General features: G+C 40.7%; 2 protein-coding genes and 4 non-coding genes across 8 annotated transcripts; 1 reads left to right on the top strand and 5 right to left on the bottom strand.

The window, feature by feature from the left end:
- Nucleotides 1-9,958: 9,958 nt before the first annotated feature.
- On the bottom strand, nt 9,959-32,678 carry NOP58 (NOP58 ribonucleoprotein). The gene is made up of 16 exons (XM_054380847.1): nt 32,634-32,678; nt 29,113-29,189; nt 27,316-27,368; nt 25,226-25,350; nt 24,097-24,233; nt 22,941-23,005; nt 21,558-21,692; nt 20,424-20,569; nt 19,355-19,481; nt 18,532-18,695; nt 17,700-17,834; nt 17,134-17,195; nt 14,666-14,799; nt 12,932-12,940; nt 10,838-10,959; nt 9,959-10,177 (listed from the first exon to the last, which is right to left on the bottom strand). Exons 1-16 carry the CDS (start codon nt 32,676-32,678, stop codon nt 10,127-10,129), a joined length of 1,587 nt encoding a protein of 528 aa, XP_054236822.1. The 3' UTR covers nt 9,959-10,126.
- On the bottom strand, nt 19,101-19,186 carry LOC128967387 (small nucleolar RNA SNORD11). The gene has a single exon (XR_008489115.1). It is a non-coding gene; the product is annotated as a small nucleolar RNA SNORD11 (small nucleolar RNA).
- Nucleotides 20,237-20,322, bottom strand: LOC128967388 (small nucleolar RNA SNORD11B). Its single transcript, XR_008489116.1, has one exon. It is a non-coding gene; the product is annotated as a small nucleolar RNA SNORD11B (small nucleolar RNA).
- LOC128967385 (small nucleolar RNA SNORD70) lies at nt 22,289-22,377 on the bottom strand. The gene has a single exon (XR_008489113.1). It is a non-coding gene; the product is annotated as a small nucleolar RNA SNORD70 (small nucleolar RNA).
- On the bottom strand, nt 26,962-27,050 carry LOC128967384 (small nucleolar RNA SNORD70). Its single transcript, XR_008489112.1, has one exon. It is a non-coding gene; the product is annotated as a small nucleolar RNA SNORD70 (small nucleolar RNA).
- Nucleotides 32,679-37,328: 4,650 nt separating the features above from the next.
- SUMO1 (small ubiquitin like modifier 1) lies at nt 37,329-47,685 on the top strand. Of its 3 annotated transcripts, XM_054381032.1 has the most exons (5): nt 37,329-37,418; nt 42,565-42,639; nt 43,863-43,940; nt 45,796-45,867; nt 46,783-47,685. In XM_054381032.1, exons 1-5 carry the CDS (start codon nt 37,407-37,409, stop codon nt 46,849-46,851), a joined length of 306 nt encoding a protein of 101 aa, XP_054237007.1. In that variant the 5' UTR covers nt 37,329-37,406; the 3' UTR covers nt 46,852-47,685. The 3 variants fall into 3 exon arrangements, with proteins under 3 accessions (XP_054237007.1, XP_054237008.1, XP_054237009.1); XM_054381033.1 differs by lacking the exon at nt 45,796-45,867; XM_054381034.1 differs by lacking the exon at nt 42,565-42,639 and having other exon boundaries at nt 37,407-37,418.
- The last annotated feature ends 21,285 nt before the right edge of the window (nt 47,686-68,970 follow it).

Here is a 68,970-nt window from a genome sequence, read left to right as displayed (position 1 = left end):
AAAAACATGTATGAAGTTGGCCCAAACACTTCCACAGCACAGAGCACAGGTGGCTAATGCAGGTTCCCATGGGACTGAGTATGGGTCCCTGCCTGCTCTGCAGAAAGCTCTGGGACCACTGGCGGGTTGCTGAAGAGGGGAAAGGACATATGCAGGTCCATGCTTGCTCCTTCTTTTCCCCCCCTTCTCATAAGACACCCTTTCAGCATGCCAAAACCTCAGCCTTAAATGCCTTTCACAGTGGGAAAACCACAATGGTTTTGGTGGCTCATTTGGTGGCATTTAAAAGCAGACTTACAGGATCTGATCCACTCCCTGCAAAGAATCAGAGGCACCACTCTTCATCCAGCTTCATTCAATTCTGTTCTGAGGGACCCTGTGAGTAGGCAAAAGAGCTTGTAGCAGCAATTTCTAAAGGTCAGGGTTTCATGAGGTGTCAGCAGCTGACAGCCAAAGGAAACCCAGATGTTTGAGTTGCATATTGGACAAAGTTGATTGAGAAATCCGACAAACAGAGCAAGCACAGATTCTGTTGTTCTACATTCAGATTTCTTTAAAGTTAAAAATGCATTGAGTGCTGTTGTTTTGTAATTTTGACCTCAGCAAATAGTAGTTGTTCAACTGGCAGTATCAGAATTGCAAGCTCCAATAATCTATTGCAAACTTCATGCTAGGTAGTTATCTCCAACAGCCTGTAGATTAATTTGATTAAATCAGTGTTTCAGCTTTTATCAGCAGAAATTTCTAAGCTTTACGCTAAAATAAAGGAATAATTAACCCTAAAAACAGGTATGCCAGAAGCCAACCAAATCCCCAGTAGCCACTACCTGTAGTTGATCGTACAGTGTGGGACATAACGCTCATTTTTTCTTCCTTAACACCTTGAGTTACTTTCGGATTGCACTGGACTGTGCTGTTACATTGTTACAGGTTTTGGTGCTGTGGTGCCTGCACATGGGACTCACTGCAATACCACCAGGTGTTGGAGGATCCACTGCTACCAGAATCTACTGAAGCCATGTGGAAACCTCTTGCCAGGAAAAGCTGCACAGCTCCCTCACTGCCGGTGTTGGACACTGGATGGAGACTCCAGGAAATGCAAGTTAGAAAGGACTGGAGATAGCAACAAAGCAAAATAAATCCAAACCTAGCACATGAGAAGATATTTATTATAAAGGAGTATTTATGGTCCTGCTCTGTAATTCAGGCACAGTGTTTGACAGAACTGGTCTCCCTAGCCCCTTTCACTGGTAAAACAATATGCATCAGTTGGACTTCAGAAACAAAAGGTAAATGACCTGATAAAACAGATGACCAATTACTGAAAAAGGCTCTAACTCTCACTAAAGAGCAGGTCATCTTAAGCATTTGCTTATCAACAGTCATGGTCAGGCCATATATGAATGCCTTTAAAAGCACAAAAGTCACCAGTGATTATAATGAGAGTTGGATCCATTTGAAATGCTGCACCCAGTAACTCAGCTTCCTATAGACTTTTCAAGAACCACGATGCTTCTAAAAACTTTTGGAGATCTAAGACTTTCACTTGCAGCTCCACCAAATTCACTATCTTGCTCCAGCAACACAAACAAAGCAAACATGATGAGACTTCCTGACTGCCTTGGTCAGGACAGTTACATTCACCTGCCTTCCCTGCTAGGACATTGCTTTGCCCATGCCCCTGCCAGAGGGCAAACCCACTGGCGCTGGCAGGCAAGGGTGCCTGTGGAGCGGCTGCACTGCCCAACAGGAGCCTTGCTCCAGCCAAGTGTTTGAGCGGACGAGATACTGTAGTGAAAGGAACAGGACTGGTTGTACTGCAAGATAAGATTGTCTGCCAGGGCTTTGTTTGAGGCAGTCTCGCAGATGCAGGAAGGAAAACAAGCTGTAAAGATAGTAAAATGAGAGGGGAAAATAATGCCCCAAGGGAAGCAACACTGGTACAGGAGACCAAGAGCAGTGAAGGGCTGTTCACAAACGTGAACAGCACAAGCCAAACAGCATCACATCCTGCTTTAGGAAGCCTGTTCTTCCCACTCGTTTGCACCATTCTCCAGTGACCCAGCCAGCCAGTGCCAGCATGGGGTGCCAGAGACCTTGGCACAAGGTGGTAGAGCCCACCCATACTCAAGCTGCTCTAGCTCACCTTGTCTGCAGATTGTTCTGAACAAGCAGCTGGGACACTGGCTGTGATGCTGCCTGCACTAGGGACTGCTTTAACTTGTGGTGACCTAGGAAAGATCTTGTTGGGGCTGGTGCTTCCCAGGCAGGTACAAGCTGCTATCCTGGTAGGTATTTCATGGTGGTAGCAGCAGGAAAAGCACCCATTGGCACAGTTTGGAGGAGGGTGATCAAATACTGCTCCTGCAAGAGAACCAGCAGGTGAAGGATGGCATGGCCAGCCTGACAGCCATGTGGGCCCTCTTGCTCACAAACTGAGTGCAGCATGGACATATCTGCACTCACATCCCAGTAGCTTGCTTTGGTTTCTTGGTTGTTTTCCCAAATTTAGCCTCCTATTGCATCTGGTCAGGCCTTGCATTCTATCTCTGCCATTAATGCAGAGAGAGAACAAGGACCTCCACAGAGGGTCCATAGAGGACCACCGCTTCCTTCTTGACTGAGGTTTTGCTGCTGGGACACTTTGCTTCAAACAAGGCAAGAATTCAGGGGGAAACCTGGACTAAGTTTAGCTTAAGCTAGTCCTGCACAGCACAGCATTCTGCACTCCCGTATGCTGAGAGTATTCTATACAGAGTAGTTCCCTGGTTTGCATACCTCCACCTGCTTCTGGTCCTTTCCCTACTGCCCCAAACCACCATGAAGGGTGGATTGAGTTCCCAGTTGGACAGAGAGGACACTGGGAGGTGGAGACCCCAGGAACAGTTGGATTTTCCATGTGGAGGTGGGAAAGAGCAATGCATGAAGAGTCATTCTAGTTCTCTGCAGTCTGGAGGCTAAAACTAGCATCTCCAGCCCCATGGGAGCCCCACTGAAAACACAGGGAGGAGGTCTGGGGCTGGGATTAGCAGAGTCCTGTTTGTATTTGACCAGCTGGTAATAATCTCAAATGAGACAGACAATACCTGAGAGACACTTCCCTGCTGCACACACTTTGCTGGATGCATCTCCCAAGTAAAACCACTGCTTTGTCCTCAGATGGGTAGGCTGTTGTGCCTGGCATACAGACAACCTCGTGAGGGAGCATAGGGTCTCCTCCTGTGCCAGAGCCGTGCACCACTGCACAGCCCCAGAGACACAAGGAAGGCAGGGTACTTACAGAAAAAGCCATGGCTGCTCCTTTGCTCCCTAAAGCTTGAAGTCTTTTTTTTTTTCCAGGACAAGGAAGAGAAACTTGTGCTAAATACCTCCGTTTGTTTAATCCACCATACAGAAACAAAATCCAGAAAGGTTCAAAGCTCCAGTGTTTACTCTATCAGGCTTATTCCTGGGCTTAATAAACCACCAAAATCTAAGCATGCTAGTTGAAGCTGATGAATAGTTAGCATTTGGCAAAGAAAGTATGAATCCATAGTTACTCTAAGATGAGTCATCTGAAGAAATCAGAGCAGCAGCCAACAAAAAACTCCCTCTGAATAACTTGGTGAGAATGAATATACCTTGAAGTGCACATATCAGCAATAAGACAGTATCAGCCCTGGTGAAAGCAGAAAGGGGGCAGGCAGCATTACCTCAGCTCTGCTAAGGATGTCTCAGATCCCTATGGTCACCTCTAAGGACCTTATGCTCATCTCACCAGAAGCCCATCCCTGGATACCAGGGCAGTCCGACATCCTTATTCTCTCCATGACTCATAAGATTGGAACTAGCCAGACTTTTACAGACAACAAAAAAGATAAAAATCATATTGCTTGGGGCAGTGCCAGGCTATTATTTCACCCAATTAGAGTCTTGAGCTGCTGAAAGTTAAAAGGATTTCCTCTGCAAAGAGAACATTCCCCAGCCAGAAAGTCTCCAGAAAGGTACAGGAGCAATAACTCCTGGCTTTGGCATTAGGAAACAAGCGTCTAGACAAAGCCTTTTTTTTTTTTTTTTGGTGTGTTGTTGATGACATTTTTAAAAGATGCTAGAGTACAGACTCTGGACCTTGGTTTTCTATTTGACACTTTTTCTCTGTGTGTTGGATTCACATGTCCAGGACATGTTTGGGATGGTTTATGCATCTTCAGTTATTTTAACTAACACATCCTAAAGCTACTATACCCCCTGGGATTATAATGGATGGATATGTGTATTTGCATGGATATCACTATTTGCATGGACATGCTGACATGCAGCAACAGGAAGAGAACTGGCTGCACCAATCCCCATAGCTGAAACTGCCTCCTGGTCTGGTCTAGGCCTCATGCCATTCCTGCTTCAGAATTCTCAGTTGGATTTCAGGACCATAAGGGGCTCCTCTACAGGGGTTGCACAATAAAATGCAAAGCTTTAAAGCGGCCTCCTGACTCTGGCACAGCTGGGTCCAGGCACAGGAGCCCTGTTGGGTGTTCCTCACCCTGCTTGGCACCTCCTTTTCTATGCCTGCCTGCTGTCAACTGAGCAAATACATGGAGAACAGTCCTAAAGGGCAAGTATGGTTTTTACTTTGCCCTGCTGTTCCCAGGTGGGTGTGGGTGGGCTGGCCGCAGGGAGGAAGTATGCTCCCTTGCCACAGTTCAGCCCATTATTGCTTCAGTGTGTTGCAATCAACTGATTGAGTAATTGACAATTACATTGCATTTACCTTTATGTTCAGTGTTACAGTGCTATGCTTACAACCGTAAGCAACAGCCCCTCTCCCATCCATGGTAGCTTCCATTTTGCATGGCCTTGATGTTCCTACAGGAGAGGACAGCAGTAAAGTGTGAGCTCAGACTTTTGGTGCTGTCCCCAAACTGCTCAGTGCAACGCCAGTTTGAAAAGGATCATTTTAAAATGTGCTTTTACATCACTACAAAAGCAAATTCTTGGCGGGGGGGGGGGGGACACCATGCAAAGGGAAGCATTTTGTGGTTTTGTGCAGCTGGGTTTAATTCCTTCTTTGAGAAGAATTTAGCATGGCTGCCCTGAGACTGGCTGCAGCTTTATCAAGAAAGATTTCATTGTGGACTTAGATAATCACACTTGCAGTCATTGTACTGTCAAACAGAGGAAGGAAACCTTCTTCACAACTCTTCTACATCACATCCTATTTAGAGCTCTTACAGTACTTCATAAATAATGGGATAACGAGAGTCCTCCCTGGGATTTGGGAGGTGTTATCTCCATTTTAAGAGGTGGAATATGAAGATCAGAGATTAAAAGTGTCAAACCCAAGGGGCTGTGATCCAAGTACCAGGAGTTTTTCTATCTTGTTTTTCTTGGATCTGAAGCCCTTCTCGGCTTCCCCACTGTTGGCCCAGCTCCCCCCCTTCTCCATCCCAGTATGTCAGTGCTATGCTGTCCTTTCACTCCAGGGTAGCTTCCAAATTCTGTACCACCACATCACTACTGGTCCTTCATTCTATGTTTCTTCAGGTCTGTAGAGACAGAACTGCTGTTTCCATTAGCCAGTAACTGAATATCTGAAAAATCTTTGTTATACATTAATACTACTGAAAACAGAGTCAGTGAACATAGAGATGCTCACTGCTGTAAGAGGAATAATCTTTTGCTGTAGAGTGCAAAAGATGTGAAAAGCTCACTGCAGAAGCTCCTGGATTTCTAACTTGCCAAGCATAATCAAGAACATTTGGCAGTACTCTTCTAGCCTGAGGAGCGAGCCTCCAGCTCAGGGCATTATCAGCTTCATGGGGGCAAGACTAACTAGTGCCAAGGGCTGCACATCACATCCTTTGGCTAGAGGGGCACACGGTCTGAGCCTGGCAATTAAGAAAGCAAGATTTCTATTCAAAATGTTAAGCTACTCCAAAAGACAACCTGCTGCTGTGTTTCTTGAGGAAATAAGGAAGCTATCACTGAGCTGCCTATCATTTATAAGAATTTTGCTGCAGGGGCACCACAGGCACCAGGATGTGGTACAGACAGCAGGAAGCTGACTAGAAGTATTTTCCATGTGCAGAAACTCAAGAGGAATGGGTGAACTGGAGGCTTTCCCCAAAAAGCAGCAACAGTTCTGTCCCTCCCTAGCAGACAGGCTTTGTAACCCCTAACAGTTACCTCCCATCAGTCAGCAGAGTTCCTTGTCTCTGGAGCAGAAGGGCTAGTGGCCAGAATAGTGGAAGGTGCCTGCCCATCCCATTCCCTATGGTGGGGAAAAACAGGGTCCCCCCACTTGGCTCCTGAAGCCCAACAAGAGCTGCTGCACATAGGCACAGATACAGTCAAGATAAGCACAGGGTGTGTGGCTGAGTGGGAGGAACAATTTGTGGATGGCTGGAGTAAGCAGGATGCCTGTGGGCAGTGAGAGGCACCTGGAAGGAAGCACACAGACATTGCCAGAGGGCACTGGGGTGAAGAACTGCTGTGGGCCAGGGCAGGGCTGTGTCCACCTCCCTGCAATAGTTCCATGCAAACAAATCCTCATGCACAGGGAATCCTACCAAGTAGTAATGAAAAAAGTCCAAACATCTGTTTTTGAGAAGTCTTATCCCAAAGAAAACATTAATTTTCCAGAGAACAGCTTTTACAATGCCAAGTAGCTACTGAAGAGCTAGAAGACATCTCTTGGGTGAGAAGGTGCTCCAGCAGAAGTAGCACTGAGCAGCTCCTGTGCTTGCAGAAGCCCTCCCTAGAGAACAGGGAAGGCAGTATGATGCACGAGAAGCAGGTAGGAGACCCCCAGACCTGGGCCTGGAACCCAGTCAGGCACACACATCACATAACTGGTCCAACCAGAGAGAACACAAAGGGTTGTCAGCCTGGACAGAAGAATCACACCTTGACTAGATGAACATCTGGCAGCTCCCGGAAGGCTGGACTGCTGGTTGTGTCCCCTGCAGCTTGGAGGCTCCATTTAATCCCTTTCCCAGGGGGGATGGCACTCACCTGGTAGAGTCTGTAACTGCAGTCAAGGAAACTGTTGGCTACTGTTTGAGAATTTAACTTGGGCTGTGAAGGAAGACTGCACCTCAACTGCAGCTCTCAACTTGAGACTAGATTTTCAAAAGCAGAGTGAGCACAGCCCACATTGTATCCCAGGAAGGCAGGACCTGGGAACAGGGTCACAAGCACCCAAGGAACCTGTGTGAGATGTTTTCAGACTGTCAGCCACCTCTTTGAAACCCCTTCATGTACTGTGTTCTAGGCTTAGCACTAGTTCATCAGACATTTTTCACTGTTAGCTGTAACAGTATCCCACCGGTAAAATGCTCTAAGGATACTGAAATACTGTAGATTTTCCTGTTGCACAGATCTCAGTTTTGCTTGAACTGCTATGGTCAGCCTGGGTAGCTCTTCTTTCTGCATTCAAGCAAAAGATAGACTTGTTATCTAGCAGTTTGAGCGTTTTGTTTTTTTGCCATCTCTTTATCAGTAGGCAGAAGATTCAGTTTTGGATGGATCAATTCCTTCACAAAGATCAGTGACCTACACTACTCTACGTGAGTATGTTGTTGCACTCATGAATTATTTCTTACAAGAGGCTGTACAAGCCTCAGGATTAAAACTCCTATTTTAAAAAGATCAAAGGCTCAAGGCCTAACTAAAAGTCTGTCCTCGTTCTTGGGTAAAAGCCACCTCTCTGTGCAGAGGTTATAGTATTTCCCAACTATACCTGTAGGCTTTATTACTATTTTAAGGGGCAAAATAGTACACAAATGCTCACACCTTTATGGAAAACCATTTATGAACAAACCAGTCTCTGAGCTGAGAAGCAACTTGAAATGTGGTGACTCTAGCTTACAATGCATCACTCAAGGTGAATGCACTTAGCTGCTTCAGCAGCAGCCCTTTAGGATATGGTACTTACTGTTTTCAAGATGAGGAGTTTAAACAGTTCAAACCAGAACCCAGAGTACTTATGTCCATACCTGCTCAAGAAAGGTGGTGGCAGAGAAGTGCCTGGTATATCCAGGACTGAAAACCTTACAAACTGCTTTTCTCCACCCAATATTTCTGGGTCACACACATTGGGTTCTCAGTGTTTTTTTGTTTGTTGATTCCGCCCCCCCCCCCTCTTCTTCAAAGGGGTTTCATTCAGCAAAAGCAAAAAACCTGCAGCATTTCAGACATGTTGAAAGAGAGTAAGATAGAAGCTCTAGTTACTTTTAATGCTGAAATCAACAGTTCCAGCAAAGACATGCTGCTTCATGACTAAGCTCCAAGAGGCTACTCTGAGATGGAAGACAGCACTGGACATCAGCTTGCACTCATAAACCACCAAAATGTGCTATGCAAGAAGAGATGTGAATCTCATTCCCTTGTTATCAAAGGATCAAGTGCAAGGGAGGAAAAAGTGGCTGAGCAAAAATAACTTCTCTCCATTTTGATCCCATCAATGAGATTAGCTAAGCAACTGCTGTTCAGATAAATTTTCTGATTAGGGTAAATTATATAGGACACTTTTTGAGCAGCACATACATAATTCATCTGATACTTTTGAGGAAGTAACTACATTAATAGTTCAGAAGAAACTGAACTCTCATGCCTGTATTTCTATTTGAAAGTGCACTTACAATAAAAAAAACCTGAAAGCACTTACAGCCAAGTCTTCCACCTCATTATGAATAATTTTTAATACCTTTGCTGTCTGTTCAAATATTTCAGCTTAAATTTATCTTACTTGTCTAGCAAAAAAGTAGATGAACCAGAAAGGTCTCTGTATTCCCAGGCAATCCAGAACACCGCATAGTAAAACATCAGTGACTGCAGAGACAGTGCAAAAGAAGGATCTATACATAACATCTAGGATAAGAGATGCTTCAATACGATAGCAGAGTCCCAGCAGCTGTTTTGGGATACTCTTTGATCAGCCTCTCACTTATAGCAGTTAAACTCATTGCAACATTCCTGTGGGGAGGGGGGGAATCACTTCATGTTCATTATACTGGTAGAAGTGCACTAATACACACATTACAAATGTTTTTAAGCATCCACTTACACTAACAGGAAAGTAAGCCACAGGCAGCTAAACGCCAAGAGCTGGCCAATAAGCTGGCCATGGCCAAGTGGCAGCAACACTGGTTGCAACATTGTCCAGCTAAAGACACTGCTATTTTGTTTATGTAATAGTCTGTCACTACACCTAGGAAAAAATACTTTATCATATTGATTGATGAACTGAGTGATAAACACAGTCAAATAAAAGTTATTTCCTTTTCTACTGTAAAGCTTCAAGGTCTTTAGTGTCTTGATCATATGATGCTACTTCACTGCATCCAGAGAATGGCTGATTTCTAGTACTAATAAAAACCACTTGTCTTTTCAGCTTCATTAATTGAAGAGCTGAAGAAGCAATCTTTCCCTGGGCCTTTTTTTCCTTTTTTTTTTTTTTTATTAAGAACATTGGTACAATGTTCCAGAAGTAATCTGGAAGTCAACTGATATGAGTTTAAAACACGGGTCTGAACCTTCTCAGTCAGTGCAGCAAAACCAAAATGTTTGAAAGATTATTTTAAGAATAAAAATAAGTACCCTTCTCAGGAAAACTACAGTGCAGATTCAATAAGGCACCTCAGATGTTCAATGCACCTTTGGTATTATGCAGAAATGTTCACATCAATTTTATGGAGAACTTAAGAATATTAAGACTTTTGAATTCTTCAGAGAATAAATTGTAACAAAATATTTACACACTAATTAGACATATTTCTTTCTGTTCATTTAAAACAATACATCTTAGAAATAGTCCGGATGATGGCTAAAAAATGAACAAACAAGTTAGAAGGCAGAGGCATACAATCTCCATTAAAGTGTTTTTATTCCTTATCAGTGGAGACTGCATATGAAAAGAGGATCTAATGTGAGCTTTTCAACAAAAGAAACTGAAGATAATCCAGTAACTCTCCTAAGTGGCAGAGACACTGGGTATCCTGTTTCAGAGCAGAAGGTAACTACCAGATCCACCTCATTGTCCTCTTGCAACACAGGAAAATTAGTTTTCAGCAAGAGGCTAGAGAAATTCTGTCCAGAAATGCTACTCTGAAGCAGCTGTCCAAGGGCAAATGTTTTCCCCTGCTATTCATTAGTCTTCATCTTTTATTTTCTTCTTTTTCTTCTTCTTTTTCTCTGTATTCTGCAAACAAACAAATGCTGCTATGAACAAAGCATCATGGAGAAGCAAAGAACACACATAATTAGGCAACAGACCTCACACAGCAGCTGCCATACTCAGCAAAGCACAACCCAGGAGATGTCGCCTTCCTCTACTGCTAAAATGCACTTGATGTTTACAGAAGTTGTGCTGTCTGCCACGCTGCTGGCTGCTCACTACTGTGGCCAAGCTATGTAGCTGCCCAAACAGGCAGAAAATTAAATCCCATGTAAAGAACAGGATTTAAAAGCTAAGCAACTAGTTTGGTTTGGTCCTATCCACTCTACGGTTGCTAGAAGACATCAAATGATGCCAGCAATTCATCAGGTAAAGTCTCTGCTCCCTCCAAGTCCTAAACACTAGACAGATGCCTATGGACTAGCACCAAGGCACACTCTCCCCACCAGAAAAGATGAAGGAAGAGAGAAGACTAATGCTGGGGGTAGGCAGAGGAAAGGAGAAGAAACATTGCTGGTACATGGAGGCATACAATCCTATATTTCCCAGATCTTATTTTCTAATGCAGTGCAGGATATAATAAAATGAAGCTACTAGAGTAGAACTGTCTTTGCATCCCATGAGTAAGAATAATGTGCCCTCCACACACTCCATATTTTGAAGTGCTATGCAATTCTGTCTCACCTCAACTGTAGGGCTGGTGGGAGGTTCCTCACTCAGTACCTCCTCTTCTTCAGCTTGCTTTTCTTTATCCTTTTTCTTCTTCTTCTTCTTGACAGGTTCATCATCTTCTACAGTTGTCTCTTCTGTACCACAGAAGGAAGAAAAATTAAAGGCAAGCTGTCAGCTATTAAGAGTGTAAAAGATAAAAGGAAAAGCCTTCTATGACATGTGAGAGGATGCAATAATAGTACAAATGCAAAACACTGGACAACACACTACCTCTTCTTTACATCTCTCTACAGCTATTTTCCCTATGCTTTGCCCTTATCTGCATGATTACTCCCTGCTATAATCAAAACATACAACTACTCAAGACACAAGTGACAACGCTCAAACAGTGCTGTTCGCATGTCCTGGTACAAGCAGTACTGCTATAGGCTTGGATGTTTTCACTTGTCTTCCAAACTATTTTCCAGTACTCTTTCTGCAAGCAGACTGTTCACAGCATAAGAGCTGTGGAAGGACTTTAAAATCCGCACTATAAATGTGTTCAGCCAGCAACAGCTTAGTCACAACTGATTTCCTCATCTTGGTGTTGGAAATTTGCTAAGAAGCAGACCAGTTTTCTTTACTGTTTAAACTGCCAAACACAAAGATCTCTTCACGCTGAGCTAACGTAAAGCATTTAATGTAAAAGCAGAAACTCTTTCCTGTCCTGGAAGCCAAGAATGGAATTATTTATGTCAGCTGAGAGCAATGTTAGCCCAAGGAAAGACTTACTAATGCTACCTTTTACATTTGTTTTTCAGAACTATTTGTGAACAGCTGGCCTTTCCAATACCACTCATTTTCTAGAATGCATACAACAGGTCTTGGGAAACTCTATGTAAAGAAAAAAGCAGAAATCATTATCAAGCTGACAGCCAGTCTGTTACTGCAGCAGACCAAAGTTTCATTTATTTGCACATCTGATCAGTGCTGGACACCAAGTTTCTCAGTACATAGTACTCATGAGTAAGTTCATAATACAGCAACCACTGTCCTTCAGTAGCTACAAAATCAAGATGCTAAAACCGGTGGTGTTTGTGGTGTGTACAGTTGCTACTCTAGGTGTGATTCAAGAAGTAATTTTCTTACTGTACTCCCCTCAAAAAAATGAATCCGTGTGATTTTGAAGCACACTCACTACTTAGAGAATGAACAAAAAGAAAGCCAACGCAATCACAAAACTCCAAACACACAACCTCCTAACATCTTGACCATACTTTGTCAAGCTTAGCTCCTCAAGGAGGCAGAAGGATTACATGAGTCAAAAACATACTTCACTCTTTGCCTCTAACATAAGCTTCAGACCAAAAAAAAAAAAATTACTTCAGGGTAAAAAAAATTCTAGACATGTCAACAAGAAAATACAGCCAGCTAACACATGCAGTTTTCTGACATTAAAAAATGCCAGAAGCAAACCAGCAAAGGATTCCAGACAAAGGAATTGGTAAATCTAATTGTAAGTGGAAAATAAGCAAATACTACATTAAAGCCATAGAGCTCAGAAGCAGCATACCACAATTTCGCTATGTTCACTCAGCTGCATCGGTAAGCTATTAATTTTCAAGCAAAATTTTAGGTGGTAACCTTGAACAACTCTTGTTATCGTCCTACACGTCATCAAGTCTGACACACAAGGCAGTGAAACATGTCACAATTTACAACCGCAGATGATGCACAGCACGCTCATAGACACTGTCACTTTTCATAGCTAGCAGCAGACACCTTTCCTGAAGATTTCAGTTGCTGCTTTTTAGCAAAGCTCATTACAAGACTTCATGTATTTGTACCTAGGTAGCATGAGGATAAAGACTCCAAGAGAGCTGGTCTTTTACCCTCTAGGTGCAACATTTCTAAGCCACTCAAGCCCGGTGGGGTTTCTTTGTGATACGCAGCAGATGACAAGAAAGCCAACAGCTCTTCCTATCAGGCACTGAGGCACAGAAAGCAGCACTGGAAGAACAGTTTGATTGACAGTTCTGTGCAGTGCTGGAGATATCACCAGCAGTTCCACTCACCCATTTTCCACCACTTTCCACCACTAAGCTTTTATACACGAGACTGACATACCTTCCTCTTCTACATGATGCTCTGCATGTACAGAATCAATGACACTGATTTGTACATGCCTCATCTCCAAACTCCCCACCAGTTCCTATCCAAAGTACCGCCATACCTGCACCCCAAAAAGGCACAGAGAAAACACTAAACAGCTCCATCTTGCAGTAAAATTTACATTTCAGGCTAGCACAAAATTTTGTCCTCATTTACAGCAAATATTAAAGCAACAGTTTGACACCCCTTACTTTCTTCTTGTAACACAAACTGGATTAAAAGTAATCTGGCTAAGGAATTCCTTTTTTCCCCTGGACTGCTTTTTTTGCCATCCTCATTTATCATGCAGCTGCACAAACACCACGAAGAAGTATGGAGCAGAAACTTTTACAATACTAACTCTAGATGTGTAATCTCTGAGCAAGGACAAGCTTAACAGAGCAGTGAACCATTAAATAAAACATCTATGAACAGAAATATGCTCATACTCTTAAGAGATCAGTCTATGAATAGAAATATCCTCATACTCTTAAGAGATCAGGCTGGAGATTAATACAGTTTTCCACCTATGAGATGTCAACAATCTCATTTATAATACAAGAGAGACCTCAGGCAATGATTCTGAGACTACAGTTAGTGAAGTTTGTTCAAAAAGATTATCAAAAGCAGTAGCTGTAAGAACACCCATACTCTCCGAAACCCAAATAGGCAAAGTTCAAGCCTCCAAAGTACTCGTGTGCCCTTGTCTTCGTATGGTTAAGTACAAGAGAACAAGCTGGGGCACAGGGAATTCTCCCTCCAGCATAACTGTGGTTCTCAGCTAAGTTTACATTCCTACAAGTTGCTCCATCCATGAACCAACTAACATCTGTAAAGACCAAACCTCAACATCAGCCAAGCATGAAGGGATTACAGAACCAGCATAACTAAACTCTCATACTCTAGAACACAGAAACACAGTATAGGGCAGAAAAGGAAGCCCTCACCTGCTGGAGTCATGGGTAGTTGACAAAACTTGGAAGTAGCTCACTCCTGTATCTGGCTGAGGGTCTCAGAGGAGTGACTTAAAGTTATCTTCCTTTTCCTTTCTTCCCTCCCCCCTCAAGTTACACACTATGTTCTCCACTATAACAACAAGTATTACACCAGCTATTTTAAAAGTGCTGACTTGCATACTGGAGAGAAGTAGAGAGAGAATGTTTCTCAAAATGAACCATAATATAAAACCAGATTATTTTGAAGTTGCAGCCCAAATTCTCCCTTCACACAGTAATTTAGCAGAGAAGCAAAGAACAACCGTGGTCACAGCTCAATTTTAGCTCTCAAATATTTGTTCATGTATTATGTAAATTCGAGGAGAGTAATTTCACCACATATTCTGACATTCAGTGCTCATATGCAGAAAACATTTTATACAGAAAGCAGTGTTCTTTAAAGACAACTGGGCAACTTCTGGGTTTACACAGAGCTTTTTTCTTCAAAATACTGAGGCCCACTAAATGTGAACCTGCTGAGTAAGAAAATTCTGTAAAAATACAAGTATAATTTTTGTTTTCAAGGTTCATGCATGCTTACAACCAGTATTTCAAGTAAATTGATTGTAGTCTGCTGTCGGTCCATAAAGGATCATTACTTTTTTTTAATTGCACTGTCGTATCCGAGAACAACCAGATATTGCAGCTGGCTGTGCTAAGCATCATTGCACAATGCACACAGCAACATGATAGCAACACAGATGCAACAACTAACCTTTTATTTCTGCTTTGAACTTCTTTGCTTTCACAGCAACTTCTGTGTTTTGTTCATCCACTTCCTGAATTTTGCGTTTCTTTGAAACAGCAGGAAGAGTAGAATCACCAGATGGGTCAAATATTTTTATTTCACTGTAATGAAAAAAAGAGGCAATTTAAGTAACATAAAGAAGAGCTAGCCCCGCAGGTAAGATCCTGCAGTTGAATACAAACTTTCCAACACAACCTCCTGTAAATATCTGCAAATTAATCTTGCTCAGCTAACAGAGCATCTACACATGATAAGGTAATGAGGGTACTGATGGTTCATCAGTAATTATGACTACAGTAGACAGCCCATGAAGTATAACTGTCTTATCTGACAGAAGATAACAGTTAGATAAGAGTTTGGTTCTGGTTTCTATCTGTTCACAGTTCTACAGACTACTTAAATTATCCATCAGATTGGTCTGTGTGCTCTTGAAAGCTTTTCTAGCAGTTGTATCGTCACAAGCACATACTTCCCCATAATTTGGTAATTTCATATAAGCACACTCTAAGGGGGTATACAAGATTAGAAGTAGCTTTTTCTTCTGCTTTTTCTGCACTGCTTATTCGCCTCACAAGGCAGGGTAATGCTATGGCTCTTCTCTGCATCACTTTTATCTTTGTCTTCATGTAATATTCAAATACCTAATCTGCATCTGAAACTGTCTCTTCTCAAATATTTGTATGCTCCTTTGTTCAGTCCCAAACTCCTCTACAGGCTGCAGAGAAACAGACACCCTGAAACCCAGTGCTGTTCAGTTGGACCTTTTCAGACACAACTGAATTATCTAATAGCAATGAAGCAAATTTTTTCTTACCCACTCAGAACAGAATTCCTACTGAAGGAGAATGGAATTTTAAAACAATAACTTTAAACTATTCCACTCTGCTTCACTCTCTAAACAATAGAAATACTCTTCTGGGTATTAATGTTGCACACTGCTTTACAGAAATTGATTATGCAGCCTTTTGTAAACAATGGACTTTGATTCAGTTAAACTCAGAAAAGGGCTCACTGGGTTTCTTGTCACTGTCAAATACTGTCAATACTGCTGCTGATCAGAAATAAATAAATGCGCTAGCAAATAGGTAATGCATTCTCATCTCTTTTCAGTTGAAGCTCATCTCTAAGAACTTGGCAATTAACTTCTGAAACATGCCTTTGATATACCTAATTCACACACGATCCATAGCTTCATACAAGACTAAGATCCTTGCCAATCTCCTTAAAACCCTAGTTTAGCCCTTCAAACCATCTCCATGAAGCAGCAGTGCTGCTGGTTTTGTACTATGAGAACAATTTTACAGGGACTGAGTTGGTTTCCCTCAAACAGACAGAAACTACCATCACTCTCTCCCCAACACCTAGACATGTTTGCAAAGCACGTCTAGCAGTAAAAAACATGTCCTGGCAGGAATTCATGACTCCTCATTTCAAGAGGTCAAAACCCAGCATGTATGTTTTCTCCTCAATACCCTCTTCCCTAAGATACTGCCTCCTTACACACCTTGATACTTCATTTACTGACAGTGTCTTTTCAAATGCTGCCCCAGAAATCACAACCATCACTACACTTGGAAATGCTCAGTATATGAAAATAAAAGTTACAGCTAGGGTTGAGAAAGATATTTGGGGACTGCAGATGGGTGCAACAGTGCTACTTACTCTCACAGAACTAGCAACCAGCCTTGGGTTTCCTAAGCACTTGACCTCTCTACATCAAAGGTTCAGCCAAACAACAGTCAAGCTAAGACAGAAGCCTGCAACTTAATTAAGTTAAAAACCCAGGTGTCACAGCTTAGACTAATAATAACAACCTGCTCAAATCCGTAGATGTTCAGCTGTCCCAGTTGCAATTTACAGTGTGTCACTTTGGGCAGCAAAAACTGCTCTTAACAGTGTGCAAAGTACAGACCCTATCTATCTATTGCTTGAAATGCACATTACTTGATATACATAACACCTAAACAAGGAGATAAAGCTTTGCTCAAAACAAGTGATTTTTTTTTTTTAAGAATAAGATGACTAAGTAGGTCTCTAGGACAACTTCTGTATCAATTTAATTCTAACGCTGATTTTCTCAAATTTATTTTATTCACAATTGCATTAAAAAAAGCTGCTACCTATTAACTCCCCAAAATATTCAACTTCTTGGAATGTTGCTGATAGCATCTAAATATACTTGTTATCTGCTGATGTTGACTATTAGGAAAATCAGGACTGTTTCTCCAGTTCACTGGCTCTACCATAATCATAAAATGTGGGAAAATGGAAATTCTCACTACCAATGGGAATTTTCATCCCTGCTTAAGAGGGATCTGGATCTTCAGATCTTTCTGGATCTGCAATCAATTCAGCTGACAATGAAAAAGCTTCTCAGAAATAAAAACTTGGAGAGTTATTTATACTCAGCCAAGCTGAAAGGAAAAACTACTTACCTCTTGTTCTGATACTTGTCTGTCCTGGCCAAGGCTTTACCAGTGCCACTTATTCTTCGTATCTGTATGAAAAATGTTGAAGTGAAAAAAAAAAAAAAAGGAAAACAGAGAAGGCTCCTTAAGACTAAGTATCACAGCATCACCAGACCTGTATTTGGATTTTGGGGAACCATGGTGGAAAACAGGGGAAGGGGGAGAGAGAGAAACCCCAAATGCATTTTCTTCTGAGGTGAAGCTATGAAGCAACAAGCATATCTTTGCAATTAGTACAGAGAAGTGTAGAATGTAAAGATATGATTTCTTTCATGTTGTTCAGAATCAAGATTTTTCAGTATAATGTAAATGAAGACAGGTATGTAAACAAGAAAAACTGACATACAAACAAAAGGATGGAGCCAGCTTCCAAACCCCAGTGCTCCAGGCAAGGTGGGGAGATACTACATAATAAAAGTGACACTAGATCACACAACTGAGTGAAGGGAAAAGACTCAGAAAGTAGTACATCAGAAATTGTACCATAAAGGGGGAAAAAAAGTCAGCTTTATTCAGCCCTCTGCAAGACTTACCCCTCTCTCTTCCAAAAGCCTCATCCTCGTCTCTACTTTTAGTCTGTTCTCAGCTCCCATTTCAGCACTGGTATCCTCTCCAAGGGCATCATAACGAATAGTTAAGGCAGTCTTAGCTGCTAGCATTCGAGAAATCTGGAAACGTCGGAAAGAATATTAAATGCTAAGACTTAACACAAGGCAATGATTCACTCTGATCTGGATACCACAAATAAAAGAACAAAGTAACCAGCAGTGCTTAGTCCAATACACCATTAGTACATAGTTCTATCAACGCTGAAATACTGTTAAAGTAACAACTTGTTTTCTTGATAGAGGGAAACATTTGAGACAGCAAATTAGTTATACCTATCACACTTTACTCAACCTTCAGATTAGGCTAGAGGTGTAACTTCCAGCTGCATAAGCTTTCTCCAGAATTCAAACCCATTTTCATCTACCTGCATTATAAAAGCCTAAGCTCTTTAAAAGCATGCCACAAAAGTTACTAGCTCCAGCACCAGAGTCCAGTTTCCATGCAAGACGGAAGCCTCTAACAGCTTAGTTTAGGATCACAAAAAGGAAAGTAGTAACATGCACCTCGAGAAAGCCAGCACTGCATCATAACTCAGCAGGAATGCATCTGTTGTTACTCAGACGTGTTGAATGGACAATTCCATTTGTTTTTTCAAACAGGAATCGATGACATCCAAAGATTTGTGGGACAGTGTCAAGTTCCACATAACCATGAAGCAATACAGTAGAGCAGGCCATGGAAAGAGACTCGCTGTGAAGCTCAGACCATCTCATGCTCTGGAAAGAAGCCAAGATAGTAAACAATTCTGCAACTCACCTTTCCTTTGTTTTTGGTATTGGTTTGTCCCACTAGGGAAGCATGATAGATAAGGCCAAATTTAGGTGTGTCCCTTTTAGTCTTCAGTGCTCTGAAGAGTGCCTTTTCAGCACCCAGTATCTGAACTGTTGAAGCTGGATGTTTTGCCAGATTCAAGAGGGAACCTGGAAGGACACAGTAATATTGTCAGAGGAGCAGTCAGAGAAGGAGGCTGGACTCCTACACTATTCTGGAGTAGGAAGCTCAGGACCATCTATTTCTATGAGAGCTGCTTCAGAATCATTTCCTCAAGGACAGGTAAGCTATTTCAGTCTTTCATGCTACAGCTAACCGCCTTGGTTTGATTTTGGCAACATGAAAGGAAGCTGACTGAATAAAACATATTCCACTGGAGTAATGCCTACTCCTGACAAAGTAAGGAACAGCAAGAACATGTCAACACAGAACTGCAGCATAGGTAACTGGAATAAGGCGGCTACCTTGAGCCAGTCAAAACTATAGAAGCCTAATGCCAGTTTGCCAGCATTTCACCTCAGAAGTTACTGCACTATCAGCAGGAGGCTCAGCAAGTGTCTCAGAAGAGGTAGTGACTTAAGTTGCCCTCATATTCCAAAAAGAATTCAGGCCAACTAAGAACTCTCTCATCATAGACTACTACCAAGTCCATGCTGGTATTCTCAGATTCCTCAAGAGCTACCTTCCCCTCCTTTACCATGAGATGTTCGCTAGGCTCTTGCATAGTGCTTTTTAGCTGACCAGCTTCTCAGAGAAAAACTCTGATGAGGCCATCAAAACTTCATTTACACTTGTCAGTGCAACCCACCTGCATGAGCAATAAGCCTAGCTCCAACCAGTTCGCCCACCATGACAGTAAGATTAGGAGCGATGGCCATCATTCTGTTCTTCAGGTAGTCATACAGCTGTGTTCGATACTCAGAGATTTCAATCACCTGGCACAGAGTTTGATTACAGGAATCAGTATTAGCTGACTAACAAATATTAAAAGAATTAAATATATTGAAATTAGCAAGGATCAAGAATTCCAACAAAGGAGACTGAAAAATGCAGACAGTCAAAAGCCAGTGTTCTAGAAAGCTTTATATAAGGCATATGTGCAGAGCAGAGCTCCATTTACCAAGTATATTAGATCTATATTGCTTATTCCCTTATGCAACTCATTTTCTCAGCAAAGGTCCTGATAAAGGAATTGACAGCATGTCAAAGACAGTGAAGCAGAAGAAAAATACTTAGTAAGGACATTTTCTTTAGGACAAAAACCTGGAACATTCAGTTTTCACATAAATCTTTGCCACCATTCTCTTGAAATGGGATAAATGCTCTTTACTTGTTCCACACTAATACACACAATTAGAACACACATTAAAAATCCAACTGGTCTAGACCAAGAACAGAAACTCCTAACCCTGCCACTCCCTGGTAAAGTCACAAAGGGATCTGTCTGGCACCACTAAAGGCAGGAAGTTCATATACAATCCCGATTAAAGCAGGACAGGGCTCCTAATTCTTTTGGGGCTTCAGTGCTTCACTTTTAACCTAGGGTTTATTATCTAGCTTCAACAATGACAGATTAAAAAGAGGCTACACAGTACCATTATCTGAAGGACTCCAGAGCACAATGACGACAAAATTCCCCCCCAAAAGTAAAACTGCAACTTTTGGAAGACTGTGCAGACTTCACAGTCTGAGATGGCTCAGATGAGGTAGTGACTGTGCAACCTTCATGTCTGTACATCAGGAAAGCAACCATTGTCAGAATCATCACTGCCATTACAAGTGTGCTAGCAACAGCCTGGGAAAATTCTTCCTTGGCAGAAGAGGCTCTGAAATGGCTAAAATGGACTTGTCATTGCTATTCATCCCTGTGTACATACCTGATCACAGAGATGAATTATGTTGTTTATATCTTCTTCTGATACTTCTGTCCCCATGGAAATCTCAGCAGCAGCTTTCACATCTGCTTCAATTTCCTCTGGTAGGACGTCAGAAACATCAGAGGAGGCAAAATTGCTTCTGTCTCCTGTGGGGGAGAGATGAAAGCATGTTTGTGCTGGTGGTGAGATGAACTAGTTCAAAAGCACAAAACCAAACAAAAATAAAAAGCCAAAATAAAAAAGTGAGTCAAGTCTGACATTATCCTATTCCAAACTCCCAAACCAATGTAACTAATGTAAATGTAAACTTTACATTTACACTAGAGCACAAAATGGTAGAGTATATGAAATGTGAAACTAGAAAAAAAGCCCTTATTCTGTAACACTGTATAATACTTCACCTTTCCACTAGCTACTTGCCACAAAATTTTCAGTCACAAGATTACAAGGAAGAAATGTAAATGACCCAGAAGTGGTCATTTACTACTAAGCAAATCCATGTAATTCCCTCTATAATTCAGAAAAAATTAAGAAGCTTCTTAAGGACTGCAAATTGCACCACCAACACCCCCCCTTTTATTTTTTTAATAAATAAAATCATAAATATAAAGTACATGCCTAAGAAGTGAGGCAAGTGTCTAAAACATTATAGCAGTCCCTCTTTCTACTCTTACGAAAAAGTGTAGCAGTTGTTGACCCTGAGAACACTAAGCTAACAGGAAGTAATTCTTTTTAAATTACTTTTTGGTAGCTAATTTCCAAAGTAGTTTGCTGACCACCTGTGATCTAAGAAGATATGCTGATGGTTCATGAAGAACTAACCAGTGACACAGTATGAGTTTCCTATAAGCTTTGAAATGGTAAATGCTTATGGCAGAGGGGGCTGGACTAGCTGACCTTTAGAGGTTCCTTCCAACCCAAACCATTCTATGATTCTACAAAATTTCATCAACACACAGACACAAGCATACACTAATTTTCTACTGGCCTTGTTTAAACCACTGCTGAAGGCAGGACCATTTACAGGACTGTAACCAGGGGGGTGAGCGAGTTGTAGGTCTACAAATCAGTGCCATTAACACACTGCATACTAACACACTACATTCTCCATGCTCACACTTCCTTATTACTCACCAACTTTCCGCACACATTTACAATATGCTAGGTTATCTGTGATGATTTTGCCCAGCTCAGGGAAGTGCCAACCATACCATTCCCTACAGCGCATGATGTAGTTATTCAGTTCTTTGTCCAAGTCATCAAGAAGTGCTACAAGAAAGAAGAATGGACTTTTTCTTTCTAAAAATGGAAAACTCTAATCAATAAATGTAAATAGCGTACAGGGATATAAACTGAAGTATCTTATCCCATGACAACTAGAATGAAACATAAGATGCAGTACATTAGAAGCCTTTACTTTTCAGAGAACTGCATCATCCCAGGCAGAGTTTTTATAGAAGTATCAGAATTCTCGAGTGTGCCCTGAAAGTTTCATTGTCCAGGCTGTCTTGGATAGACACCTTTAAGAGATGCAAAGTACATTCCCCTGGAAAGTGAGCAGCAGCCAATTATTCTTCGTCTGAAGTCAGCTGAAGTGCTACACATAAGATTGATGTAAAACTTACCCACCTATAAACTTTTAAGGAAAAATGTTTTAATCTTGAGAAACTGAAACTGCATTCAATTACTTGATTTACAAGATTGTATTAAGTCCTTTAGTTACTTTTAGAATATAAATATACCACATAAAAATCCAACAAGCTCACCACTTACCAGATATGACCAATAACCAGATATACATTAGAATATAACACCCACAGCATATACTGCTACACAGCCCTGAGGCTAACACAATACCAACATTCCCAGCTGTTGTCTCAGCGGTAGTGACGAAGGAACTGAATTATATCATTAATTTCATCTTAACTACATTTCATCATTGACAACTGTCTGGGAATTAATACTCCAAACAGAATTCCTCACTGCTGCTTCACAACAAGCATGCCAGATATGATGCAGATTTCTTCAAGGAAAAATAAGGAATGGACTTTGCTAGCTGTATTTACAATTTGTCTGTTTTCCATTAAGAAAGCAAGGAGATGGAACAGCATTATGTACTGCAGTGGATTTTGCATACCTAATGTAAGAGTCTATTCCACATTGCCCTCTATGCAAGATACCATCAAAATGAAGGGTCAGAAAATCACATCCTGTGGAGCCCATTCTCCCAACTACTCAGAAAGAGGCATGTTAGGAAATCAAGTCCTCAGGAGACAGAACTGACTGCCTTATTTCAGCTGATCTCTACACAATGAAAAAGTGGACACTGGTTTATTGTATTACCCTAAAAAGGTTTCTGCTTGTGGAAAGCTATTAAAAACCACACCTTATGAACACCAATGCCCAATTTACTGAAACATGCTAGGAGGAAGTTGACAGCAATACGTTTCTGTAACTCGTGTAAGTCAGCTACCCTAAGCCAAATTGATTAATAATTTAAGCTCTAAATATACTTACAAATTGCCTGGATAATCATGGTATCTACTTTGTCTGGGCTGAATTTCAACTTGTATCGAGAAAGGCTGAAGAGACAAAAATGCAATTACATCAACATCCTGACATTCTGCTGCAGAAAATGCACCAATATAGCTGTCCATAATTCACTTATACCAGCTCAGTATTATGTCATTGACCACTCAGCTGTGACCAGGAGCCTCACTGACACAAGTTTCACAAGAGCTCCAACACATGTATATGCACATAATCTATGAGCAGGGTGAAAGGGAAAGTTAAGGCTATCTGTATCATGTGTAGCAAAATGAACATGAGTTCAATTAGCTGTTGGTTTCTTCCTGTATGGTTCCCAAAAAAAGTATTTTGTCAGCAGCACTTCAGCAGTTCTGCATTAGCTGAAGGTAATACACAAAACTGTACCTACCCATCAGCAAGTATCAGCAACACTAATGTAAAACAGAAAAAAACTTCTTGGAACAGATTCTCACTGAAAAACCCCATTACTATCTAACTTCAATGTATGTTTAAAGTTTTTGACTATACTATCATAAAAGACAACGGATATCCATAACGACTTGCATCTTCAAAGACCTTTTTCAATATTAATGCCCATTTTCTGAGCAAGCACACATCTATTTTTAAGGAAGTAGTTACAGCAAAGCAATTCTCTTAACTTGAAAATGGCTTACAGAAAGGACAAGCCCACATCAGAATACAGATTAAGTTACTCATGAATGAGTGCTTGAGCCAATGCTGATCCAACAACTTTGTATTTAGTTACTGCTCCGCTCAATCGAAGAGGCAGTTGACTGCAGGGAGGAAAGACAGCTCTGCCTTTAACATTCACCCTGATGTGTTATATGGGTATTCTGGCAAAAATCAGCAAATCATGGTCCTTATCTTGTCTTAGCATCAATGGACTTTTGAATGACCCATTTGACATTTCAAACTAAATCCTAAACTATATAACATGCGAAAGAAAGCTATCAACTTCAGGTGAGGATGAAGCCTCTAAAGGGCAAATGTAGACTGGAAAGCCCTTCACTTACAGAGCGTGAGATCATGTCACACACCTAGAGACACTTCAAGCAACACAGCACAGCCAAGGACACAAGAGAGAGGAAAACATGGGATGAAACAGAGCAGTTCTAGAACTCACCTGTGTGCCAGACCCAGACACATCGCTGCCATCTCTCGAGAAGGGAGGCCTGTAATAAGCCCTTCAATCTGTGAGCGAATTCCTCTCATCAGCTCTGTAACCATTGGGCTGTGTATACAACTCAAATTCAGCTTGTCCTGCAGGATGAAATCAATGGTCTAAAGTCAGGCAAAACAATGACATTGCTCTAAAGCCTTTCTTCCTCCAGTGGCCTGGATTTTTCACTGCAATTCTGCAATTACACAAGTTTCAATGATGTTTGATGATCAAGCTAGTGACACACCCAGCTCTCCACACAGTAACAGTCTATTTGAAGATGAGATTTATAATTAATGCTCTATCTGCTATTTAGACACTGGAACCCAAGATTTAGGATTCTGCAGTTTACTAGAAACAGTTTGGCTACAGAGAGAAAAAATAGAGGTAAAGGGTTATGGGCTTTGGCTCCTTTTCACAGAACAAAACTGAAAAATTAGTTCAGAGTCCTTGGTATTATACACTTTAACACTAAATTCTCCTCCTTTCCATGAGAGCGTGAGGAGGTGGTCAGAACAAAAGCCACTGAGACAGGGAGCAATCAAGTATGAGATCATAACCTAGTATTTGATACCTAGGAGATACTGGAGAAAGCAGTCCACCTCTATCATACTTCTTCCCTTCTCTGTAGGCAAGGACCAAGGGATGTGCACAACTGCTTGTAGACTGCAGAAGGCAGAACAATGTGTCCTCCCACCAAGACATCTCATCAGCCCCCTGTTGCTGCATCTCTTACAGCCTGGCTGTTTTTCTGTTGTTTTTTTGTTTTGCTCCTCACTCTCTTTTTCTGGAAGAGATCATTAGGGAAATTAAGGTTTTGATCTGTTGAGTTTCTAACCAATATTGAAGAGGGAAATCAAGCAATCCTGAACACCTCAGTGAACTTTTCCCACATCATTCACTTCTGTACTCAAGTTGCTATCTTCCCAATACACATGCAGCATACACTTATCGTAAGGATTAGATGTCTTCCATGCTGCAAACACAGAACTGGCAGTGTAATCCATTGCTGGTAATCGAAACATCTCTGGAATTTGACTATAAGATTTCATTGGCATGACCCAAAATGAAAAATGGTAAAATTGGTTACCACCTTTATGACACCTCCAAGTTTGGCATCTGCTACAGCCAACTGTTCATGGGCATCTTTGGCCACTATCTTCTTGAGAATTTTCTTCAAGTTCTTGCTGAGTTTGCCTTCCACGAGAGCTGTGGATGCTGTATAAAACAATAAAAAAGAAACCCAAAACACAAAGGTGCTGGTTTTTTTTCTCTCCTGTAATCTGTAAAAATAGTACTCCTAACTTGGTATTTTTTCTTAACTGCCCACAATAGCTGTAGTCTGAGCTGTAATACTGGTTTGTCACACAGTGGCAAATCAAAATAGAAGAAAATTATATACTTGCTCCTTCAGAAGCCTAAATCAAAAACCCTTCTCCAGTTGCCTCTCCTTTCTCCATATGCTTCCAGTTCTATTTCTGTCAATTTTTTTTTAAGGATCTTTATAAACACTATGCCATATGCTTTAGATACATGTTTAACATTTCCAAAGGCAAGGTTATATGGGAATATATTTTGTGTAACATTTAATTCATCAACCATTTCCCAGGTCCTTTAGTCAGCAACCATATTCTAAAATTGATTACTTACTTATTTGTATCCTCTGACGACGATAATGTACTATGTAAAGCCCAACAAAGAATGATGCCAGACACACTGACTGGGCAGTCAGACATGGATCTTTTTAATATAGCACATAGACTTAGGAATTTTAAAAGGATATTCTTCATTCTCAATTATGAATAGATCTGTAAAAGCCTTACAATCCCACACAATATAATTTTAAGCAGGCACTTATACAACTCTCTTTGTGGGTGAGCTCTGTGCTCCACTAAACTTCTGTGATTGATGCATCATCTTCACAGTAAAAGGAGAAGCTGTAAGTAATTTTGGTTTTACAGAACCTTAATGAAATGTTAGGGTAAAATCTAAGTGCTGTGCCAAGTTTCCTTTGAACCTTTCTACAATGGAGATAAGTCTCCATATTTCAAGCTACTTAGCTCCTAAATTCACTTAAATGAGACATTTAAATAGTCTTCTCTTCAAGATAAATGTAATATAGGTAGTCTGAATAATCTCTCCCATTTTGCAGGTAAGTAAATCTGAAGCAAAATAGTAGAAGTTTTGGGATTGGTTTAGGTTTTTTGGTTGCTGGGGTTGGTTTTGGCATTTTGTTTTTTTCGGGGAGGAGAGGGTGTTCGGTTTTAGTTTGGGTATTTTTTTGTGTAGGTTTTGTTGTTTTGTTCTGTGAGGTTTGTTGTTTTGGGGGTTGTGGTTTGGTTTTGGTGTTCTGTTTTTTTAAAGGCTTAACTATGCACTATCTGAATTCAAACATCTGCAAATAGAAAGGAATGTATGGCAGCTTCAGTCTGAGCTGTTTCCCTTGCATCTCACGTATGATGGTAGTGTCTCCATTCTTTTTTCCTTAAGACTAAAACTAATCCCTACCACATCAGAATACGCAGATCTACTCTTTAGTCATAAACGTGACCTGGAACATTCACTTACGGAACATTCAGCAGTAATACTCATGCCATTTCTGAATGATTAGCTAGAACTTTTATCACTTCTGCTCAAACCTCTCCACAGCATCAAGCATTTCCGTGTTGAATTAATAAAAACTACTGCACACAGGCTTTCTATTTTGTTTAAACACCTGAATTTATTTTACGTATAATACAGTTGTTTTATTTTTTAGACTGAAAACCCACAGGCATGGTATGCATTCATAAAACAGGGACCATTGTAAGAATATATATACTCCACTATCTGTCTGTTGTCTCAGTGGTAGTGACGAAATGTTGACTCAAATCATAAATATTCAGCTTCAACAAGAATGCATCATTGACAACAGGCAATACATATCAGTCAAAAACTTCTACACAGTGCTCATTAGTCAGCTGCTTGGGAAAGAAGTATGGCAGGAAAAGACTAGACTTCGTTACAACACTACTGCACTGTAGACTGGATAGATGATCTCATAATACAACAATTCCAGTTGGCTTTGAATTTGTACTTCAAAAACTAGGCAAAGAAACAGAGCAGGGACAAAGGTAACAAGTGAACTAGTTCATGACAGGGCTTTTTTTTTTTTTTTGGTAAGAATGGTATTAACTCACTTACCAGCAAGTGCTTCTGTTGTGTCCTGAAATTTTTCAAAGTGTTTTAGCTTCACTCTACAGAAAAAAAATACAAGTGTGTAAACAGATGTACATAAACCAGATGCTAGAACCATTTTACTTTTGTTCTGCCTCTACTACTACAGTTGCCCTCTTCTCCCTAAGACTGCAAAACAGCAGAGGTCAATATCCAGCTCCTCAAAAGAATGAAATGCATTAAACTTGCCAATTAACTTTGAGTATGATGAGACTTTTCAGCTGGGTCCTGTGACCCATTTTTTAAAATAGAAAAAAAAAAAACACTAAACCAACTATTTTTATTTAGCAATTCTAGGACAAACATGACTGGAAAACCTAAGTGTAGTTCACGCTCAAAGATAGGCATCATCCACTTAAATTTCAATACCGCACTCTGATCAATGAGGTGTAATGGTGACTGACTGACAATAGCATCTTCCCATACATGTTCAAAAGGGAACCTTCTGCCTACGTGGAATGCACAACCTGCACAGCTCAGATTTAACATGCTTTGCAATCAAATGCATCTTCAAAGACGTTAAATTTGAACTGATTTACTGTCCATGAATCCTTAAGTCGTTCCTTGCAATTAGATGTTAGAATGCAAGTTCTGAGCTGAGCTTAAGAAAAAACAACAGAAAATTATTCCATGCCCCAACTGCCATCCAGAGCCCAAAATCATCATATGGGTAGTGTTTCACTACGCTGTGTCAGCTCTTAGACTGAGCTTCTCTTTCCCTCTCACACAGTCTATGGTGTTGATATCTAGAATACTGTTAAGAAGCTATCTCAATCCAGTAAATTCCTCGTCAAGGACAGGCATTTGACTAATCTAGTTCTGATTAACCACCGCTCTTTTTGAGTCATGTATCTGCAAAGGAAGCAAGGTCACAGATAAAGCGGAACATTTGAGTTAAGCACTCACAGAGCTCAACAGAAGCTCCAGGATTATACTGCTGCCTTTTCAGAAAAGCAGAAGAGACGGGAATTACTTTGATTGAAGTAGAGATCCACTAAGAGCTACATCCTGTCCAGCAAATGGCCAAGATGATGTTTCCAAGTCAAGATTATTAACACTATGAACAGGCATATGTGAAATATTCTAGTCCTTCCTCTAAATACTGTTACAGAGCAGGATAAATCCAAATCACAAAGCATAGCTTGTTCAGAGGAATCCATTATAACCAAAGCTGGTTAGAAGCCTTCTAATAAAAACACCCTAGACAGACTTGGAAAGAATGTACTGCTGTCTCCCACTCTATGGCAATCTGCTAGAAAGGCCAGCTTGCTTGGTGGAGACTGCAATCTTTGTGCAGACATGCAGCGGTGCCAACACTCACTGACAGCGCAGGCAATAATACTGTCAGTTCACAATGATCCACGCACTATTAGTTTCAGATGGATTAAACTTGTTTTTTTGGTTAAGCATTTCCTGTGGACACAAAACCCTGTCATTTTGGCCAGCGCCAGCATGACAAGTTACATGTTACTGCCAAAGTATCCAAAACTCCTTAAAATGTTCAATTTTTTGCTTCAGTGACACTCAGTAATGACTTCTGCAGCTTAAGTATGCTGCAAGAAAAAAATCTTTTCTTCCACTTTGATATTCTATTTTATGTTTCTCTGAGTATCTAACTTCACACTATTATTGTTGACAGCTTCTAGGTTTTACTGTACTGAAAAATGAAAACCAATACTTCTTTCTGAATCTCAGATGTGCCTAACTACAGGCAGTCATGTCCATCCAAAAGTCAAGCTGCTATCTCCACATAAGGCTGCTTACATTTTGTTTGCTTTTTCCGGAGTTTCAAATTCTCTCCATAAACTGTCAACTTCTTGGAGCTTTTTCTCATTCAGAACCTGTAGGAGAAAACGAAAGAGAAGAACAAAAACCGCACACGACTGTATTTAAAGTACTTCTGAACAACCCTCAACCCTGTATTCATCTTAGAAGACCTGAAGCAGATTTACACTGTATCCAACTACTGGAAGTTAACATTCATTGAGTCAACAAACTTAATTTTGGTGATCTCCAGTTTCATCATTCTCTCAGCAGCTTTATCCTACCACTAGACAGACAATACTAATGGGTTTACTTTCATCTAAATTACAGAAGTTGCCCAATAACAGCTGAGTCCTTCTAATCTACACATTAACGGAAGTAGGCTTGCTCCATCTCTTCTACAGGAGTCATTCACAACCTCAGTGACCCAAAACCAAACCTGCCACTACTTTAAGAAAGCACAAGCATGACTGGGATTCCTAACCAGAAGGCATGACCCCACAAGTTGTTTTCCTTAATCTGAGCTAGCCATAAGAAGAAAGAAGAACACTGCTATTAAAAAAAAATTTAAAAAACAACAAAAAAAAAAAAAAAAACCAAAAAAAACCAACTTTTCCCACAGCTCGGTAATCAGCTGAGATCTACGAGGCAGCAATGGCTCAATGGCTTAATCTCATCTCTGTACAGGGGATCCCTCTCCAGTTTTAAACAGCACAAAATTAACAATTATACCACTAGAGCCTACACACATTTCACAAAAGACAGTGTACTGCAAATTCCTAGAAAATTGCTCAGAGGAGCAGTACAGTCAACATCTTTACAACATAACGTTCCTTACTCCCCACTCAAAAATCTTGTCGTTTTGTCCCTGCAACACAAATGTAATACAACTCTAACTTGACTCGGTGCAAGTGCAGGAACCATTCTTGAGTTTGAGAACACGTTCCCTTGCAGATTTTTAAACCCTGGTCAAGAGAGGTTCCCTTTTTTAAGCTTAATTAGTAGCTGAGCAAGTAAACATAGCAACTCATTTTCCAAAGGACTCTAAGGCACAGAAAAACCTTGGGGTAACTGGCTTTCCTCACCCTGCTGATTCTTTCCTCCAATTTATCTTTCACACCCCAAGGCCTACAGAATTTTTACCCTCCACAAACAGACATGGGTGCGTAGATAAAAATAAAGATAGAGAAGCTGCTAAATCAAGGTTTTTAGCATACAGAAATTACATGTCTATTGACGTTTTGTGTGCTGCACGATAGTAAATTTTCTTAGAAAAAGTCTTCCAAGATCTCGAATAGGGATATGTTCCATTTGCCCTTACTATTTAGACTGCTTGCTCCTCTGATGTGCACAATACCTAGAAGGGAATACCTGAGAACTACACAGCTTGCAGAAGACAATAACTCTTAATCATCAAGGCATAAAGGCAGAGCAGTTATGGTAGCAATGGGCAACTGTGGGAACTGCTGAAAATGGAACTGGGTGACCATGACTGCCTCCCAAAATTCAGAAGCACAAATTCCGTCCAACCCTCAAGTAACTAAAAATCAAACAACAAAAAAACCCCTAAACAACCTCCCTCCAACTCCCTCCCCACTGCAAGCACCCCACCAGCAACAATCTTTAGAAACGGCTTTAAAAAGAAAAAAAGTTAAACTCTGTAGAGTACACTTTGATAGAAAACTAACATAGAAGTGTAACAATGGCACAAGCTTGAAGCTGAACAGTTAAGGTGTCTAGGAGAGGAAAGCTAATTGATTGAGAGCCTTGCCCTGCAGACAAATACGCATGGGGTCTCGTCATAGATGTTCTTGGCAGCTGCAAATAGAATCAGGAAGTAAAACATAAACTTGCTTCATAACACGTATTTTAATAAAATACTACTCCTGCTCGATTTCAGCAAACAGCTTTCACCTTTCCCAATCCAGCCAGGACACTTTGCAGCGAGCTGTCCTTCCGCCGGCGGTACTGAGTAGCCCCTGAACGCTGCTCCCTGATGCCCTCTAGCCGCTCCGCACGTACATCACAGCCAGATCCCACACCCCAGCTGGAGCCCTTCCGCAAAGGCGGCATCCCTTTATGCTCCTCCTACCTTTGCTTTACCTCTACATTGTTCAGGAATTAAGGCACTCCTAGCTCCTGTGAAAGGTCAAAAGGCCTTGAACAGGAGGTTTAAGCCTACTCAAAAGACAACTTTTAGCTTTTTGCTAACTTAGTGTGGTGAAGAACAGTAGCCTATGTGAACATCCAATGAGCAAAACCTTCAGGTAGACTGCTCTGTTAGTTCCGCAGGTATAAGTGCTGGGGCAGGGAAGGGGGGCACACAGCAGAAGTCATCTGCTTTCAAAAATATTTCTCCCTGAGGCTTACGTCTTGAAGTTTTCCCCGTCTTAATTGCACAGCTGCACTCCAATGAGGAGAAAAGGTTTCAGGCTAGATGAAATATAGTGCTCTTTAGGGCACCAAGTGTGTAGTTTTGCAGCAGCCTGGAACAAAAGAAACCAGCACTTTGCTCCCTTTGCATTTGCACCAGTGTTTACACGAACTAAACCAAGGGGGAAAATCAAAACAAACAAACAAAAGAACAACCCACACCACACTAAGCTGAGGGAAATAAAACACTAGTGTTAGAAAAAAACTCTATGAGCTGGTGAAACTGTACAGGCATCAACACTCAATCGAGAGAACAGGCCAGAGGCTTGTTCAAACCATCATGAAAACGCAGCCTTCGAGCCACCTCATTAGAAGGCTGACAGAACCCTGTGAAGTGGTCTGTTTCTCTCAGCCCTTGTTTTCAGCAAGTTAAGTCAGACCACACACTACACATGGAGGCATGCTCACCCTCCTGCCCATAGGCTCGCCTGGCAGACCAGCACCACTTTCAAAAAAGCACTCAGGCCAAGGCACCCCGTACAACTGTTTGGTCGCAGGCTGCCTGTATCCCACACGCCTTGTAAATCCCCCTGCATCTACAAGATTTTCCTGGCACATCAGCCACAAGGACGGAGATAGGAACAGAAAGAGGTCAACGTGCGCGCACCCGGATGCCTCCAGTGACGCTAAGAGGAGTACGGCCACAGGCGCACCACCTTCTACGAAATTCATTCCTACGGGTGGGAAGAAAAGAGCGCCATGAATGATGCTGCGCAGGACCACCGAGGGACCCTTCGCACTCCCACCCAACATCCGCTAACTCCCATCTGCCCCTTCATCGCGCCTGTGGCTCGGGGCCTCACAACACGGCCTCCCTATTCCTACCGACCTCCCCACCCCGATTCCTGTGCGGCCGGAGTCACCGCACAGGGCCGTCGCCCGGCTCAACACCCTGAGGAGCCACCTAGCATGGAGGCACTAGTCTTCCGTCCACGTTTTCCCCCCGAAAGTCCAGCGCAAGCCCCGAGCGCTCCCCCACCCCGCGCCTCACTTCCGCTTCACCGCAGAACAGCAACCACTCCTCGCACTGAGACCCACTCGGGCAGGGATGGGCCACAACCAGACAAAAGGCTCCTCAATCCCCTTACCTTGAAGATGGCGTAGCCAGCGGCGGTCTCGAAGAGCACCAGCATAGCGGAGGGCCCAAGTGAGGCACAGCCACGTGCGCCAGCGGACAAGACCCCCGCTCAGGCAAGGACGCGCCGGAAGAGGAAACAGCAGCAGCGGAAGTGAGTGCACGGAGGGGGGAAGCGGGGAGGGGGGGCAAGTCCCTTCGCGCGCTCTCGCGAGCCACGTGGCGGGACTGCGCTGCCGCGCGCGGCGGATGAGTCGGCGCTTGTGCTGCGGCTGCTAATTTCCGTTACTGGCGGCTTCTGCTTCTCTGCTGCCGTCCCTTGGGCTCTGTCCTGTTGCAATGGTGGGGATCGAGCCTCTTGGCGTAAAAATCTCCCTGTAAGCGTTCAGATGGTAGCCCACCTGTGTTATGTGCTGGGCTGGCCGCTGAGTATTGTGCCCACGGCAGCCGTTCTTTTGCTTCTGTCTCCTCGAGAGCAGCAGACCGTTGCCCAGCGCCTCTCGGACCCAGCGTGTGCCTTCACTGTTGGTGGGGACAGCTGCTGTGCCTAGAAATAGGTGCATGCTCGAGGACTTGGGTGCCGATATTGGTACTCTTTGTTTCCCGAGTGAATATTAAAAGCAGCTTTGAGTTAGTGGCCCCTTTGGTGACTTCAAGCTGTGGTGGGGTGCAGCATTCAGCCCGTCTTACAGTGCTAGGGTTAAGCCAGCGCTACCGGCCCTCTTGATGCACCAAGGTGGTTTCCGTTTACTTGCTCTGGTCTCACTTCTTGGGCTTGTACCCAGGGTCTTGCCTGCAAATGTTTCCATGGATACCATTCTTTTTTGTAAAGAATTTGTTGCGACTCAGTTCAGTTATGTGCACTTAAAAGGTCTAGTTTTCTGACAGAGAAGAGCTAATTTATTTGCATTTAGAACATTTTAAAGGCTGCTTATTTCCCCATGCTGCTGCAGCATCTCCGAGATGCAGGCTGCTTCTGTCCGAGGGAAGGCAGAGGCCGGAGGCGTCGAAAGATGTCCGTTTGTGCCACCTACTGGTTTCGGTTTGCGCAAAAAGCGTCTTTGTGCACACTGATGCTCTGACCTACTTACGCATCCGGACCCGGGCCCTGATGGAATATCTGAAAAGCTGCATGCTAGCTAGCAGAGTACTAGGCAAAAAGTACCAATCCATGGCCTGATAAATTTCCACTATTTGAGAAGCAGAGTTTTTTGTGCCCGCAGGAAGAAAGGCTCCAAGCATCACTTGGGCTTGATTAATACCAGAAGTACATTGCTGCATTTTATACAATCATCTATATGTGTCAGCATACCTTTGTTTCCTCTTCTGCTTCTCAAATAAGGAATATGTTGGAAAGCCAGTACAGAAATTTGGGGTTTCACATAATTCTTAAGAAAAAACTTCGGTGCTTTAGGTAATGTAACTTTTTTTAAGATCCACAAATGGTATTGTTGCCAGAAAAGTTATGTTCATCTAGGAACAGAATTTCTGTGTTCCCCTTAGTTTTAAAGTACTGATTCTGGTGCTGCAGGCTCAGGGGGAGTAGTACTATTGTGAAGAGCAAATTTAACAGTAAATGTTACTTTATTTTCTCATTTAGGACACTGTGTTCACAGAATCACAGAATGGTAGGGGCTGGAAGAGACCTCTGGATATCAACTAGTCCAACTCCCTTGCTAAAGCAGGTTTGCCTAGATCAGGTTACACAGGAACATGTCTGGGTGGGGTTTATAAGTCTCCAGAGAAGATCCCATGACTTCTCTGGGCAGTTTGTGCCCATGTTTTTCCACATTCGAACTTTTTCCTTAGGTTCAAGTGAAACCTCCTGTTTCACTTGTACCTGTTGTCCCATGTGGTATCACTGGGCACCACTGAAAAGAGCCCAGCCCCATCCTCATGACTTCTACCCTCTAGATACTTTTAATCATTTTTAAGATCTCCTCTCCTCATTTCCAGGCTAAAGAACCCCAGGTCTCTCAGCTTCTTGTAAGAAAAATGGTCCAGTCTCCATTTTTGCTGTCTTCTGCTGCATTCTTTTCAGTAGTTCCCTGCTTCTCTTGAACTGGGGAGCTCAGAACTGGACACAATAATCCAGATGTGGCCTCACCAGAGCAAAGTAAAGGGAAAGGAGAACTTCCCTTGACCTGCTGGACACACTCTTCTTAATGTTCCAAATTCATCCTGTTTGCCCTTAAGCAATTATGTTGGCATTACAAAATTACAGATTGTTTTTAAGTCAAAGTCCATTTCTATAAGAAATTCATTTTTGATGCACTGAGGAGGCTTTGCACAGACCATGAGACAATAGTTTTAAGAAAACCACTAACAGCTCATGACTCCTAAACCATATACACAGATTTGGAGAAGTTAGCAGAAGTTTGAAGGAACAGAGGTGAACTTTATTGATATTAGGTGACTGAGATTGGTTGCAAATGGGAAGTTACAAAACACTTGAGAATTAAATGAGGTTATTAGGGTAAGTAGCCTTGATGGTGGCTGCAGAACAAGGATGACCGGGCTTTGTGGGAAGAGGCTTGTGTAGGTGTATTTAATCTTTTAAAATTATCTTTCTGTTGCAATGTTTTAAGTATGCTGTGTTGAGTTTGGACAGTCAAAGAAAAGTTTTTCTGATATTTTTCCATAGTTCTCATGGGCTGAACAGAAACTAGCTTTGCAGATGCTGTGTGAATGCATCATGTATCTTGAAGAGGTAACAATGTCCATAATCAAGTGAGTAAGAAGGTAGTAAAGAGTACCCACCTACTGTTACTTAGTTTGTATGCAAATGTGCATGATTTAACACTGCCTTTATTGCTGTATAAGGGGATAAGTAACTACGTTCTGACTAATGTGAGTGATAGCTTTTATTATAACACTGCATAGAAAAATTGGTAAAATTAAACATTGCACTCAGGTTTCATGCCAGAGTATGAGACTTTAGCCTTCTTGCCATAAGCCTATTCTACATGCTCTTAAAGCTGTTTTCATTTGTGAATAGCAATGAAGCTTAGGACAAAGTATTTGTTATTTTCTGTTAGTGTTGTGCTTATTTTGGCGTTTTGTGTAGTGTTATTAAGCTCATAATGAGCTCTTACTGTAAGCCTGGCATAGTATGAACATATTTGGCTTTCCTGATTACTAGGACTTGCCTAAGAAAGGTCATCTTAATCCTGCAGGCCTGTATAGCTCTGTTTTGTTTTTGTCTATATTTTTCTCCCCTGTTAATTCTGAATTGTTTTTAAAATTATGATTTGTGATTAAAACTAATACCCACGAGTCTAGATACTGCATTGTTTCACTGCTTAGTGAAAGTGCATCCCTTAGTATAGTTATGTTTGTAACGCCCAGGGCAAGGGCATCTTGAGCACCATGGGTTATTTAGAAGCTCTGGATGCACTGGCAGGCTTCACAGTATCACAGTACATTAGAAGTTGGAAGGGACCTCAAGAGATCATTGGGTCCAAACCCCCTGCCAAAGCAGGATCACTTAGAGTAGTCCACACAGGAATGCATCCAGCTGGGTTTTGAAAGTCTCCAGAGAAGGAGATTCCACAACCCCCTTGGGCAGCCTGTTCCAGAGCTCTGTCACCTTCACTGTAAAGAAGTTTCTCCTCATGTTGATGTGAAATCTTCTATGTTCAAGCTTGAACCTGTTGTTTTGTTATTAGTGTGCACCACCAAAAAGAGCTTGGCCCCCTCCACTTGACACCCACCCCTCAGATATTTATACACATTGATCAGATCCCCTCTCAATCTTTTCTTCTCAAGACTAAACAGCCCCAGGGATCTCAGTCTCTCTTCACAGGGGAGATGCTCAAGTCCGCTAATCATCCTCATGTCTCTCCGTTGCTCTTTCTTCTCTTAGAAGCTTGTGAATGGTGGCATTATGCAGACTGGAGAGTTACTAGAAAATCTCCAAATAACAATGTTTTCTGATGATCAGTAGTAGAAAAACATACAGAGGAAAAAGTAACAAGGTATGCAGAACATTGTGTTGACCAATGTGCTCTGTCAGGAGAGACTTCCTACCCTTCTGCAAAGGTGATGAGAAAAGTTAAAAATCCAGATAATAATGTTTTAATGATGCAGACTTCTGTTGAGGCATGTATTTTATGTAGTGTCACAGTCCTCACATGTGATTGTCTCTCCTTACTGGCCACTTAGCTCTAAGTGTGCACTTGGTCTAGCAGTCATGCCATACAGGAGTCTTTTAAGAAGTTTTGACATGGGTAATTAAAGTGATTTTTGTTGCAAAATCTGCTTTTGTTGAAAGGGTTACATGACTTTGCATAGCTTCTCTAGAGCGGGACAGTATGGCAGTCCAGACTCATACTTAGTCGTTAGGCAGCCTACAACTAGCGGAGTTTATAAAAACACCTGGTTTTTTTTAATCTTCGGGAAAGGCCATTAGGTGCCTTTCTGCATCTGGGCCTTTGGAGGTAGCCTGGGCTCGCAGACGCAGGGCCTGGCCGTGGACCTGAGGAGAGCTGCGATCCCTGCTGCCGCGGCACTAGCTTTTCCCGCGTCTGCCCAGGGCCGGGCCGCTGCGGGTGAGGCCAGGGAAGCAAGCCCCTGGGTTTTTTGCGCTGGGGACCCAGGCGGTCCGAGGGAGCTGGCTGCAGCGGGGTCCCTCAAGAGGCTGGGAGGAGCCGGCGGGCAGGAAGTGAGCTCAGGCGCACAGGAAATCACGCCCGCGCCGCGGCCTGTGTTTGCGCTGCGGGCAGAGAAAGGAGCGGAGTGCCTGCAGCGGCCCAGCCGAGCCTGCCGCACGCAACGGGGCCGAGCCATGTCTGACCAGGTACGAGCGCCACCGGCCCCGACAGGTCGCCGATCCCGGGGCGAGCTGCCACCGGGCGCGGGGAGATGGCACGGTGGGTGGTGTCGGCAGGCCCCGCAGCCGCGGGGGCGCGGGAGGAGCTGTTTGAGGGCTCCGACCTGCTGCTGCGGGGCAGCCCCAGTCCCATCCTGCGCTCTGTGCGTGGAGCCGCGACCGCCAGTGAGGCAGTGTAAAGATCTTGTCCTCAGGGGGTGCGTGTGTATGCGCGCCAATCTCTGACCTCGACAAACAGCTCCCCCTCCCCCTCCGTGCTCTAATCCCCCTTTCCCTTCGCTAAAAGTATTTCCTGCGGAGCACTGGGGAGTGCTCTAGCTGGGGGCTATTCGGAGACCAGGACTGCTGCCTGGCCAAAGCAGGGATAGCTTCATGGGCCTCCGGGCCAGGATAGATGCCCGGGCAGCCCCGGCCCTGGAAACCTGGGAGTACAGTGAGCGATAAGCCGTGTTCCACAGCTATTGGCTCCTTTAATTTTCCATGTCCCAGATGTGTGGTAGGATGCTCTTGCCCCGGAGCAGGCTTTGTGCGGGTTACGCTAGTCCTGCCAGGTCCTGTATTTGTCCTAGGAATGCAAAAGGAGGGGGGGAAAGCGCAGACTTATCTGAGCGTTGCGTACCTGTATTAAACGCCTGTCCTTCACAAAGACTCGTTCCTGCCTTCAATCCTGGTACATCGTTATGTTCTTATCAATTCTGACTTCTCAAACCAGGGACTTAAGTTACTTATTCCAAAAGTTCCTGACTTGCTTGCCGTGGCATGTATACAGTCATTTGCTTACAACTCTTGCTTCAGGCTGTGACCTGCTGGTAGAAAGTTAAAACAGCATTCCGATTTTGTGTTTTGCTTTGTTTTTTCATATTGCCTTCATATGGCAGTGTTTTCTAACTTTGTGAGGACGATTTGACTTCGAAAATATCAATGTCAAGTATCTACAAATGTTTCTTGCAGTGCTGTGGAGTCAAGAATAGTAGTCCCAGCCAGGAAATTAAAAGACAAAACTAAAATTAGTAGATTCTGTGTCTGATTTGAGGAAGAGCCTTGATACATTTTAACTCCTAAATAGAAAACGTTGCTGTGTGCATTGGTGATCTTCTCTCCCCCGAGTTTCAAGCCCAATGCAACTTTATGGGTGAAAATGGTGCTGCTGCCTATCTCTGTCTGTGAGAGTGCAGCTGGGAGCACAGCTATTGCTGACACCTATTAGGACATGTTTCCTGTGTAGTAAAATACATGAAAGCAGCTGCATTAAAAAAAAAAGTTAATTCTAAACTAGATTTTGTAGACTGATCTTTATGTGACCTTCTGTGTAGCTTGATGTAATTGGGAACTAAGACATGTTTTAGTACATAGCAGCTTTCCTTAGGTAAAAATGGTCATGAATGTCTTTTTAGTATAAATAAAGAAGCATACTTATTTAGTTACTTTATTACCAATAGCAAATTAACTTTTATGATAAGTAAAGATATTTCCAAAAAGGGTAGACTTCAAACAAATATGGCTGCTTGGTAGGATCTCAGTAGAAACAAAAAAGAATTGATTTTTCCTTCCCTTCAACAGTCTGAGGCTGTTTTTGCTTTAGTTGAATCTACGTGTTGGCGTTTTTTTCCGTTCATGTACTGCTAATGAAGAGTCATAGAATCAGTCAGGGTTGGAAGGGATCACAAGGATCATCTAGTTCCAACCCCCCTGCCATGGGCAGGGATGCTATAGTTTGTATGCATTTTTCCTCTGATAACAAATGTGAGCGTTTATTTGCTGCATTAAGATGTGTTGTAGTTCTATTACTCTAGTAATTTGTGGGGTGAGGGATGATCTTATTTTATTTTGTAAAGATTATATCAAGTATGTTGAGTGTAAGGGTGGAGTTTTGGTTTTGTTTCGTTTTTTTCAGTTTTGGACACTGAAGTTTGAGCACTTCAGAAAACTGGAGAAGGAAACTTGCAGTATACTGCCTTACAATGTTTATTTTGTAATTTCATTAGTTGCAATAGCAATACTGCTGTGATTTATCCAAGAAACTTTGTGTGCTTTTTAAAGTCATGAATTTAGTGTTGATAAATAAAAGTGAAACAGTACTAGGAGCCTTATTTTGTGCTTAGACAAACTATGGAGAAACTATGGGAAGAAGGCCATAAAGCTTTAAGCATCTAATGAAGAGATAGGACTTGGTCTGTTTGTATGGTAGTCTTTTGGGTTTCTTTATAATGCTTCATGAGATACCCTAAAAACCAGTGCTTTTCACATTACAAGTAGGTCTGGAGGCTTGCTTGCAGATCCAGGGTTTTGTAAAAGGAGGCTTCCAGTTTAGTGACTTTGCAATCTCCTTTCTTTCTTTGTTATTGTTTCTGTGTTGGCTTTACCATTTGTTTGTATGGTAGTCTTTTGGGTTTCTTTATAATGCTTCATGAGATACCCTAAAAACCAGTGCTTTTCACATTACAAGTAGGTCTGGAGGCTTGCTTGCAGATCCAGGGTTTTGTAAAAGGAGGCTTCCAGTTTAGTGACTTTGCAATCTCCTTTCTTTCTTTGTTATTGTTTCTGTGTTGGCTTTACCATTTGTCATTGAATAGCGGTATAGTTCACTGACAATGCAGGGAGATATTTCAGACTTGTTGGATCTTGTGTTCTAATTTAAAATAATTTGCTCTTTTTTTAAGCTTCAATTGTTCACGTCAACATTGATTTGATGTTATTTCTCTTTTACTGAAATTACAGCTCTCTTTATAGGACTTTAAAGAAGTATGTTTCAGTTTCAGGTCTGCTAATTCCATCTACTTTTTCTGCTGTTTGCTGCTTCCTCTATTAATTTTTAGTACTAGAGCCCTGTTTCCCCACGGGTAGGAATCAAGCATCTTATGAATCATTACTTTCCGCTTATATTGGCCAGAGGCACTGTCGTAGTAGCAATGATGATTTGTCATACCTTGCACAGGATGACCTGTTTTGCAAAGCTAAGTAGGTAGATCTGTTACAATGCACAGAACTGTATAAGCTACCACAAATGGCTCTGCTGCTGCCTTAATATGCTGCTGTGCAGTTTGGTTCTTACGCAAAGTAGACGAAGACAGTGACTGACCTGAAACATCATGTAGAGGGACAGGGTGTTCTTTATAAATGCTTCCATTGGCAGCAAAACAAGAGATAGTTTTCAAGTTACAGACTTCAGATCCATATAGATCTGAATCTCTTGTTGATTCCTAGAAGTTAGTATGGACAACAAAAATGCTGTTTCTGCAAGTTACTAGAACAAGTTGCAGATTCTTGTTTTTAGTCAGGAGTGGAAAACAGCATACTTTTATTCCTGAAAATAGTGCATGAGGTTAGAGTTCACATATGTTGAAAGGAAAAAATGTGGTGGGCAGCACAGTTGCTATGCCTGTATTACCAGATAAGACTTCTTTCACACTTAAAAAGTGACTTGCTTGGAGACCTAAGGGTAAATTTTTCATTTTTTCAAAGTTTGGAGTCGGTTTTTGGGCTTGAGCTTGAAAAGTCATGAATCAGTAGCCCAGGCGGGTAATTTTTATTTTTTAAAATATTCAAACCAGGTAGGCTCTGGTTCATAGAGGGTTTTTCCATCAGCACAGAGACTGAATGGGTCTGGTTTGAGGTAATGAGTCAAACTGATACAAAGACACTGGAACAAGTTGCCCAGGGAGGTAGTTCAGGAGATATTCAAGGTGCTCAGCAGGGCTCTGGGCAACCTGATCTAGGTGAGGATGCCCCTGCTTACTGCAGAAGGGGGTTGGACTAGATGACCTTTGGAGGTTGCTTCCAACCCAGACCATTCTATGATTCTCTCTTTTTCATCCAAACCAGGACTAGTACAGGTAGGGTAGGTGTTTGCAGACTTTTCCCCTGCCTTTCTCTGAACCTACAGTATTCCAACAAGTTGTGGATATTTAACTTCTTTAGGGGAAAAAAAAAAAGGAAAAAAAAAACTTGAAAAGGCTTGTCTGCCATTTTAATCTGGAGATAAAAAAAACCTATCTGGATGGACTTTATAGAAAAGGCTTGTATGCTTTTGGTGCTTGATCCTAAAGTTCCAGTCCAGCCGCAGAAGGGATATTTCTACATACTTAGTAAAAAGTCCCTTTAGGGCTGGGAAAATGTTTGTAGTAGGCACTTGCACTTATTTAGTTTGTTTTGCCTACTGTGTAAAAGCAATAAAGTACGAAAGGAAAATTGAAATGTGATTAGCAGGGTATCCTTGTTTCTTACTACTTGAGAAGATTTCGTCATTAAGCACTATCTGGATGAGGTAGTTCCCTGTGTAAAACCCCGTTGTGCTGCAGTGGAAGGTAACTAAAGGCTTGGTCCAGGATATGTAGTGACAGGCAAGGGATGGGGTTATTAATATCTGATCTCTCTTGTCCTATTTATCAGCAGCTAACATGAAAACTTAGATATCCTTAATATGTGTCTTATAGAGCATAACACTTAAATCGTTTTGATAAGTTCTGTTGCTCAAGTTTTTGAATCAAACTTGGTTTTATGATTAATTCTTATTCTAGAAAGATACACAGTGCTGTAGTTCTTAGAACTGCAACTAGTAAGAACTTTTAAGAGCTAAGGCCTTAAAACAAACATAGGAGGAGGTAGTTGCTTGATGTTTCCTTGTAGAAAAGAAGGTGACTGACTATCTTTTTGAAAGTAGTGACTACTGGTGATGCAGTGGACTGAAAAAATACTTGTGTGGTTCAGTCTTCACACTGATGTGCTTTCTGCTTACTCTCCTTGATGTCCTTTCTTCTGTCAAATATCTGAGCCTCTTAGTACAGTTCCTGCATTTCTTTTTTGCATCCTGTTGGATAGGAATTAGTGGCATGAAAATAATACGTCTTATTTTTGCATTCGTTGTCTACATCCAAGTGATCCTTCTCTCATCTCTTGTGTTCTTCACAGTGTTTCTTTTCTGTGATAATTAAACTTTTCACAGGTAGATAGACAACTTTTCATAATACCGTTTCTACTGTTTTCACACACAGGAAGAAATAAGATGCTTTGAATAGTCTGATTTAATGTAATTGGGGGATACCATACTCATACTGCCCAATGAAAATAATGAAATGTTGAACTGATCAGGTTTTTTAAAATGTGTTTCTTGCAGGAAGCAAAACCTTCAGCTGAGGACTTAGGAGACAAGAAGGAAGGAGAATACATTAAACTCAAAGTCATTGGGCAGGTGAGTTTTTAAACAATTATTTGTGATACTTGGTAGAGTTTTTTGTTGTTTTTGTTTTTTTTTTTAATTGTAGAACTGAATAAATGAAAGCTGATACTTTCCTCTTTTTTATGTCAATCTTTCCCTGTTGTAAACTACTCGCTAATTGCCGATAGCGTGTATTAGTATGTTTTCTGGTGCGGTTATTTTTAAAAGTTTGAGTGTTTTATCCTTATAACTCAAGACTGGGTCCCTGTGATCCCCATCTGCAAGCAGGGGACCAGATGCATTGAGAGATTAATTTATTCAAGGATATGGATAAAATTATGGCAAAATTGATAAATTCAGGTCTTCAGAGTTCATGCAGTACACTATCAGATAACTTTCATGGACAGGGTTATGAAGGGGATTTTGTTCTGTGGCATGTTGTTAGATATGAATGTTGGGTTATAAAGCTGAATTCAAGCTGTGCTGGAATGTGAATGTCAAAATTCTTCTTGAACAGAAATCCTTCTGTGCAAAGAACCTCTAGTTCATATGACTTAACTCAGTATTGTTTGCTGGTGTGCTATTGACCAACTAACTAACACAAACTGGCTGACCTGTTGCTGGTTTAACTAACAGTCATGAGAACACAGTCAAAAACTAAACGTGACCCACTTGCTTTTTACACAGAACCTCTGTTTTATCTGCAGCCGTTTTGACAATTGTAGTTACTTATATCTTACGGCTGGTAGGAAGAACTAGAATAATGAGACCTAAGATTTCTCCTGAGGTTAGTGTTGTGTTGCAAAGTGTGCCTGTATCCTAACTTCTGGATAATTAACTGAATGAGATTTCATATGTATTTTGAAGTGCAAGCTTTAACTTGTCTCTTTTGGAATCTTGGAGCAGAAGTCCCCTGTGTATGTATGCGTGTATTTCATAAGTATATCAGCTGGGAAAAGATGGAAGCGCAGACTGAATCATATATGGGTTTAGTGCTTTTAAATTTAAACCATCCTGAGCCTGAGGCTATAACATGCCATCTGTTTTAAAACAGAGCTTCCTGTGGAAGGGCATGATGAATTTAGTGACTGATAAATCATCCTGGAAGTTCATGTTATGATGCACCAAGGTACACATGGTGACAGTTCAACTATTTTCCATCTTAGTTTTACATAAGTTTCTCTCAACTGAAGTCTTAAAATTAGCATAAAGTAAGCAGTTACAAGGAGAGTAACTTTTTTCTTTTCTATTCTTAGGACAGCAGTGAAATTCACTTCAAGGTGAAAATGACAACACACCTCAAGAAACTCAAAGAATCATACTGTCAAAGACAGGTTTGTGAAATAGTGGCACTCTGTCTTTGAAAGAAAATGTAAAAGCCAAACACTTCAGCTTTACTTTTATCACATTTCAAATAAAGATATTTGTTAAGACAGTCAAGCTTCTGCCTGACTTGGGTCTCTCAGTACAAGAAGGACACTGACTCGCTAGAGCATGTCTAGAGAAGGTCAATGAAGTTAGTGATGAGTCTGGACAAAAAGTCTTATGAGGAGTGGCTGAGAGAAGTAGGATTGTTTGGTCTGGAGAATAGGAGGCTGAGGGGAGACCTTATTGCTGTCTGCAACTATCTGAAGGGAGGTTGTAGTGAGGTGGGTGCTAGTCTCTTCTCCCAAGCGACTAGCAAGAGGATGAGAGGAAATGGCCTCAAGTCGCACCAGGGGAGCTTTAGATTGGATATTAGGAAAAATTTATTTACTGAAAGAATGGTCAAGTATTGGAACAGGCTGCCTAGGGGTGTGGTGGAGTCACCGTCCTTGGAGGTGTTCAGAAAACGTGTGGGCATGGCAGTTGGGGGCATGGTCTAGTGATCATGGTACTTCTGAGTTGATGGTTGGACTTGATCACCTTAGAGGTCTTTTCCAACCAAAATGGTTTTATGATTCTGATTACCAGTGGGACAGGAGATATCTGACAGTACAAAAATAATTAATCCCCTCATTCCTTTTGAGGAGTGAAGGTATTTCTAGTTAAAAAAGTTGTGAATTTTGTAGTAAGTTAAAATTACTGTTTGAAAACACATAGTGGCTGCTCAGAAGGCATAGATGTTCACATTTTTTAATGCTGAGGAATGCATCGTTATTGTAAAATTTCCCTCCTGTCTCCAAGTGTAATTCCCCTGAAGCTGTAGCAGATAAGAGCAGCCTTGGGCACTGTTACAGTCATTAATGTGGTAATAGATTTACGCTCTATGTTAAATGTGCAACATTAGTTGTGGATGTGGATAAATATTAACTGCTGTTACAGAACAAAAAAATATATCTTCACTTCCAGATTCTATGGCAGATACTGTGGTTCAGTGCTGCTATTTCCGGAAGCCCTGGCCTAGTTTACCCCCAGCTTTGGGGACGGATGCCTTGTGTGGCCTTTTCTTGAATAACCATGTTGGAGTTCACTTCAGGAGATTCTAAGAAATAGTGCTTTTCTTAATACCTTGCGACAAGTTGAACTTGCCAATTGAGTATTCTTTTTTGTACAATGTTGGCTTGTTTGTTTGTTTTGTTTGTGGATTTTTGTTTGTTACCCTTCTGGAGCAGGAGGAAAGAAAAGATCGAACACCAGATATGTTTGTAGCCAAATCCAAGTGATTTAAATTATGATTAATTTGAAAAACTTGAAGTTCTAAAATGGTATCTTTGTAACAATTCATGCAGCAATCCTACTGACTGATTAAAATGCATGTGTTTGCAATTTTTATTTTTTTTATTAAGAAATAAATAATTGCTTGAATGAACACAGCTTTATCTCCTGGGCTGAATTCAGGAGCGTCTGTAATTTCCTCCATCAGCAGTCAATGAAGTTCTTGGTGTAGAGTAGGCTTTTCTCCCATAAAGGGACTGTGAATGTTTCTTCCCAGAGGGATTGTTAGAACAGTGGGAAGAGCTGTTCTTTACTCTGAATGTCTCTTCATAGTTACTTGCACCATGGTTCTCTATGAGTTACTTTGTAGTCCATCCGATTGCAACAGAATAGCTGGGCTCTCTGTGTAACAGGAACTAACACATGAAAGTCAAAAAAGAAAGTGTTTTTATTAAAAATGGTGCGGTTTTTTGGTAAATCAATAGTCTTAATAAGTTTGGGGTTTTTTTTCCTTGAACATCTCTTTTTTGTTTTCTTTTGGTTTGCTTTTAGGGTGTTCCAATGAATTCACTCAGGTTCCTCTTCGAGGGTCAGAGAATTACTGATAATCATACCCCCAAGGAGGTGAGTTTCTTTCTAGAAAGAGTGGTACATAGTTCACTGGAGAAAGTAAGTACCAAATAGGTTAGTTTTTCTGTTCTGCTAGAATGTTAACCAAACTGAAGATGTTTCTTAAATATAGCAAACATTTTGGTCAACCTGACTTTTTAGTCAAATGTAGTCCATCTAACTAGAATCTTTAATAAGGCTGACATGCAGTTCAGAAAGAAACTGATTTGACCTCCATGTGTAATGTTGCCTTAGAAAAGATGGTGTAGTCAGATGCTTGCCAGAGAAAAAAGAAACTAGGGAAACTTCCTACTTGTTGAGTTAGAATTTCAGTGTGACTTTGGAATAAATATATATTTATTTCACATTTATTAGATTAGAGTGTAAATAAACAGAAAACAGGTACTTTTCCTGTCCAGTGACTTCCGCCAATTGTTATGGCAAAGCAGGAAGAAACACTGTTATATAATAATGACCTTCTGAAAAATCAAACAAACGTGTGTTATGAAATTGAGTAGCTTACTCTCTCTGAGAGAACCATTGTAAACAGGCTTTGAATTGCAAGCTGTAGGTCTTACCTGTATTGCGAGCCAGTTGGGGGCTGTACATAATTCACGTGGCTGTACAGCTGTGTGCATTCACTGGTGTGTTGCTTATGTTCCCCTGCATCTGTTGCTGAAGAAGGAATTTAGAGAAGGGTGTTACTAGCAACTTCCAGGCTGGTGCGTGCTGCTCCACAAGTGGATTTAGACGTCACTGAGACATTAGCTTTGACTGAAGTCATAGTATCATAGACTAATTTTTTTCATCCCTTTGATGAATTAGAATGGAACAGAGGAATAAACCATTGTATGACTTGTGTAGGACCTGCTGTGAATTCAGTACACTAGATTTATAACAATTATATGCTGTTTTTCTCTGTTCTCACAGCTGGGGATGGAGGAGGAAGATGTGATTGAAGTTTATCAGGAACAGACGGGGGGTCACTCAACAGTTTAGATCCTTCTGTTTGTTTTCTTCCCCCTTAATCCTTTTTTATTTTTAAATAATAGTTCTTTTGTAATGTGGTGTTCAACACTGAATTGAAACTGGCACCCCATCTCTGGGAGTTTTATTTTCAAGCGTCTGATATTTTGAATTCTCGTGCTCATTATACATTATTGTTTCTGTTTTAATTGTGCTGAACTTTTGTGATCCAGCTGCAGCCTTGCTTCCCTCTTCCCTTCTGCCCTCCCCTCTAGAAATATATGTACACACATGCATTTGTATGTTCACTAAGTTCGTGCATTTCAGGCACGAAGGCTGTAAGATCTGCTGGGTGGGCGAGTGTTCTTAATGACTTCCATATCTGCCCTGAAGTTTTGATGTGTGACTGTTTCACTCCTGGACTATAACTTTCAGTGCGAGATGAAGTTTTCAGAGAACTAAACTGGAGAAATGTGTATCCCTAACTCAGAGCTATTTTGCTTAAATTGTGCTGATGGCCCTACAAAGAAGATTACCAAGTTGGAAATGGAAAAGCTAGAACTGTTGTCATCTGTACCTTGCTCCAGAGATGGCTTTGCTGAAGACATGAAATTGAAAACCCCAATGATTCTTAAGTCTTGCCAGAAGAGCATTTTAACCTCATTTAGCAATTAAAACACACAGGTATTCATGCGAGAATGTGCACAGGCAATTGGTTTACTTAGACACTCTTGTTTGTATCTTTTGGCCTGGGACGTGGGTTTTGAATGGACATTGTCTGTACCAGCTTCATTTAAAATAAACAAGAAAAACAATTTTATAAACAACTTGCATTTTCTTTTCAAATATTTGGAAACAAGCAAAACCTTTGAGAGTTACAGTTAGGCTGTGCTTTTCCAGTAAATATGTGTTGAAGCCAGAAAATAAATGTGTTGTGTAAATATACCTCATTTTAAATAAATAATTTAAAAACCACAAACCAAAACAAACAAAACCCCCAAAACAACAGGAAAACCTAACACCCACCAAATCTACATTTTTTTGTATTTGACCTAGTCAAATTCTTGATCTGTTTGGTTTGCAGGTGACTACTTGAGATTACTAGCTGTTTCTTTACTTGTTTGAGAATATTCACATGCAGTTACATACATCTTCGTGCATAGAAGGTAAACTGAAAAATGCGACTTTGAAGGAAATACAAAGATTATTTTTAATGTCTACATTTCATATGATCATGGTACCATTAAATAATCTCTCTATAGTGGATGACATGCAAGTGTCCAAGTGTCAGGATAATTTTCATGCATCATTATGAAGGTCCATGTCATGTTCTAGTTAGTTGCATGTTTGAGAACATGGTACTGGATGTGAAAGCCCATGTGGGAGGTTATGAGCAATGTTATGGGGAAAGAAAGTTTTTGCACTCTTCCTGCTTCAGTCTTTCAGCAGATATAAACGGGGCTTGTTCCTGCTTTGGTATGATAAATCAAGTTCACTATTAATGCCGTCTCATTTAAAGACACATTTTAATGCTGGCACACTTTCAAAAATTGGAGATTTTTAATTATTAGTTTTTATGACACTTGCCATAAAATTAAAAATACATTTTCTTTAATGCTTGTGGTTAGTGACTTGTTTCTTAAAACTTTTGTACACATAATTGCACTAAGCAGTTTTTTTAATATTAAAACTTATGTTTACAAAATGTCAGAATATGGGATTTTCTTGAAGCATTCTATGTAATTCCTGGGGGGAAGAGGAATTACTGCTGTGATGTGGAACAACATGGCTTCTTTGCACTTGTCTGCAATCACTTTTATAAAGTACTAAATATATCTGATTCAGAATACCGGAAATAAAACAGCCTTGTGATTATTGTCAGATCATCTTCTAACTGAAATTTGTGTAATGCTCTTATTAGTAGACAAATTTTCACTATCCGTCTTCTGGAAATTAGGAACTGAGTCACAGGGGACAGGATTTTACTTGGGTCACTGTGGAAGCCTGAAGTGGAGCTGAGAAGAGTCCAGTTCCCCTGGGTTTTATGCTAGTACTCTAGTTGCTGCACCAGCTTTCTTTGCTTTTTTTTCTATTCACTCTTAAGTCTTATATGTTCATTTGTATCAGGCTTCTAGCTGAAGCACTGCATGCAGTTCTCTTGAGACTGGAGGAGGGTTTCCTGCAGAATGCAGTTTCAGTAGGATGAAGCTCAAAGCTCCTATTGTGTAACCTTGTCCTAAAAACTGTCTCAATAGAGTGGGGATAGTACCAGTGACAAACTGATCTGACCTCTTTCTCAACTTGTGAAGCCTCAGTGCCTTAGCAGAGCTGCTGGTCTAAAGCAATATCTGTACTGATATAAATGGATGGAACTGTAATAACAGGAGAACTACTCTGCCTCAAAGATTAATAGAGACCTTCATGTAGAATGAGAAGACACACATGCTACATAGATGCAGAAATACCAGTTTAAAGGAAGTTCATTCTTGGGAGTTGTACATTGAAATAAAACCAGAATTTAAGTAGTAGACAGACTTGAATTTTCTTTGTCTGCAAGAACTAAATTTCTCAAAGATTTTTTTTTTTTCTGAAAGGGTGGTCTAGAGTAGAATTTCTGAACCACTCATAGCTTTGACTGGAAGTCAGATTGGCCTTCACATATTGGAGAAAACCAGAAAAATTGTTTTTCCTTTTGTGATTTGTTCTCCATCACATGCTTACTTGCATATTGAAAGAACTGACTTCAGCTGTTGACGGCTGATTATTATCACTTTTTAAAAAAAAATATGGTCATGAAAGAATGAAATCATCTTCACTGAGTTAGTTTAATGCAGAGGAAGGTGGAAGCTTAATCCTTGCTTTATTTCTACTTGTGAAATTATTTAATGTTCACTATGGTGGCATATACAGGCTGTATTGATAAGCTTTTCACAAAATTACTGATGTCCACAGATTTTTAAAGCTGATGTGTTTAAAGGATTTCATATAAAGTATAAATACATCTACATGATCATTAGTTTCACAAAATTATTTTTTTTTACAGTAAATGTGTAAATGTTGGCAAGATTTAGCCTTCAGTTAAGATGACAAATAATGCTAAAACATGGTCTACCACAAATTCTGTCTATTGTTTTAGAAGCACTACAATTGTGAGTTAGTTATCAACTCTTCCCACTCGAAAGGAAATTGGTTTTAAGAATACCATACTAAAATATCTTTAGTCAACGAGCTCATATTGTCTATGCACTTTTGAATTATTGCTCTTCAGGGTTTTTGTTTGTTTTTTTAAGTGAAGGTCAGCTTCTGAAACACCATACAGAGAACTTTACCATCTTCCTCTTTCTTCATGTCCTCAGCCTCCCATTCCAGCTTCTTTCATACTCCAGGCATTCTGCTATCTCTACCACTTGCTGGCCTTTCTCCTCTAACCACATTGCTTCTTTCTGTCTCCATTTTTCTGCCTTTTGGAAATAGATCACTAACAACTATTAGTTGCTCACATACTTCCTATTTGGGAAATTTTTTTTTTAATCCGTTAGAAAATACTGACATTACAAATATTTCATATTGTCTCAAACACAACTTTGTCTGGAACTGGAATTAAAAAAATAAAAACAAACTCTTCTTGGCATTTAGGTTTTCAAGCCTTCCTCTGCAAGTATTTGTTAGAATTAGAGTATCTTGGTTGTTTTTTTTTAAACTCTCTAGCTACTGGGACTCAGGCTTTCCTGGTAGGATATATACTGAAAGCACCAAGAAATTAACAGATGTAGGATGAATGTTGCTATTACTAGTATCTTCCATAGTTGCATTGTAGCTAGGCCCTTGAATTTCTGTTCTTCATGCTGCAGAGACTGTGGAAGAAAAGCCTATTGTTACCATATGTATTTAATAGAGGAGGAACAGCTGAGGTACTGCACGTTTGGGACTTAGTGTCGCTGGAGTTCCATGGCAGATGCACGAGCTTAAGTCTGTCTTTACCAGAAATCATCCATTCAGATTAATGATCTGCAGATACATAAACATGAGCCTTTCTCTAGACCACCTGTTCCTCTACCTGTCTCTTCTTCTGGAATTTCAGAAGATTTCTGTGATCATCTTCCTGCTGCTGACAAATGCTTGACAAATACTGTACTGCTTTCTTTAATAGTAACTTTCTTACCACCTCTTCCTCCTGGTGCCTCCGCTCTTCTGGCTTCTGCTTCTGTAAACTAAAATGTAAATTATTAGTTGTTGTAGCACCCTTGGATTTGCTGAACATTCTTGCTAGAAGAAGAGTGGGTTCTAGCCCAAAAAGCTAAGCAGATTGCCGAAGGAGAGAGAAATTAAAACATGGTACTGGTTAGTGATAGTTGGTATATGTCTGGTAGCTTCTGCAATTTAGTACTACGAAAAACAAACAAAACCCCACCTGTCTCATTCATGCTATCTGTAAAGGGGCAAAAAGCTACATTATAATTTTACATGTGTGATTTTCAGGACAAGAAGCGTGTAGTATATGGGTATGTGATTTATATAAATACATTGAGACAAGGGATGAAGGAGAGCACAGGGACAGCTAGGAGATTTCAGAGAACAAGAGCTGACAGGAAAAACTGGAATGCACCTATGTGAAACAACACAAACCAAGAACAAGAACCTGGGCTATACAACAAGCAAGGAGGCAATGGAAATCTTTCACTAAGATATAGATGTAAATGGAATGGTGATCAAAATGAGCTATTTTTACAGAATTCACACTGCAAGGAGCATTAAAGAAAATTAAAGTGGTTCATGAAGCCAAGAAAGACACTTATTTTGGGAACAGGAAGTTAAGGACAGTCAAGTCTGCTTTACTGAGAATTCCAGGTTCTCAGTTCATCAGTTTGCTTTGAATTGCTTCTTGCTTTTCATGAAATAAAGTTCAGCAAGGCATGGTCCTAATATCAAAAAGTGCTTTATAAGATTTGTCCTTTATTTTCAACCACTCTGTTTAACATATGTTACTTCTAATAACGTGGTTCTTACAAATGCCCATGACAACATGATAACCTCCAAAGTGTTCAGTCATTTCTAGATAAGCTGCAGCTCTTCAAAATCACCCAAGAAGGTAGCTCTTTTCCCCAGTAAATACCATTCTTAACAAGCATAGAAGCAAAGCAATAAGGTGGTGTCCAAATGTGTTGTTTTCTGAAGGCAGAGCATTTCAAAAGGTGAGTTGTGATAATTATATTATTCCAGAACTTGTGTCTGATACTGATGGGTTTCCCAGAGATTTGCTTTATGTATCTGTTGGCTTCGTGTTTGGTTTTGGTGTTGGTTCTTTTTGTGTTTGGTGGTGGTGGTGGTTTCATTTCTTTGTTTATTTGCTTGTGTGTTTTTTGTTTGGTTTGGTTGTTTTTTTTCCTAAAGCTGTGTCAGCAGAGGTAAACAACAAAAATGCTCTTAGTGCAATATTTTTTTGGTAGTATAAAATTCTTCTGTTATTAAGGAATAACTTACATTGCTACAAAACATCTATAACCACAAAACTGTAACCATTATGAGGCTTTTGCCAGGGAAAAAGCTCAGTAGTAGATTTGGTGCTGTGGAAATTGTGAAGTCACTTGTAAGCTATATAAAATCAGTTGGAAAGATAAATTTTTTAATGACTGACTCACTGTCTACTGATTTTTCTTGAAAGTGTTGGAAAATCATGATTTTTAGAACAGGTTCAGAATTCAGAGTAATGATGAATGAAAATTTTTAGTTTTTTTTGTGGGGTTTTTAAATGAAATTAAATTATTAGGCATGCAGTACTATACTTAGGAAAAATGTAATATGCTGCTAAAAGGTGGATCATTATGTAAGCACATTTCAGATTAAAAGATCTGCAGCTTGTAGCATCTCAATTGGAATTTGTCTGGGGGTACTGGATCAATTTGCTGGCTCTTTCAGAGTCTTACGTGTTATTAGTCTTCTATTATATTAGAAGGTGCTTTGTTGTATATATGTTTCTTCATGCTGGAACATGGGTAGGTTTGGATGCATATGCTTGACTGACAAAAAGCAAAGACTACAGTAGTTCTGTTACATCATTCTAGTCAAATGTTGCCTTCTCAAAGGAGAACATTATCTTCACTAACCACACATATCTGTGCTTCTTTTCCAGATCTGCGTTCACTTTTACCATTTTTTTCTGTTGGTCTTTTTCAGTTTCTGTACTTGTTCATTCCTCCTCTTCTCCACTTGCAGCTGCCACCTTTCTGCCTTTTCTGTTTGCTCTTTTTCCTTTGCAGATTTCTCTCCTCATACCATTTTCTAGGAATATAATTAATTATACACTTTGTGATGGTTGACATTCTGTGAATAGTGATTTATCTGCTGTTGAGATTTAAAACTTTTGAAAGATACATGCTTTATGTACTTATTAAGGTAGATTTGATTTATGTGGGACTTTTCCTATTACTATGACCAAAAGTACATATATTTCTTACACGTATGGTAAGTGTTCTACTGCTTTTCTCATTCCAGTAGGTACTCATCTTTGTGATATCTAATGACTCTTAGATTAATTTCCTAGTATTTAGTATCCCAATATGTTGCTACTTAAGCTCTCTTCTCTGAACCCCTACCAAGTTCATAATTTTTCCTGTATTTTATCTAAATGTTTTGAAGCTGTAATACATGAGTGAGCAGGCACGGGGATTTCATCTAGTCCCAGAAAACAGGACGCCGAAGAAACAGGTAAAGTCTGAAGTCAAAAAACAAAACTCTGGTAGCAGACTTACCAGCTAAAGGATTGCTATGGTGAAATAAAAAGGTTACAAACATTCCATATTTCTGCAGTTCTAAACTAGAACTGAGGAAATTCTTTCCAGGAGCTAGAGGGATTTAAGATGCAGCTCTACAGTATACCAGCATAGCTTCTTTACCTTGATTTGTGCTGTCCCTTTAAAAGAAGTGCTTCTGTACCGCTTGGCAAAGTAACCTGACAGAAAGTCTCCAAGAGTGATGGCCTTATTCTATACCTGCCTGTATGAATGATGCTTAGGCATATACAAATCAAAGAAAAGCCTTTTACTAATAAGGATAGATAAGTGTGGGGGTGACGTATGCTCAGCAACACCTGTGCTTGCGGTGAAAAATGAGCTGGGGCTGCTGGAGAGGCGAGGCGCTGCGCCCGGTGTGGAGAGGTGCTGCCTTTTGAGGCTGTGGGAACAGGGGAGTGGTAGCTGGAGACAGGAGCCCGTACCTAGGAGGGATCCCCTCTTGCTGCCCCTCTGAAAGGACGCCTCTGCTAGAGTGAAGATAGGGTGCAGTGAGAGGGCTTTGGAGCTGGGAAAGTGCCTGTGAGGAGAGGGGCAGCTCATCTCCCTCAGTGCTGGGGCATGGGCTCCCTGAGGAGGCATCCATCTTGTGGCGGCAGAGGCGGGCAGTAGAGCTGTCCTGCATTAGCAGGTAAGGACACACCGAGTAACTCTTTACTGTCGTCATGCCTCTGTTGTGTGTGGGTTGCTACAGCGTCTACTGGCATCTACAAGCACCATTTTTCACCTCCATAGCCCCACTGCTCCTGCCTGTTGCCATGGGATGGGATGCTGCTGGCTGGGATGACTACTGAAGGCAAGAGGCCCAAGCTGAGGGAAGGCCGCAGTTTTTTGCATGGGGATGGTTGTAAGGAAAAGCTTTGTCCTCCCTGTGAGGAGAGCAGATGGGCCGGCCATTGCCACCTGCCTGGACAGCTGTCCACTCCCCGTTGGCCTCCGGTTGCCTTGTTCTGCCTTGCATCTCCTGCACACAGGTCCTTTTCTTCCCTGCACTTCCCTTCACTGTCAAATATGTTGTTCATCTGGATGATATGTTTTGTGGATGCTGTGGATACTGTTGTGATTGTTCATCCAGAGTACAAACATTTCAGCCTAGAGGTAAATCTATTCTTTCTGTTGCTGTGTTTATTTTTAGATTTATGTAATTTTTTTGTGGCTGGGGAGAGCGTCAGAACAAATCATAAATAAGAACGAAAGCATTGTGTTTTCATCTAAATCTCATGCTGCATAAGAAAATTTATGATATAACTTGTTGACTCTTAAAACTTTTTGTTGCTGTTGTTCTTCATCTTTCTTCCTCTGTTCTGTTTATTGCTCCACCTGAGATGATTAAATACACCAGAACTCTTACTTCAAACCTTTATGGTCAAAAAGGTGCAATAAATGCATCATCATGACTGTAGTGAACTTCAGACAGAAAAACTAGAGGAAAATGTTACGACTAATACAGGCACCTATTAACCTATAATAAATTATCTTGTCTTAATCAATGGTACTGCTCTCCTAAAGGCTGAGGCTCTCAGCTCAGTCTAGATTTAAATGCTCACACTTACTGTTTTCTGTGGGGAAAATGGTAGAAGGTCATGCTATCCACCAGAGGGAAGCTGCTGTATATGAGACAGGTGAGTTGTGAGCTTCGTACTACCTCTGGCCTGTTACCTTCACACAAGTTTTCTGTCTCTGAAATTCTGCTCTCTGCAGTGTGAGGCCCAACGAAATACAGCTTTCTATTTCAAGATATGACCCTAATGCAAACAGGCATGCCTGAATAACTGAAAGCTATGTTTATTTTAAGTGCATGTTCTAGCAGACATATTTGCGGGTTTTCTGCTTTACAGGTGTGACCTAGAGAGAAAAATAATTTCGCTACAGTGTCTGCTTTTTAATATGATTTCTAATCCCTAATTTTTAATGCAAAATAAAAAGGAAAAAACCCTACACTTACTTTAAGTGTACTTTAAGTATTTCAGGCTGTTAGTGATGCTTGATGTAGCTTGTTTCTGGCTTATTAATAATTAAATTAGTTTTAATAACAATTCATTACTGCTACACTCACAAACTACAAAATAATCCCTAAATGCAAGAATTTTCTCTGGTCTTTGATCTTTCAAGCAACTAGTGAGCAAAAGCACAAAATAAAGTTGGCTAGACCCTATCTTTCATTCTGTTTTGAAGAAATTGACTATAACATGCTAATCATTGATATACCTTTGCTGTATCTCCCACTTGAAATAACCAGAAAGATGCATACAATGATGTTTAGCAAGATGGTGAAAATCTGCTTTTTGTTTGTTAGCCTTACCTGTAACAAATGATGCATTGCAGTGTTTCCAGTCTTTATTACTGTTCTTTTTCTGCATTTTGGATGCTGGGTTCACCTTTGTCAAATTCAGCCCGATGCTTTCATTACTTTAGTCTCCATAGCTCCCACAACCTAGGGAAAAAGTGTAGAAGTGTATGTGCTTGTGATACATGGTGATAAGGAATATCAATTAATCTTCTGGCAAATTTGCAACAGCAAATGTTGAAATTGTTGTACCAATTTGTTAGTTACTTCACAAAAACTGCTGATGAGAGAATATTTGTATGTCTTCTGGTTTGTACACTAGGACTTCCAACAACTGCTGTAGTCTGCTATTGTATGAGAACTCCAAATGAAATGTATTCCTTTGCTACCAAAATTTTGCATGAAAACCTGAGACATGAAGGCAACTTCGAGTTACTCTGTGTACTCACCAATTATACATAACTGAAAAAAAGATAAAAGAAAATATTTTCTTTTTTAAATTGCAGTTCAGGATTTATGCTCAAAGCTAACCCAATATCTATTGATTGTGAAAATTGATGTTTGCTCTGTGTGGGTGGCTGGGTTTTGGTTTTGTCGATTACCTGCTGTTCATAACTGTTCCTACAGTTCTTTCTAATACCACATTAGCTGTTTACAGTGCTCTCCTAGGACTCTCCTGTTTCACTTTACCCTAATAATAGTTGTTGGACCAGTGAGGGGATAATAAATGGGATATAAGAACATACTTTGAGCCAGAGCTTGCCCTCTGCTGTTGCAGCTATATTTTTTTTGTCAGTGCTGCTGGCCCTGTGGGCAGATTATGAGCAAGAATGGTGTTCTACTGTTATCAGTAGTGTCTGTACTTATATGCACATATATATCACTTAGCAGTTAGCTTTATACAATTTCAAAATTAATTATTGTTTTGTCACCTTAACTTTATCTTGATGGCACGAAGCAGAAAAAATCTCTACCACAAGTCAGGCCACACTTACTGTTTGCATTTGGTGTCTGAACCATGATCAAAACCAGTCTTTACCATATGTACATAGTCAAAGACCTTTCAGGAGAAGGGGCGGTAATTTTTGCTGCCATAGGACGTATGATATTGTTATTTAATTTGGCCAGAAAGCTCCCTAAGAGCAATGAGGTGTGAGGAATCAGGCATTTCTTCGTTTTGGTGCCAGATACATAGGGGTTAGCTCCACCTGAAATTCAGAGAATATCTGCTAACATCTCATACATAATCATTTTTCTAAGAAGTGATCAGCGTATTCATAGTAGTTCATGCAATTCAATACATATGTAAATCTCCATGCATGCTCATTATGTGCTGTGGGGGTCCTCTGGTGGTCGTTTGGGGTGTCCATCCTCTTCCTCCCTGTGGCCTTTAGCTGAACTTCTTTGCACATGCTTTCTAGGCTGTCTGATATATGGACGGTAGAGTCAGCCTAAACCAGTTTGTTGTTCTTAACTCTTTCTGAAGCCCACAGTTAGAATTTCTTATTGTTTACAGAGTTAATGATTCTTAGTTTACACAATATATACATTCTATGAGGACTGCATATTCCTAAATGTTTCTAAGTTAGTACAGTATCAGTATCAAAGAAGCTGCCAGATGAGGTTTTTTCCTGCTGTGCTGGGATGTCTCTTCTCTTGCATGCTGCTTTTTAGAGTTACTTAGGTTTACTCTGCAGGTTACATAGGTTTTCCTCTTCATTTCCTCATGACTGAGAGATCGCAAAATTCTTGATCCAGATTCAGGCTTTATATCCTGTCTGTAAAAAATTGGAAGATGGGGGAGAGCAACAATAAAATTAACCATGAAAATTTAGACTTAATTCAAGTTAAGAGCTAAAAGCCTTTGGAAAGTTGAGAAAATTTTTGAGATTTGGTTTCATTCCTGCCTGAACTTCTCACCATATTTTTCACATTTTAAACCCTGAAACTGTTCAGAATAATTTCTCAGTACCATATAATGAGCAGCTTGCATAATTGTAATGACCCTAGCAGATAGCTTCTGCTCTCCTTTGAGAGATCCCTTGTCTTATCATTATGGAGGAAGTGCTGCAGTGAAAATACAAAGACTCATTTGCAGATGCCTTGTGTATTTAATAATGGTGACTGTTTTAATCACAGAATCTGCCAGGTTGGAAGAGACCTCCAAGATCATCAAGTCCAACCAATCACCTAACTCTAACTAATCAACTAGACCATGGCACTAAATGCCACATCCAGTCTTTTCTTAAACACCTCCATCGACCCCACCACCTCCCTGGGCAGCCCATTCCAATGGGCAATCACTTCTTTCTAAGATCAAGCCTAAACTTCCCCCTACACAGCTTGATACTGTGGCCTCTTGTTCTGTCACTGGTTGCCTGGGAGAAGAGACCAACCCCTGTCTGGCTACAGCCACCCTTCAGGAAGTCATAGATGGCAATAAGGTCTCCCCTGAGCTTCCTCTTCTCCACGCTAAACAACCCCAGCTCCCTCAGCCACTCCTCTTAGGGCTTGTGTTCCAGACCCCTCACCAGCTTTGTTGCCCTTTGCTGGACACATTCCAGCATCTCAACATCTTGAATTGAGGGGCCCAGAGCTGGACACAGTACTCAAGGTGTGACCTAACCAGTGCTGAGTAGCAGGGCAGAGTGACTTCCCTGCTCCTGCTGGCCACACTATTCCTGATCCTGGCCAGGATGCCATTGGCCTTCTTGGCCACCCGGGCATACTGCTGGCTCATATTAAGCCTACTGTCAACCAGTACCCCCAGGTCCCTTTCCACCTAATCATCCAAAGATCTTGAAGTATTTTAGAAAATCCTAGTCTGATTTTTATTTTAACAGTGTCTGTGACTGTATAAACAGGAGGCAATGATTGTCCTTTCTTGCTACAAATATGGGCCTTAGAGGCATCTGTTGTTGTGGTACCATTGCTGAGAAATTCCACTCTGATGCCTCACTGTGTTAGACAACACTGTAATTAAGATGCTTGACTGAAGTAGAAACAAAAGGAAGTGGAAACTTAGTTTGAGTCTTGTTTTGGAACTGAAAGATAACATTTAAATACCTGTTGTTTCTATGTAAACATTTTCTTAGTAAAGTTTGTTACATACTCAAAGCAGGTTTCCATTTATGTAATACCAGACTTGGGTTTTCTGTCCATTTGCTCATCTGGATCTGTAAAAGTGAAAATCAGCTATTGGTCAGGTTAGGCCCAGCTCAGAGTTGCACACAATAGTTTTTCTTGTTGAACATCTGTGCTGCAGCTGTGGTTCCGTGCCACTGGTCTCAATAAATAAGTAGCCAAATAATAGCATGGGAGAATAGCTGTAATTAAAATTTTACATTGAGGGGTAGTGCTGGTGGTGGAGAGTGATTATGCTTAATTCCCTCACCCCAAGAGAAATTTGGAACTCGATGTTGTAGTCTTTTCTGGCTTGAGTTGCAGATTTCTGATAGTCCTACGAAATGTATTCTTTCTCAGTATGCAGAGTGATTAAAAAAAGTGTTTGTCTTAATAAAGATTAAATAAGAACTAGTAGTTACATACTCAAAACCCCTCCAAAAAAACTATTAAAAATCAACCAATCAACCAAAACCCAACAACAACAAACCAACCAAACAAAAAACCACCACAAAATAACTCTCCAAATTTAGATTTCAAGTTAAAGGCTTGCTGGAGCCAAAGAGACAATAATGTGACAGGGAGGAAGGGAATTTCCCCACATTTTTGGGTGCTTTTAGATATTGTTTTAGAATTGAAGGTTTGAGGCTCAGATGTATTGAGCCTTCAAATGATAAGGTAAAAGGTCTCCTGAAACCTTGTGTAAGGCTGCAGTCATAAAGAGATTGTTTTTAAATTTAAAAAAAGTTTACTGGTGACCTATGAGCTGGACTGAAGCTAAGTCAATGCTGTAGTGCTGTCAATTATCACACCTTAACTGTTGGGTAAATTCATAACTAAAAAAGGTGAAGGGATATCTCTCTCTTCCTCATGAAGCTCCAGGAGACACAATGAGCTGAAAGTGCAAGAGATTAAACTGTAGAACTAAGCAATTCTTTAGCAGCAGAAGATTGTCTTTCCAGTGTATATTTGAGGACGTTACTTGGAAAATGCCTACTAAAAGAATGACCCTGGTGAGGAAGAAGCAGGATTTTCTCTGAAAAAAGCAAACCATTCTGCTGTAGATATTCAGTGCTTTTCTCTGCAGAACTGTCTGTAATATAAGATGTTAAGACACCAGCAGAGAGAGCCATTGTTTCAAGGATGTGTGAAAAGCCACATACATGGTAAAATTTGCTGTCAAGGCAAAACACTGAAGTGTGTTATTGTACGAGTTCGCATAGATTTTTAAGCAGATAAAAGAGCTCTTGCAGAGAAAAATCTTCCCCTCCTAAAGCCTCCGCTCTCACCAAATACCTGGACAAAGTTACCTAATGCTTCCATCCATGCTTCTGCTTTTTTTGTGTTTCCTGCAATATATAGCCTTTAATGACTTACCTGTGTAGAACTTCTCACAAAAGAGCTTATAGAATGGAGGCAATTTCTTGTGCCATGAAATACTGGTCAGGAAAAGGCTGAGGGAGTTGTGAATTTCAACTAACTATGTAGCTATGAGTTTCAGAACTTATGTCAAATGCGTTAGGGATCAAATTCACTGTAGCACACAAACTGTTCTTCCTGAAGTTGTCATTTGCTGTTGAGATTTACAAGTCATCAGCAGCATTCAAAACGGTGAATGCTTAGTGTGGGGAAGTTTCTATCATCCTGTTAGGAGCTTCCTTCTGAGAGAGTGCATCAGCCTTAATTTGCATAACTGATATTCAAGCCCAAGGAGGAACACAACATTCCCAGCTGTTTGTAAAACCCACAACCACTGGGAAAGCTGAAATGGGTTTATGTGCTGTTGTTGGGGAACAATGTAGTCATATTGTAGTAAGTTTAAATAGTTTTATATCACAGAGATGACGAGTTGCAGAAAGAATCAGACAATTAAAGCATCCATGGTTACTGCTCTGGCCGTTTAGCTCTTACTGCTCTCAGTGGCTGTTACTTCTGCTGCCTTTCTGCCCCCTTCTCCCTCACCAGAAAAATGCAGTTAAAGAAAGAGTGGGGTTTTTTTGTTGTTTTGTTTATTTGTTTGTTTGACATAAAGCACTTACTGGCATGTACTGTCAGATTCACCAGCCTGCTCTACTGCTTCTGTAGTCTTATATCCACTATGTCTTCACATGGTGCCGAGTAGATTGCAGTAATGCTAGGCATGATTCCAGCACCAGCCCTAAATTTACTTTATGATAGTGAGTGTTATATACTATAGACTTACCTATAAGTCTTTCATTTTCACCTCTCTTGTGGCTACACTATAATATCAAGAGCGCTAGTACTGAAAAAATTACCACAGCCCAGCTGGCGAAAGTGTAGTTGGGAGGGAAAAATTCTGTAGTTGTCTTGCACTGTTTCTGCAACAGTGAATGGTAATGGAAAGACACTCGTGGAATTACAGTCATGGGAGACTTCTCTCAAGTTATCTCAGCTCACTGAGTTTCTGAAGTATCACACAAAACTAGTTTGGCATATAATGAAAACCATTTGTTTATATTACTGGAATCCTGCAATGTTTTTGTTACTTTGGGATGCATCTTACCTTTCTTGCCTCTTTTTCAGTCTTTTAAATGCTTTTCACCTTTGCATGACCTTAATGATTACCTTCAGCAACTTCAGCTCCTTACAATAGTGTATGAACTGCAGTAAGTACTTTTCCTTGAAAGATCTAGGGACTTTTTGGAAGGTTGTTATAAGGAGAAGAAAAGGAAAAGAAACTAACATAAAAATAAATTCTGTGAAAACAGCTCTAGAGGGAGTTTTCAGAGCTGAGATGTACGGTCGTTATGGGCTTACTAACAAGAAATTCTGTATGTGTGGAGTTCAGAAAAGAGAAATCAACTAGGAGATGAAACCCATGCTGTGTGAAAAGGTGTGCTTTAGGAACTTCCCTGGTGTGAGCAATGGATTGCCAGGAGAGTTAAGACGTTTAGCTAACAAATGCTGGAGAGTAAGGGATGAGAATGAAACTCCCTCACTAATGCACTGCAGTGTTTTCTTTAGTGTTAAAAACAGCAGGAGAGAACTGCTATTGCGCAGTTTTGGCCTGATACACACATGGAGGTTTTGTACATGTGAAGTACAAAAAGGAACATGTGGCACTTCTTCATCAGATTCCTTTGTTGCATTACTCTCTTGTGTTCCTTTCTTCTTCCTTTGGACTTCTATGCCTGAAGCTAGGCCTAAGTTACCAAAAGCTGCTTCAGTGCCAGCATGGCTTTCTGTGTGTGATTTGGGATGATGGTGTGTGGAGACCGACCCTGCAGTGACCAAGCATCAACAACTGGCCAGCAAGGATGTTATGGTTTACCCCTTATTTTCACTTCCATTAATTGTGTGACAAGGCTGATGAGAACCTCAGTTTGACATGAAGGTCACTGCTGCCTAAATTTAAGCATCTGAGTTGCATTTCCTTGTGATCTCTGTAATACTGAGCTTCTACTAAGTTGCTTGGAACAGCAAGCTCAGCAGTAAAAGCTGCTTAAGAGAAAGTGCTTGAATCTGGCAACAAAAGCTCTAAAAACCAGGTAACTGCAGAAAGATACCTGGCAAGAACAAAGGCAAGTGAACTCTGTTGAGATACTAGTAAGAAGCTCCAAAATTAAGTGGGGCATAGAAGAGTAGCTAAAGAGTTAATAAAGCTTTTCTCGTAATGTCCTTCTCAGCAAGAAGTGGCTTTCCAGATTCAATGTTAATGCTTCTTGACAGACCCTTGATACTTAAGACTCACTTAAAAGTGGTTTGTGCCTTCCTCCTGTTTAATCAATGGGGAATTAATTTCTGAGTGAGGCTTAAACCCAACAGCAAAGCTGTCATGAGACTAGTTCAGGAAAACATGCAAAGTGTGATGACACAGTGACTAGTTTTACAGACTGTTTTGTAAGAGTACAAGGAAAAAAATTATTTGGGATGATTAGTCTTCTGTAAGTCAAGGTATATCTAGATATTAAAAAAAAAAATCTGAATTTTAGCTTTTGAGTTGCATCTGAAAAAAAAAAAGTGTTTTTACTCAGAAATTGCTGAACTGAAAAAGTCACTAAAAAAGGGGGGGGTAAACTTTCTCTGACTCAAGTCTTGAGAAACTAAATTGAGCATTAAAATAAATTTGTACCATCAGTCTCCTTAGACTTGAGCATTGCAAGGCTTAATGAGAAAGTACTGAAGCAGAATGACAGTTTCTTATTAACTGAACAAGACTTGTCTAGGTATTTCCATGCTGCTTTCACTTGCTCATTAATGACCTTCTGCACTATAAAAGAACAAACCAAATGCTCTAAGCCCCTGGGAAGACCTTTTTATATGGTCTATCAGATGTTAAATGACCTGCTAGCAGCGAAGAAACAACCCTGTGAAATGCTGATCAGCATTTTTGTCTTGTTCTTGTGCCTAGACAAAAAAAGCATAATTGATTAAATTGTCTGATACAAGATAACAAATGCAGGTGACACAGTAAGCCTGAGTCACTGATGTCTGCATTTCATTCCAATCAAATCTAAGTTGACTTCAAAGTAATAGAGTCACAATTGTAAGTAGCTGAGAAAGAAGATAAAGCTGTCAAACTTTCCATGAACACCACTATAAGTGAGTGAACTGCCTAGACCCATCATTCTAAACAGAAGAAAGTGTAGCAGGAAGGAAGGAAGTTAGAATAGCATGGATGTAAGAGACTATTTTCATGTGCTGGGTGGGTACCTCAAGGAATGAAATAGGTTCTTGTGTCAGAATCTGAGCAGCTTCTGACAGCTAGAGCTAACAAGCAAATGCTGGCCAGGTCTGCTTTCCTAACCTGGGGCTCACCTCTGCAATCACTTCCTCACAGCTCTGCAGAATTACAATGAATTCTTAGTAGTGCGTGCTTATGAGTAGCCAGGTTATCCAAAACAGTGCTGGTTACTGTGACTAAGGAACTGATAAATTTGGTTGTTAACTCTTGGCAGTGAGTTAATATAATCTCTAGTGGTGATTCACTGAGTTCAGGACTCTACTCAAACCTTGTCTATCAGTATAGGAGATCACTGTGGTGGTTGAGGGGAGCAACTCAAAATAACTTGAGAGTCAGAGCTATATGAACTCAATGCAGTGGAGTCTTCAAGCAAACACCATTTTCTGCTCTGACAGTCCTTATGCTTATAAAGCTTGGGAAACTGTGATGATTTCCAAACCTCTTAGTAGACCTCAACTTTGTCCCAAACAAATCTGAATCTGGAACAGTTTTTAAAATGAGATTAAATTCAAATTTTGATTTTTGCTGGATTGGTTTGTTTGTTTTTTTTATCTAAGTCGGGAATTGGTAGACACAAGAGGAGTTACTTCACTAAACATCAGTGCAAGTGTGTTGAATCAAGCAATATCTAGGTACCTGTATAAAGTCAAAATAAATACCTACACAATTCCCTATGGACTGAGATTAGTGATTTGGCTAGATATAAAATCACTACGCTCTAGCCTGGAAATCTTGCAGCTGTAAAAGAAATGTTATTTAACGATAGACCAAGACTTTATTTCAATGGAAGCATTGTCAGAGCAGGGACATCAGAACTTAATTCCAGAGCACCAGTTTAAAAAAAAAATTGCCTTTTTATTTATTGGGTGCTCAGACTTGAAGACTCCCAGGTGCCTATTAGTCTAAGGGCTTGCCTGTACAGGAAAGTTAGTGTGTAATATGTTGGAATATGAATTTACAGTGCACCACCTCCTCTGTGTTGCCCCTGTGTTTGGATATTTTTAGCACACAGTAATGGTGCCTTTCTCTATGGCAGTTCATTCAGCTTTGAAAATAAAGTAAATCACATTCTGCTTAATGCTTGCGTGGTGAATGAATGCCAAAGAGCCAATGCCCTCTAAACGTCTACCCAAGATTCCTCCTCTCAATTAGTGCTAAGGGTGATGTTTAGTAGGATGCTGCCTTTGTCCATGAAGATGGCAACTATGATTCTCTTTACCTTTCTAGAAAGATGAAAATGGTATGTTTTCAAAATTCCTTGTATTTTGGGTTTCAATATGACTGTGGCTCTGCAGGGGTTTAGAACAGGGACTTTAAGTATAACTCGGCTTTGAGAGTTCTTTTCACTAATATTTTACAACTGACACTAAAATACTGTGTACTTGAGCCTGACCAAAAGGTTTATATGGCTTTTCAGTGAATTAAATTAGACTGAGGTTTACTAACCATCCCTCTTTACTTGGCTAGCTTTAAGCTCAAATCAACTCAAATAAATGCTTTTGTTAGCATATATTAAAGAGCTGATGTAGCATCTGGGTGAGAATAAAGGTGAGGGCATGTAGGTATTGCTCTGTAGTTTTGTTTGGGGATTCTGTGGCAGTACTTATGTTTGCTATGTTTTGAAGCTGTGAACCAAACGTGTAAAGTACCTGAACAACTTTCAGTTTGCTCAGAGTACTTGTCAAGAAAATTTGGACAAAGAAACCTGTTAGAGAAGCTTTGAAAGGTGGGTTGTTTGAGTTTTCTCTTAGTGAAAGAAAAGTGCAGCAATGACTCTTAGCTACTATCTGTTTGGAGTGGGAGGGTGAGGGGGGCAACATGGAAAAAAAGTCTTGCTAATTCAATTGAATCCATACTCCATCTGTTCTCTTTACTAAGAAAATTCCTTCACCCTTATCACTCTGAAAATCTACCAGCTTGCATACAAACTATAGGAACTGATTGTGGATCTTGCACGTTTCATGGAAGTGATGTTACTTTGCTATTCTGCTTCAGGTATCCATGGTATGTCATAGGAATGCAGCATAGAGCCAAAGTCTAACTTAGTCTGGTTATCCTGCAATAATCTGAGGCTTCCAGAGAGGGAATCCTGACTTTGTGGCTCTTGAATTTGTTGAAATTTCAACAAATGGTGCTACAGGAATTCAACTAAATTTCACATACTTTTAACTAGCTCATTTACTGAGAAGGATCTACTTTGTCTGCATGGTAAAAAGAAAAGGAAATGCAAACACATTAATGCTAAATTGAATTACTCTGTTTTTCCCAAATCTGTTGTTAAACAAGTGAAAATCATTCTATCCTGCTGGAGAACTAAAGCAGGATGAAGGAAGCTTTGCAGCTCTGACTGCCATATGTGTGTGCAGAGAAGATTTAGCAAGCTGATGGGAAGGCTGGGATGCTCATGGGGGCCTTCATTGGGAGTCCACACACACTGTCCATTGCAGAGCCCCATTCTGTGGGAATTCCTCCTTAATCCCAATGTCATGACACTGAAGGAGATGAAAGGTGACTGGATATCAACCACAGTTAGCTTCATGGGATAACTGTGGTGAACCAGACAGCACTGGCTATTGTTGGGAACTGGTCGTATGCAAGTTTTCAGCTAGAGCAGATCAGGAAAAAAACATATTCTTTATTTCAGTCATGCTGGGAGAAGGCTCTCATCCAAGCCAAATTTTGCGTTGATCAGCTGATGTAGTGTATACAGCTTGTCTCTGCCTGTGGTGTTTGTAAAGCCATAGTTTGCATTGATGTGCTCACAAAACATTTGAACTCTCGATCTTCTGTGTTCTAACTGTGGTGAGGATAATCCTAAAGGAAGTGTCTGCCCTTCACATGAGGACAGTGTAGCTACAATAAAAGTTGGATTATCCGTGTTAGTGAGGTAACCCTTTCTTCTGACCTCCTGCTGAACCTTTGGCTGTGCGAAGGGGAAAGTATTTGACCTTAAATGACTTGCATGAAGACCAAGAAGAAGATTGTCAGGCTAGGTCTTACAAGCAGCCTGGCTCAAGTCACTAGACCATATGTCTGACTCTCTCCATTCATGCTGAATGAATTCTCAGACTGTGTTACAGTTCCTCCCTTGAATAATAATCTTTAATGAAAGGAAAATGAAAAAAACAAGGTAATGATGGATAACACAGAGAAAACATTGGAAAGTGAAGAAAGAAATGTCTGGGAGTAATAGCAATGCCAATATTCCCGTGTGAATGATTTGAGAGCTTTCTGACTGTTGCAGAAGCAAAAATTTTGCTTACTGCATTCTACAGAAATTCAGGCCATGTGGGGAAAATGTCAAAATTGAACAGTAATGGTCCCCATGCATGTTCTGAAAAAGGTACCTCCAGCTTCTTCTTGCTAGGTGTGAGGTGGTCTGCAAGATGGCCCTTTGCAGGTTTAAGCCTGTAGTTGATTAATGTGAAATCCTTCCAGTCTGAACTGACTGGTAAAGAGAAATTAATAAATCACTGAGATGCTGATCTCAAAGAAAATAGGCAAAACTCCCAGGTTTATCACCAGGTTTATCTGTGCCAGGATTGTGTGACTATGCCCTTAGTATCTTTCAGCTTCACATCTGCTGTTCTTTTCACCTAAGCACACATACCAGCGATTCTAGTAGCTCTTAAATCACTTTTTCCTTCAGACTGTGTTTTGTTGTAACTACCTCTACCTCCTCTGCTCTATAGTGAGGTCAGTCACCTGTGAGATACTATGTTCCGTCTGGTATGTGCAACTAACCACTTCTGATTTTAGAGAACATGGTTTTAATTAGCTCTCTTCCTCTCCTCTGGTTACTGAACAGAGCTAGCCTCAGGTGGAATTTTTTGTCTGTTACACAAGATGGAGTTCTGTTTCATAAAGTAAATTTGATACAAAACCCAAGACTTTTTGTAGCAGAACACAGGGCTGGTTAAAACTTTTTGAAGTTATATGAGCAGTTGTTTTTCACATGTGTGTAGTAATGTGCACAGAATGTCAGGGAGATAGTGTGCCTCCTCTCTAGGTTTGTCAGATTTCACTCTTTTTTGAAATTATTTTTAACCAAGTTATTTGCTGACATGCTTGCATGTAGTTGTGCAGTGGTGGTGCTGGATTTGCTTATTTCTGCTGTGTCTTTAGAAACTGGTTTCCCAAGATGTTCAGGGGGAGCCACAGAATTTTCCATCTCCCTTCTCTCACTGGCATCAGTTCTCATGTTCAACTGACCTTTGGCTAAGTTATCAAGTTTGCTGTTTTGTCAGAAGATAGATTGATTTTATTGTTTTAATGTTCTTGGTTTGGTTTGGATCTGTGTGGGATTTAGTATGTTTGTTTAGTTTCTCCTGGGATAGTTTGCAGCATGGTGAGCAAACTGATGGACTCATAGAGAAGTTGGGCAAATGACAGGTCTGGCATAAAGGGAGCAGGGGAATGTGTAGTGGGTTGGAGGAAGATAGCAATCTGGGTTACCTGTTTTGGCGTGGTCAGGTTTTACACTGATTCACTGAGCTGCATTTGGGGATTGCAAAGGGGCAAGCTGTCTCTCTCTTTGTTTGTTTTTAGCTGGTGACAAACTACATACAAAAGAATTCTTTTTATCTTAGAAGTAAACCCAAGAACATGGTTGAAAGCAGTACTGGGCCATTAGGCAGCAGTGACTGGAAGACCTGACTGCTGACTTCCTTTACTGTGACAAACTTATCAGCCTCTTGGCCAGTGTGGGAGAGAGCAACTCTCAGCAACTTCGGGGGCAATTTCTTAGGTGCATCATGTTGGTGGGGTTTTTTGAGTTTTATAGTTCTTTGAGGCGTTTGGGGTTTTTTGTGTTTTGGTTTTGTTTGTTGTTTTGGTGGTTTGGGGGTGGGTGGTTGGTTGATTTGTTTGTTTTTAACCTTGCTCTAAGCTATTTAAATACACTCTGGGAAAAACTATCTCTAGTTTGACTATACCAGCCTCTTATCTATACAATCCCCAGAATTTCCTATCTCCAAAGCAGTGGTTTCCAAGATTTGGGTGGGTTCTTGTGAAGATAAATCACATCAGAGGCATGACCTTTATCCTTTGTGCTGTTTAAATAACTTAAATATCTATTGACTTCGTGCCTTGTGATTTCAGCTGCTGAAAAGCGAACACTAAAGAAAGGAATAGTTGACCTACAGTATCACATTGGTGATATCTCCATTTATAGAGCTCAGTAAATACAGATGGCATTTTTCCAACAAATTCTACCTCCAGCCTACTGTATTCTGGCTGGGTACTTTTGA

The sequence above is a fragment of the Indicator indicator genome, chromosome 5 (genome assembly GCF_027791375.1).
Source record: "Indicator indicator isolate 239-I01 chromosome 5, UM_Iind_1.1, whole genome shotgun sequence".
In the NCBI taxonomy this organism is placed as follows: domain Eukaryota; kingdom Metazoa; phylum Chordata; class Aves; order Piciformes; family Indicatoridae; genus Indicator; species Indicator indicator.
This window is presented reverse-complemented; position numbering and strand designations above follow the sequence as displayed.

Bases quoted from the DNA above. Each gene is read 5' to 3' on its own strand.
- NOP58 (XM_054380847.1), bottom strand. From the start codon at position 32,678: ATGCTGGTGCTCTTCGAGACCGCCGCTGGCTACGCCATCTTCAAG. The intron at 24,234-25,225 runs GTGGTAACCAAT...TTCATCCTGCAG, and splicing joins AACTTGGAGGTGTCATAAAG to GACAAGCTGAATTTGAGTTG. The intron at 20,570-21,557 runs GTGAGTAATAAG...TCTCCCCCACAG, and splicing joins TAAATGTGTGCGGAAAGTTG to GAGACAGAAGCAATTTTGCC.
- SUMO1 (XM_054381032.1), top strand. The intron at 42,640-43,862 runs GTGAGTTTTTAA...TTCTATTCTTAG, and splicing joins AACTCAAAGTCATTGGGCAG to GACAGCAGTGAAATTCACTT. The intron at 45,868-46,782 runs GTGAGTTTCTTT...CTGTTCTCACAG, and splicing joins ATAATCATACCCCCAAGGAG to CTGGGGATGGAGGAGGAAGA.